The sequence below is a fragment of the Amblyomma maculatum genome, chromosome 1 (assembly GCF_055883805.1).
Source record: "Amblyomma maculatum isolate TAMU_Amacu chromosome 1, ASM5588380v1, whole genome shotgun sequence".
Classification (NCBI taxonomy): domain Eukaryota; kingdom Metazoa; phylum Arthropoda; class Arachnida; order Ixodida; family Ixodidae; genus Amblyomma; species Amblyomma maculatum.
In genome coordinates, this window is record NC_139344.1 from 221492092 (window position 1) to 221553039 (window position 60948).

At 44.2% G+C, this 60948-nt stretch overlaps 1 protein-coding gene across 1 annotated transcript; it reads left to right on the forward strand.

Moving 5' to 3' along the window:
- The first annotated feature begins 5561 nt into the window (after positions 1-5561).
- On the forward strand, positions 5562-58873 carry LOC146205683 (uncharacterized). The gene is made up of 5 exons (XM_084590346.1): positions 5562-6049; positions 7302-7443; positions 22245-22397; positions 35121-35417; positions 49311-58873. The coding sequence occupies exons 1-5, from the start codon at positions 5982-5984 to the stop codon at positions 49875-49877; spliced, it is 1227 nt and encodes a 408-aa protein (XP_084446472.1). The 5' UTR covers positions 5562-5981; the 3' UTR covers positions 49878-58873.
- The last annotated feature ends 2075 nt before the right edge of the window (positions 58874-60948 follow it).

Here is a 60948-nt window from a genome sequence, read left to right on the forward strand (position 1 = left end):
GGAAGCGCACCTTTAGGCACAAGCTAAGGATGATTCATACAGCGGGTTCTCTGTCGGCAACAATCAGAATGCGTCGGCAATCCCCGCTTTTCAATTTGAATTGGATACTATATATTACTGTTATCTACACATGCATCTCCTGTCCCAGTATAACGGCAGCGCTTAATTATCACGCAGGTTTACGCACGCGCTGCTAGGGAAGATGGTGAGAGGAGGGTACACTGGGTGCCCCGCCCCCCCTCTCCGCCTCCAAGTCTCCCGCAGCGACACCGCCGCGTTTTTCCCTTTTTCCTCCCGGGGTAACCTGGAGCCACGGTGCCTGGAGACGGTCCTGAGAGGAACGCGCCTCTCGTGATTCTCTCTGGTCTCAGCGGCTGAATGTTGATATGTTGATCGCGCACGCGTGCGGTTCAGACTTTCCGCCGGGGAGACTGCCGAATCGCCCGGTCATCGTACGCACTTACCGCTGCGGGCCGTGAGCGCGAAGAAGCTGCTGCCCACGCTCGGCATTTGGGGACAGCGGTCTTTCGTTGCCCATCAGCTGAAAGCCTGCGAACGGCTCGCTGATGCGTATGGCTCCTCTGACCCTTGTCGCTTGTGCTTCTCCCTTTCGGTGGTTTTTATTTCACCCCCGTACGCTGCGAGACGTTTCCTCACTACGGCGGTTTTACAGATTTCTGTCCGCAGACCGCGTCCACAGGACGTGTCCGCAAAATCGTGTCCGCAGCAGTTGTAATTGAAAAGTGGTAGAGGTTAATTAGTGGTGTCAGTCGTTAATGGGCGACACAGTGTTGTGTCCGATAAAATAATTAGGCCAATAAGATAATTAAGTAACTAATTAAAGGTGAAAAATGTAAAAGTAAAGGCGGAAGTGGTCTCATTAGCCAATGGCTCGCTGCCACATTTGAATGTATATCAAATACTAAGATAGTTAATTAAGTCAGTCAGTTAAGGTGACGTCAAGTATGTGACGTCACGCAACCTGAAGTCGAGCCAAAAAAGGGCATAGGAAGGGATTGGCGTGTAATTTGAAAGTACCAAAGACTAAAATAGTTAATTAAGTCAGTCAATTAGAGTGACGGCAAGGATGTGACGTCACGCAATCGGAAGTAGAGCCGAAAAAGAGCATAGGATGGGATTGGCGCGCAATTTGAAAGTGCCAAAGACTAAAATTGGTAAACAAGTGAATTAATGTGATGTCAAGGATGTGACGTCACGCAACCGGAAGTAGAGCCGAAAAAGGGCATAGGAAGGGATTTGCGAGTAATTTGAAAGTACCAAAGACTAAAATGGGTAAACAAGAAGTTAATTAAGCAACTAGAATCAATCAGAAGCAAGCAACAGCAGCTCCGTGCTTTCGCATTACTGCAATGTAGATTCTGCAGTGCTATTTAATATTTTTCTTGAGTGCTGTGCTTTGCCGTGTACTCGGGCAGAATAAAGCCTGCTTCGAGTATGCAACTCATGTTTGTCCCCTCTGGCCCGAACCCGACTCAGTGGCGACTTCTCGCACCGCGGGTTCTGTCTGTTAGGGCTGGCACGCTGGGGCTAGAGCGCGACTTCCGCGTCTATTCCACTTTGGTACGTTATTACAAGAGTAACCCCCATACAATATACACCATGTACAATCTCTAACAGAAAAATTAGGTAGAGTCCAACTCTAAAACCAATTAAATCGTGCGAAACACTGCCATGGCTTTTCATAGCGGTTTAAGCATTGAGAAACTGCCACAGTGATGCGAGTGCACGTAAAAGTCTCTAACTGGTGGAAATTATTTCGCAGCCCGCCACTAGGGTACCTCTATCTTCTTCGCTTCCTGTTCGGCAAGACTCAGGTGTCCAATTCACGCAGAGTTTAAAATGCGCCACTGTATTATGCTTTGAGATGTTGAAACCTAGCTTGTTAACAGAATTAATTAAGCAGAACTACAAGTCATTGTTTGTCTTTGGGGAAAGAAAAGTGCAGTATCATCCTCATACCTCGGTGAACACTTACACGAAGCGGACATACAAATATTTGACGCCGCATTGGGGCAGTGGTTAGGGCGCTTGACTATTGTACCCAAGAATGCGGGATCGAATCCTGGCCGCGGCGGCCGCTTTTCGACGGAGACGAAAAAGAAGGCGCCCGTTTGCTGTGTGATGTCAGTGCGCATTAAAGACACCCAGGTGGCCTAAATTTCTAGAGCCCTCCACTACGGCGTCTCTCACAGCCTGAGTCGCTTTGGTACGTTAAACCCCACAAACCAAACCAAACATCAGTTCAGTTCAGTCGTATCCGACTCTTCGTGACCCTATGGACCGTATCACGCCATGCTCGGCGGCAGCTTTTCGATGGAGGCGAAAAGCAAGGCGCCCGTGTGCTGTGCGATGTCAGTGCACGTTAAAGAACCCCAGGTGGTCGAAATTTCCGGAGTCCTCCACTACGGCGTCTCTCATAGCCTGAGTTGCTTTGGGACGTTAAACCCCACTAAACTAAACTAAACTTTCCGGTCTCTCACTATCTTCCTAACATCACATAACTTCATCTGCAACGCCTCGAGGATGCCATCTAACCATCGCATTCGTGGCCTACCCCTTCTCCGGTAACCCTCAACCTTTCTCAACATCAAAGCTTTCTCCAGCGACTCCTCTCTTCTCATCAGATTACCAAAGTAGCTGAGCTTCAACTTTAGAATTTGACCTTCCAATGAGCAGTCAGGGTTTATGGTCGACAATATCGACTGATTTGATCTTCTGGCCGTACAAGGAACTCTCAAGAGTCTCCGGCAGCACCACAATTCAAACGCGTCAATTCTTAGGCGGTCAGCCTTCTTCACAGTCCAACTCTAGCATCCATACATCACAACTGGAAATACCATAGCGCGAGTTATAAGGATCTTGATTGGCAGTGTAATGTCTCTGCTCTTTACTAGGCGGTCAAGGCTAGCCATGGGTCTCTTTCCCAGAAGCAGCTAGGCGTCTCCTAATTTCATGGCTGCAGTCTCCTTCCGGGGTAATCTTGGAGCCCAAGAAGAGAAAATCTGTCACAGCTTCCACTTCTTGTCCCTTAATGCTCCAGGACTTGATAGGGCAAGACGCCATGATCTTTGTCTTTTTAATGTTCAGTTTAAGCCCAAACTTCTCACTCTCTTCTTGTACGCGCATCAGAAGTTTCTTGAGTTCTACTTCACTTTCTGCCATTAAAGTGGTATCATCCGCATATCTAAGGTTGTTGATACGTTTACCAGCAATCTTCACTCCAGCTGAAGACTCGTCCAGACTGGCCTTCTTCATGATGCACTCAGCATATAGGTTAAACAGGCAGGGCGACAGTATGCAGCCTTGCCTCACTCCTTTCTTAATCGGAAACCAATCAGTAAGACCATGCCCAGTTCTGACTGTGGCCTCTTGTCCTTAATAAGGTTCCTGAGGAGACAGATGAGGTGAATTGGAACTCCCATCTCTTGGAGAGCTTGCCACAATCTGTTGTGCTCTACGCAGTCAAACGCTTTCGCATAATCAATAAAGCGGAAGTAAATGGGTTTCTGGAGCTAAATACCCCCTTTTACTAAATATCTAAGTTGAATACGACCATACTTGCCCGTTCTGGGAAACGCCGCTATGCAGACGTCTACGCGACGCATATTTTGGTACATTTTTGAAGGTAACAAAGTAGCGCTGTTTTTCTAGTAGAAAAATATAGTAATCATGTTTAGAGGTGAGAACATGAAATGCATGCCACATCAATTGTACAGCACAAAACATTATAAACATCGAAAAGCTTGTTTAGATAAACACGCTTATTAGAGACGTGCTACCGCACCGTGCGCTAATGACGGTGCGTAATCACGGTGTTACTGACCTTAAATGCGTGCATTCCTGTATCGCCCTCAACGCATGCCCCACTAGGCTGCTTACATAGTCACTACTGTTTAGAAAGATGGAATTAGTACATGCTTATCACATGATACTTGTTGCCCCTTTCGTGCAGATTTGTATTGCATTAGCAGCCCCAAAACGTTACGGTAAGGTTATTTTTTGTACAATGGTGCATTGTACTTAATGTATTTATGCCATGAGAGACGCCGTACGGAGCGGCCGCCGCGGCCAGGATTCGATCCCGCATCCTTGGGCACATATAGTCGAGCGCCCTAACCACTGCCCCATCACGGCGGGGCACTTAATGTATTTGTAAAGGTTTCCGAAGGTTGTAAATAAACGTTAGAATAACCTTGACTTAGCCTCACTAAACACTAAAGAAATAGTTTTAATATGGATAATCTTCATCGCAAGAGCAGTAGGCACATGCAGCTTGACACTTTGAAAGCACCAATGATGAGGGCAGCATCTGAGTTCTACAATGCCACAGCCAATTTATGTTGTTCGCCTCAGCGAAGATATTGAGATGCACAACACGACCTAAGGCGAGCGAAAAAAAAAATCCAAAGAACTGCATATGCTTACTGTAAGAACAGTGGGATACGCTTTATAGCTGGGACTAATGCTTGAAATATATTTTCTGCGTTGTTTTATCGTTGTAATTAACGTATTATATATTAACATATAATACACAACATTAAAACAAATGGTTAGTACGAGTAGTAAAATATGTTATATTATATACAACATATAGAATGGAAAGCATCAATATTTACTATGAATGTTAGACTAATCTTTGTGACACAACATATAAAAGTATTTGTTAATTTCAGCATTAAAATAACTTCAATCCAAAGTGAAAGGTTCGGTGCCACGCAGCTGTTCAACTTGAAGATGTTTATAGGAGATGCGGCCTAAATGTCTGATAGATCTTTTGCCAAAACGTACTGGAGACATCTCGTGGTCGTCATGCCACAATGTCCAAGTACCTTTATCGTCAAGATATGCGCCCAAAAGCTAGACGAAATATTTGCTGCTTTCGATTGCATGGTAACGTGCGCGCTCGCTCGCACGCAAGAGAAAACAAAAACTCAAAAGGCCCTGTTCGCACAGAGATTAAAAAACAAAACAGAAGACTTTCGGTTGGTATTGGCGTTCTAGTGGTTGTTCTAGGGTTCGAGATGGTCGATCTTGATGCTGTCATGATGTAAAAAAAAAAATGAAAAAAAAAAATAAATAAAAAAATAAAATAATAAAGTTAAATGAATAGTTGCGTTTTTTTTTTTTAAGTTTATCCCTGCGACGTAATATAACGAATGTCATAGCTGAGCCTGCGTCAGATTATTAATTACCAACTGCGCGCCATTAGCACAAAGTTCGAGGATCGGGAGCAGAAAGGAGGAAGTAGAGAAAAAAAAGGGGCGCTCTTTTCCAAGCAATTTTATTTTTTCCCTGTGCCTATCGATCTCGTTGCCGGAAGCAAACCGCAGTATAGAGTTCTCTTGCAAGCGCACATTAATGAATGCACTGCAAAATAAGACGTCGAAACTTCAAAGATTTAACAACTAGCGTGGTGTCTAGGGAAAAATGCATGCCGGTTTTGGGGAAGAGCTTTGAGACGGCCCGGGCTGCCTAGCATCATGAAAAACAGGTCTGGTAGGTCTGGCAACCACGCCCTCGGCTGGGAAGACAACGCCACAACGGCGTCCAAAATGTCGATATTTCTTTTACTTCGAAAACGCTTTAGAACAAAGGACACACATTTATAAGTGCCTCCGATCGTAGGTATTGTGTCACTGCATTAAAGGGCAACTTGTATTTGCCTTAAAGAACGCAGATCACTACTGGAACCACTCATTTAACCCGGCAAAAACACTAAGACTGCTCCCAGGGCGCGAAATCCAGAGGGCGCTAGCACAAATAAACTGTGGCACATGGGTAAAGTCGGTGCTCTTTTAATGTAAATTATTTACGTTTTTTAGCACCTCTTGGTGGTATAATTGTTTCATGCTGTACATGAGCAACCACTTAAGGCATAGTAAGCAGTTCCTGAACGGTTACTTTACGTTTTCAGTTGATAGTTGCCCATTATAGTGGCTGTGCGCTTACCATTCGTTGCTATGTCGGAGCCGAAAATATCCCCGAGTGATCCGTTGAAGCTTTGGTACAGCATAAAGGGCGATGTCAGGTGAGTGTGTGGTGGGTTTAGTGACTTGCTTTTGTTCTGTTTGCAATACCCAAGTGTCTTTTCATGTTGTTTTTCGCACTAGTTTTACTTTTGGGCAATGGCTGTTTTTAGAAAAAAAAAAAATTATGTATGTACACTGTAGGGTAATCTGGGTTTCACATTTTTCGCAGCTTTGTCTCTGAGCTTGTATGCAGTTTTGTCTGTAAACTGCATTCCTAGCTTTTGAAAGCGCTCCTTAGCATTCTATGCCGTAGCGTTGTAACCTCGGCGCTACGGTAGAATGTGAAAGCTAATTCAGCGTCGTTTATCTCGAGGCCTGTGTGTACCAGATTTAAGAAACGAACGGAAATCGCATGCAGTTGTTAATTCTTTGATCTGTTGCATGGCAAAATGTGAAAAATGAGGCGATTTTCTTGGTGATTACTTTTCAGCATTGATGTCAAAATTTTGTACTACTTGACGCATTGCAACGGCTGAAATTAATTCATAGGCGCACTGTTAACATCAGTGGACTCTTGGTAATAACATTTCGTTAACTGAAAATGTCACCAGGCGCTCGACATCAGCATGAGCTCCAAGAACTTGAATGATTGAGTTATTGCCTTCGTTATTAGCGCTCGTCGAATTTAACAGTGATCATGTGCTTGGCGCAGGTACTACATTCTGAAAATATTGTAGGTTGAGAGGTTGAGTGCCTACCTGTTTTAGCTCAATTTTTTTTTCAACCTGCCCTGTAAAACGTGTATGCATCACTTTTCAGCATAAATTTTGCAGTTTCTTTAGTAAGGAACCATGGTGCAGTTATCACTGCTCTACTTGCATGTTTGTGCTTAGACAGAAAGGTACAGGGGACCTGTGAGCATGAAATATGTTTAAGAGGGTAATAGCTGTGATTAACATCTGCCTGCCTGTGTGCTGCCATGAGATAAGTGCAATTTTCTTAGTGCATTGGTGAATTTATTGATGCTGCAAAGACCTGAAAATGCTGTAGAGCCTAATATTGTAGCCGTATGGCCGTGCTTTTGTGGATGCTAATTGCCCTCATTCATTGTGCCTGTTACACAAATTACAACCATCCTGAAGTGCCCCATGTGGTTTGTCTCATGTATGCCACATGCAAAGGGGTTTTTATGCTTTATTTAAATTGGGCTTGTATAGGTTTTGGTAAGAAGTTTTGAAATCTATGAATGAATTTGATTAGAAGTGTTAAACTGATAATGCCTTTTTGTTACTACTTTGCTTTTTATTTCAGGACAGCAAAGAGTGTTGCCTTGGAGTCATTGACACTGCAGTCTGTAGACCATTCGGTTTACGTCATGTTGCAGATGAATTGTGACTTCATCAAGAAGTTTGAATTTCTGAACATTTCAGAAATCATAGTCACAAATCTGCGTGTGAGTAACTACACTTTATTTTATCATGGTGTTGATATCATGTTATATGGGCTTTTGTTGAGGATTACCTGTAGTCTTCCCAAGTAATATTAAGGGTCATTAAAAACTTCAGTTAAAAGAAATGTTAAAGTAAGTACAGAAAAGAAGAAAGGCTATTGGTTTTGTGAAGCCGGGATTCATATGGGGGGAGGTTACTGATGGTGATGTCATTCTAAAGTGCTATATCTCTGTCAGTCTTATTGTCAGAATCAAAATAATGAATGGCTGTTTTGTATGTCTATTTGGGAAGATTGTGACTACAATATGTATATGCATCATGACTGCTTCTTTAAGTAACTTGTATTTAATGTTGATGACAGGTTCTCTCTTTATTTAAAAAGTTTTGATGAAGGCAAAATGCAGGATGCCTGTGTACTGTGCGATGTCAGTGCATGTTGAAGAGAGGTGGTCAAGATTATCCCAGAGCCTTCCACTACAGTACCCCTGATTATTACCTTGGGATGTTAAACTTCATATTTCGTAGCTTTTCTTTATATATATCTTAGCATATTGTAGCTATTTGTGCTACATAAACACAGCATTTATGTCCTGCTGCATGGGTCTGGGAGAATTTTTTTTTTATACATTGCTTGGTGCACAGTCGGAATACGAGAAGAGCTACCAAGCATCCACACAGTGTTATTTTTGAATGACCCTTTGAGCAGACCAGTAAACTAGTTGATTTGGTTTATGGGGTTCAACGTCTCAAAGCGACCCAGGCTATGAAAGACGCCGTAGTGGAGGACTCCAAAAATTTCGACCACCTGGATTTCTTTAATGTGCACTGACATCGTACAGCACACTATCGCCACTCCGCTTCGTCTCTATCGAAACGCAGCTGTCGTGGCTGGGATTCGATCCTGCGTCCTTGGGCACAGTAGTCGAGTGCCCTAACCACTGCACCACCACAGCAGGGCAGACCAGTAAACTTTGAAAGTATTCAGTGCGTTATTTGGCATTTTATGACTATGCCCAAGCTAATAAGCTTAGCTTGCTAAATCTGCTTGATTTATGGTTATAGAGGGAATGTAAAATAGTGTTTTCTTGATTTAGTTGGTTGTTGGCTGAGGACTACTTTATATTGACTTGTTTCTGGTGGGCTTTATGGGGTCCTAAAACTCCCTTTTTGAGACAGGGTATGTCACAGCCATTGTAAGCTCCCCCCCCTAAAAAATCTGATTTCTTTCTCTTATCAGTGAAGGGGATGCTGGTACCAAACTTTGTCATTGCATGAAAATGGCAAAAATGCTGTACTCTGACAAAATTATTACAACCTATAGGAACTGGAGCTGATGTAGCATGGTTGCGGACTGTAAACGGATGGAAAAGTCTTAGGCCATTCATTTTTAGTATGCTAGATGAAATGGGGATGATAGCAGCCATTGGAATCTAGTCCTCTTTTTTTTTTTATATGTACCTGCTTTCTTGTCTGTTAGAAAACAAATATGGTGTAAGTACGTCTTAATGTTCTGTCCTGGTGATTCAGTAAGCACTGGAGCCAGCATTATCCAAAATGAATGCAGTGAACTACGAACAAAGACAAAAGGAAAGAAACATGAAGGACTCGCCCATATGACTGCATCCTGAGAGAACATAATTACAGGTGTGCAAACAGTACCGCTTTGAATCCGGTTGAATATGCGCAGTGTACCTAAAGAACTAATTGAATACTAGTCAAATGTTTTTATTTGTATAGTTAAACCTAGTAAAATCCAGAAGGGATTACAATGTAGTTTGATATATTGATAATTCAGTGTGTAAAAAATGGCAGTAGGTAAGCTTATTCATAAGCTGTTAGGAAGAAGGTGTTAAAACCATTCTAGTTCTGCATTTCCTACAGCTATGTGCTACTCGCCAGTGTGTTAGGAGTGTACCACTTGCAAGTCATTCTTGTGTCTCACCTGCTTCATATTGACACTGTAGCGTATGGTTCTTTGGAACTAGCCACTCCTGTTTTAAGGCATATAATTCTATTAGCAGCACACTGTAAGTAGAATAACTTGATGTTAAAATTTAAGCGCAGTTAGTGTTCTCAAGACATTTGGTAGTGAACCATGCTTGACTAGGGCTGCCTCTAAGCTTTAGTTAGGTTAGCTGTACCGCATGTCAGCGATGTATTGTGGAAAATGACTACACGAGATTGACGGCCACCTTCAAGCACACCTCCTTTTGCCCCTTAAAGGCCCACTGTCCACCCTCCGGTCAAAAATATTTTCTTCCCTGGTGACTGTGAGACTTTGCCCCAGAACGCAAGGCCGCAAAATGTTTTCGAAAAGAGTAACTAATAACGCAGTTACAACCACCGCAATCACCCAATTCTGTCGTGTTGCTCTCCTCCCGTTCCCTCGCAAAGGTTTTTCACTTTCCTGCCCGGTCGTCTAGCCTCCGCAAGTCAAATTCCCTTTCCTCCTCCACGTTTGGTGGGAGGTGTGGCTTGGCACTCTGTGTGCGGGGAAAAAAAGGGGGGGGGGGGGGGGGGGTGAGGGAGCGCGTGCTGCTGGATTCAGTCCGGCCGTGGCGAGGGAAAAGCGCGCAGCGAGCAGTAGACACCCATCCTTCCTCCTCAGACAGCGAGATGGACCAATGGACGTCGTTTGGAACGGGGAAGCTGGCTTTCCGAAGGAGAACATGAAAGAGCTTTGATTTGCATTTTCGTTGCCTTGCAGCGCGCGTGCCACCGTAGCATTTTGCATAGACTATCTCCAGTACCTGATCGGAACACTGGGCTCCTTTGCTTAAAAGGTCATACCCTGGACAGTGGCCCGTTAAAGGGCCACTGTCCAGGGTATGACCTTTTAAGCAAAGGAGCCCAATGCTTCGATCAGGTACCGGAGATAGTCTATGCAAAATGCTGCAGCGATACGCATGCCACAAAGCAGCAAAAATACAAATCAAAGCTCTGTCATCGTCTCCTTCTAGAAACCAGCTTCCCCGTTATCTACGCTGCCCCGTTGGGTCGCTAGACTGACGTCAGAACGACCACATCCATTTGTCTGTCTCACTGACTGACGGGTGAAGGATGGGCGTGCACGACTAATTGTGTTTGCCGCTTGCGGCGCGCTTTTTCTTGCCATGGCCAGACTGAATGCAGCGGCGCGCGCTCCTTCGCCTGTTTTTTTGCGCACGCAGAGTACAATGCCCCTCCTCCTGCCAAACGCGGAGGAAAAAGGGGAATTTGGCTTGCGGAGGCTAGACGACCGGGCAGGAAAGTGAAATGCCTTTGCGAGGGAACAGGAGGTGAGAAACACGACAGAATTGGGTGATTGCGGGGACTATAACTGCATTATTAATTACTCTTTTCAAAACATTTTGCGGCCTTGCGTTCTGGGGCGAAGTCTCACATTCACCGAGTAAGAAAATATTGTTACGTGGTGGCATGACAAGCGATGGAACACGGCGACACAACAGAAACAGAACGACGTGATGACATGACGATGAAATATGCTTTAATGGCCAGCGGGCCTGGCGCGAGCGCTCTACTCCGCACCACTGCCCGCTTCGTCATCTTTGTAGCATTACTCGGGGCCACCGAGCGATCGTCCCGACCGATTGCTAGAAGTCCAATGCATGAAGCGACAATGAACACAGACACACGATTAGGACATAAAACGCTGGGCACCACAATGAATGGGAAGATGCGATGAATGCTTGCCCCGGAGCATCAGGTCCAGCCTTCATCGTTTGCCGAAGGCCAAGGCTCATGGACACGCCGAACGGCTTGGGCGGGGCGGTGCTGTCTTCGTTCTAGTGGTCGTGAGGTCGCTTCGTCGTGGGGTCGGTCGGGTCGGTTTTGGGCTCTTCCTGGTCGTCGTGTGTTGTGGTCAGGGCTGGAGACGGGGCTGGGGTGAGCGGCTGGTAGGGTCTGTCACAAAGGGCTGGGGTAAAGCTGGGCGGCGATCTCCACGGGCTCTCGGCCGATGGACCCGGCGTACGGTTGGCTTCGACGGGGCACAGCGAGGATGGGGATGAACCGCACCTCCAACCAAATGTTACGTGGTGGTATGACAAGCGATGGAACACGGCGACACAACAGAAACAGAACGACGTGATGACATGACGACGAAATATGCTTTAATGGCCAGCGGGCCTGGCGCGAGCGCTCCGCCCGCACCTTTGCCCGCTTCGTCATCTTCGTAGCAATATTTTCAACCGGAGGGTGGACAGTGGCCCTTTAACATGTTCAGTGTGGCGTGGTTCAGATCGTTTAATCGTGCTGTGTAGTCACAAATACTGCGCTACTAGTGGAAGCAGCGGAAACAAATTTTTTGTGAAGTCTCTTCACTGGTGGGTCGTGTCATTTATTCATGCCCTGAGACCATGAATACTGGTTCACACGTTGAAGTAATGGGGCAGGATTTATTGCTAGGTCTAAGACTGAAGACCGCACACTAAAGCCTGCCCCATTTCTTCATTTTGTGACCAGGTAGCTTTGGCCACAGAGCATGAATCAGTTACATGACCCACTGTTGACCTACGTCACAGTGAACACGTTAAAATAGTTTAGCAGTGCTAATACTGCCAGCAGGTGTCTAAGGCTGTAGAGTAGGCCCATCTCCACACGCGGAAAGAGATCGAAAAGCACTGTTAGTAGAAGTGCCACGTACAGGGCCACAGTGCATAGTTTGCTATATCTAATGACTGGCTAAATTTATGTTCAGTATAGGGGGTGGCATCCGTATATTTTTATAGGGAATTTTCAAGGGAATACTCTGTCCGTCTTTTGTAACCAATAATTCTAAATATCCAGCTTTAATATGTCTATTCTCGATTGTGTCTCCTGCTTGTGTGAATATTTGTACAAAAAGAGCAGTCACGTGAAACGTTGCAGCATCAGCGCTGGTGCTGTGTTATACTGTATACCTGTTTGGAACTCGAAGTGTGACTGTGAACTGTGTGACTGTCATGTTGCATGTAAAGGAAACTTACCTTTTGTTACTGATGACGATAGAAAAGAAACTGGTGGCAGCTATGTATCGGCCATGGCCACTGCGAGTAAGCATCGGGATGGTAGGATTTGCTGAACTTTTCTGAGTTGTGTCGTGCTGTCCAGTCTTATATGAATGCTACCATATGAATGAACCGCATTGCTGCACTGAACCCTTGATTGTGCGCTTACTTACGCATAGTCTTCATGGGCCCTATTTTTGAAACAGTCATTGAAAACTACAGTCGGCTCTTTTTGAACTGTGTGCCATTTTCAATACGTATTCGAAAAGTTGAGAACATATTCAGTTTGTTCCGAATAATATTGAAAATGTGGTCCATTCGATAAGAGTATTTTCAATTTGCTGTTTGAAATATTTAGATATTCGCAAGCCCTTACACATGGGATAATTGCATTTTCTGTGCTGCTCTTTTTTTCTGCCATGCGTACAGCTTCTGGTGAGCCTTTAGAGCATTAGAATTTTTAGTGCCAGGTGCCCTTGTCACATTCTTTGCCAGCTCATTCCAAATGTTGTGCCTTTGTATTTTCAGTTCATTTCGAGCCTCAGCTTCTAGCTAATATCTTTCGGCTAATGCCTTTGGCTTTTATGAGCCATTTCTCACATGCAATGTGTCATGTGCTATCGAAGAACCTTGTCATTCTTCCCTATTGCTTCGTATCCCCCATTTGAGCTCGGGCTTGGCCTTGATTTGGCTTGTGCACATTCCACCTTTCCGTTCTCTCTTGTGCCTTACTGTATGGGTGCAGTTTTTATACTGTGCATTTTTAACACCAAGGACATGGGAAGCTTCGGTTGAACCTTGCTACAACGAAACTGACGGGGTGCACAAAAAATTTTGTTGAGGCGTAATCAGCCCAAAAACACTCTCAGATTGGTTTACAGAGTCCAAACACATCATTTATTTACAAAGAAGCCGGTCAGCTGCTTCTGCTTCTTTCTTTTTTCTGTCATGAACGCTACGGTGTGATTTTCGCGCTCAGTGGGCAGTTGCATTGCAGCATCACCGTCATGGGCGCCAATAAAACTGCGAGTCACATCACATGAGTCACATTTAGTGCAGATTGTGGTGTTACAAGATGTGGATTGATCCCAGCTCTGGCTCAGAAGCAAATGAGAGCTTCCACCAGCACCTTGTTCCAAGACAGACAGCCCAATTGTCATCACCACCAAATGGCGGCGGCCTTTTATGTGTGTGTGAATGAGCGGGCTAGTAGGAGCACATATTGATTCCAGTGAAAGTTTTAGTGAAACAAAGCAGCATAGACCTTCAGAAGTGCACAGATGGGTGGTGATATGCTTATTTTATTGTCAGATGCATTTTTAAAGCCAGCTTCACCAAGTAAATATTTCGTTGAAATGGTAACACGCTCCAAAAAAGATTCGTTGTGCTGAGAAATTTGTTTCATAACTTTGTGGCGAGCTGGCGGGTATTGGAAATATTTCTTTGAAGCGGCATTTGTTGTAGTGTGTCGACTATGTTCAGCTGCTGAATTGGTTTAGATAGAATGCCTTAATGAGTTCAGCAGTTGAATGGCTTCACACGTGCTTCACTGTACTTCACATTGTAGGAGGATGTGCGACATTGTTAGACATAAGTGACTTTTCAAATTGCCAGTATTGAGCTAAGTGGTGACAAGCACCTGTGGCAAAAATGATGACAGGTGCCTGTCATTACAGTGCAGAAAACGGAGCAGATGGGATGGTACTGTTGCATGCAGCCGAAATGCTCCCTCTTTTTTTTTCTTTTTATCTGGCATTTCGTGTCTATCTTTGCCAGTTACCTGCCTTACAAACTGCTGGAAGCTCATCTACTTATAGTCAAGAGATATCTGAGTATTGAAGTATTGAAGGTCTTTCATATCTTGAAATTATGCTTTTGCTTTGAAACATAACAAAGGTGCTTCAAACTGATTTTTTGTTTGCTTTACCTGAAGTGCTGCTGGCCACTTTCACCACTTTCTTTGATGAAAGTAGCTGCTGGTGTAAACCATGTACAAACTATGAAAGAAGGTGTATATCATAGAGATTTGAACTTCTCACGTTAGAATTACATTTACACTCGTGTGAATTGCAAGGTGCATTAGGGTTGTGAATGTGGCCAATTTCTTAAAATCTGTCATATTCATGTTAGTGTCCCAACTGTAATACTGTTACTGCACCTTTCTTTTCCTTATGATTTGTATCACTGACAAAGGCACGTCTTGTTTTGTGTTATAACACAAACATAACATCTACACATCTACAAAGGTGTGATTTGACACTGGTGCCTCAGTCTATGGTACCAATCCAGACTCAAAGTTTATACAGTGCACACAGGCTATACTGCAGTCCCCTAGTTTCCAGAATTACACAGCAATGTGTAAACATCAGTTTTATCTTTGAAATATGTAGGCTTAGACTGGCGGATTGTTTCAGGGAGCGCATTTTTGGGCACTACATGGGCATGTGCTGTCCTTGTCCAACCTGCCGCATGTTTGCAGACTGTTGCCCCCCATGTACGTGCAGCATCTGAGAGGTGTTTCAAAGCATTTGGTGACGTCTTGATGCCATGTCTCACACCTGGTGGTGAGAGATCGTTGCACGAGGTCTACAGCTTTTGCTATAACAAGTGTGTGCGGTTTGTAGCACTCATCAATGCGGTCCGCTCGAAAGTTCAGAAAGTGCTACTACTGTGCAACTTGTCTCAGTTAGTGTTCTTTTTGTTTGCATGGTTACTGGTGCCAGCCCTGTTCATTGAAGTTGGTTTGGCTAGTGAGTTGTTTTTCATGAAATGTAGATGCCACATTATAGCAGTGCCACGAGCATGTCTAAGATCAATGCATGAGGTACAGTATTTTGCCCCATTGCATAAAGGGTTTTCCAGCACATTTAAGCATTGTTGGAAGAGTTTTCTGTAAGAATGTACCTTAGGGGCACTGTTACATGCATGTTTCCACTATAACAGGGTAGATGAGCTGCTCAGTGTCGTTACATGAGGTTTCTGGTGCCAGCAGTACACAGTGATAATGGGAGGTAGCTACTTTCCACACTACAGTGGAATGCTTGCATGATCATGCCAAATCAGTTTACATGAGGCGTTGAGGATATAAATGACTGTTTCTTCAAACTAGGGTTGCCTATTTAAATACGAGGTGCTATTTTTTAGTAACTTTCGCTGAGTTTCACTGTAACGGGTAAATTGCAAGCACAGATTTGTGCCCCGCCGGGGTGGTGCAGTGGTTACGGCGCTCGACTACTCTGCCCAAGGATGCGGGATCTTGGCGGCCACTTTTCGATGGAGGGGAAAAGCAAGGCACTCGTGTACTGTACGATGTCAGTGCATGTCAAAGAACCCCAGGTGGTCGAAATTTCCGGAGTCCTCCACTATGGCGTCTCTCATAGCCTGATTTGCTTTGGGACGCTAAACTTCACAAACCAAACCAAGCACAGATTTGTGCGTGACTGTGTCTGTATTGGCCTTATTACGGCGTGCGTGCCTGGGGGTGTGGTACTTTATTATCCATGGAGAGCAAGGGGTGAAAAAGTGGTTTCATTTTAAATTATTTTATTCTGATTTTTTAATTTTTTTCTTGCTTGATTTATGCTGCATACCATGGCTTGATGAAGTCATTCACTAGGGGGAATGTAAGGATATGATCAATTGGATTAATTGTAGCAGGCTTTCATTGATACCTGCCTTCCATCAACTAATAATAACCAATATGCTGAGAGGGCAAGGTGCAGTTACTTGCTGCATGGAAAGGGGATTTCAATTGTCATACTTTCGACCTGTGTTTACAGTTTGAAACTTAAATAATATTTGAAGTAGAATGTAGCTAATAAAGTTGAGTAAAATGAAAGATGAAGAGGCAGAATTTTCTCAATTAAGCTCCAGCGACCACAGTTGACATATTTAATTTTTTTTTATGCCGGTGGTTTGTCGCGCGATAGCCTTTTTTTGTGGTGGAAGGCCACCATGTGACAATTGCTGGGTCTCGTTTATTAATAATGCGTGAAATGAAAAATTGAAAATTGCACTTCTGTTTCTGTTCTTTTCCTGTGGTACAAGAAACTTTATCATCGATGTTATAGGTTTGAAATCTATCCAAACTGAGCTGTCTGGCTGCCGCTTTGCTTTCATACTGGATAGTTAAAATGCCGACAGATGGTTGCACAAGGCCTGTAGCTTGTGCTGTAATAAGAGTGTTTTTGTTGCGGCTCGTAGCATTCATTAATGCGGCCTGCTCGAAATTTCAGAAAGGGCTACTGTTGCGCAACTTGTCTCAGCTAGTGTCCTTTTGTTTGCATGGCTTCTGGTGCCTTTAGAGAGTTGGGAAAAAGAGACTGATGCATGCAAGGCTCCCACTATTGATAAACACGCTAGTTTATTGTTAAGTTTAAAACAAGTGCAATTCTACCAAGGCTCAGTCCAGCACCTGGTCTTCGCAGCGCCACTATATTTGTTGGATGAATTGAGGTGCCCCTGTAGGTCGTGAAAATGGCTCATGGGATTTTCGGCTTTGCTAGCACTGAATGTAATTGTGAGCAAAAGCCATGGCTAGTTTCTTCAGTTACGACAAAAACAGTAGTAATTCTTGGCTCTTAGACTGGCTGAAAGAAATCGAATGTTGCCTGCATTATCATTCCCAATATACTTGAGTTCTTGTATTATTTGTGGATCAAATTGTTTTGGCGCCACATCTGAATGCTTATGTGTGTTTTAAAACCAAGGTGCATACAAGTTTATTAGAAGAACTGAGAGGCCATTTATTTTCCTCGTTAAAAATAAATCTTATATGTGCTCTTTTTTTTGGTGTTGCAAAAGCATTTGGCATGGCCTGCCACATTACTCAGTGAAATTTATATTTTAGGTTTTCAGGGTCCTTTCTTTCTTTCGACTTGCAAAACAATTTTAGGAATTGTTTACAGCTCATCTTCATTTTAAATGTTCATAATTCTAGAGTTTCCTCAAGGCTGGTGTTCCACAAGGTTCCATACTCTTTCTTGCTTTTTAATGTGTGCATATGTGGCACGTGTAGTGCCCTATCCTTTTGCAAACTGTTTCAGTATGCAGATGATACTGTTGTTGTAGCTACTCATGTAAAGTTCTCGAACACATTTATAGTGCTTCAGCAGGCAATAGTAAAGTTGATGGCGTTTCGATGCAAACCCGATTGGCGTTAATCATTCCAAATCAAAACTTGTTTGTTTTTGCAGCCCGCTGAAGAAGGTCACATTTTCTCGCTTAACTTTTTTCTCGATGCATAAATTGTTCTTGCCTTCATATCAGTTCTTCCGACTTGATAAAGTATTTAGGCACATGGTTTGATTCTGATCTTCTTTGGTCCACTCACTCTTCCTACATCTGTGCCAAAATAATAATGCTGTCTGTTGCAACTTGTTACTTTTTTTCACCCTTGTCTTTCAGGAAACTGTTGGTCTATTCCTTAATATTGTTACGGGGCGGCAGACCGATGAACACAGGAGAACAGAGGAAAGATGGTCGATGACTGCGAGATGATTTAATGAAACACAGCGGGTCTAGTACGAGCGCTCCTGCCCACGCCACTGCCCGTTTCTTCCTCGTCCGTAACATTACCCGGGGCCATCGAGTGATCATCCCAGTTGTGGATGAGGAAGTTTGTCTATGTCGATGAGATCCATGGCATGACTATGGGCGTTACTGGATGGAGAACAGGAAGAAAACAACGGCTTGCTGCCATGATGATTCTCCGATGAATCCTGGTCCAGGATGCTTTTTGGCCACAGGTCGCCAAGAGCCGATAGCCAAAGCCAGATATGCACCGCATAGCATGGGCAGAGGGATTTTCTTATATGTGGTGTTGCCTTGGGTTGGTGGGTTCTTCTGGTCAGCGTCTTGGCAGTGGGGTCATCATGTCAATCGGGCCTCTCAATAGTGTCCTGTGGTCGTGTGGGTGGCGTCTTTGGTCGGTAGAATCATTTGGTTTCTCCTTTGCTGTGTCTTGTGGTTGGGGCGGGGGACAGGGCAGAAGAGTGGCAAGGTCGCGTTGCGTCCGGCAGGCTGGGGACAGCCAAACGATGTGCTCCATGGAACCCGCTGCGGATGGTGCAAGCAGACACAGGGCGCTGAAGCTGCGGGCCAGGATGACGAGTGATGATGACATACTCCGCACCTTCAACCAAAGTGTTACGGGGTGGCAAACTGATGAATACATGAAAAGAGAGAAAACTTTCGTTGGGCCTAGTTGGTTCATGATTTTCTACGGAACTGAAGAGCGCAAACAAAAGACAATCCACAGAGAAGAAGAAGAGAACACAAGGACAGGCGCTAACTAACAACTACTTTATTCTTCATGGCAACAACGCATATATAGAGCTGAGACCACACTTGTGCAAGCAGACAAGGATCTGGCAAGTCATTTGATCCAAGTTAATAACGTCGTGCACACAGGAACTTATATTCGGCTTCGTACAAAGAGATAGAAGTATCGCTAATACAGTTATCACCTTTTTTCTTGATATGAAAGGCTTCAAGTGCCAACCGCGCTTGTTCATCTTTGCTTCTGCCAAGATTCGTCGTCTCATCAAATCGCGGTGCACACTTGCAATCAAGAATATGGGACACAAGATGAACACCTTCGTCATCTTTCTTAACATAGCGCCTGTCCTTGTGTTCTCTTCTCTGTGGATTGTCTTCTGTTTGCGCTCTTCAGTTCTGTAAAGAGAAGATGGTCGATGACTGTGAGATATTTAATGAAACGCGGCGGGCCTAGCGAGAGCGCTCCTGCCCACACCACTGCCTGCTTCTTCCTTGTTCGTAACAATATACACTATACTCCTATACGAAACTGAAAGTTTTGTGCACTCTTCTGGTATCTGGTATCGACATGTTCTTTAAAATGCATGTTGAAAAGTGTTGTCTATGATGTATGTGCTCTGCCAAATGTTCACCTTGTTCAGTGGCTAAGAATGCCTTATCTCCAGTTGTGTTTTATGGAAACGTTTGTGCTCGGATATTTCCGGCGCTAAACATTTAAAATTAACTGCTGTGAATTGTCGACCTCTGTCGTACACCTGCGTTTTATTGCGAAAGCAATACTACGACAGCCAAAGCGAGACCTCGTGTGGCCGCAGCTACGCCGTGAACAGGCGCCATGAAGAGGCGTGAAGAGCCATATATACGGTCTCTTCATAAAAAATCAGCCTGCCATGATATTTGAATTCACGTTACCCATATGCCACGGGCAGGAGCTGCCAACTTGGGTCGCTCCTTTCATATGGGAGGGCGATATCAGAATCAGCCTGCCAGAACCGTTTGCATTCTCGTAACCCCTACGACACGCAGGCATGTTCGTACGGCTTGGTTGAAGCATGACTTTATATGTGGGCTGGTTGCTTACGCTCTCGCATTATATCCTTAAAGGATGGGCTTGAGTGTCCCCAATAATATAGCACCCTACACTGATAGGGCATGATAGGGGAATAATGTAGCAGGCAAAAGAAGCTTCTGCTGTTGCTTTAGCAATTCAACTAGAGTTAACCAGAGCTAAGCCACAACTAACTTTTTTCATTCCTCATACATGTACCAAGTTTGGTACATATGCCTGATGCTATTTTGGGAATGTTCTGGGAATGACAAATCCGGTCGGCTTCACCAGGATGCAGACTGTCTGTCTCGTTATCCCGTCGATCCCCCTTCCTCTACTGACCATGAGTCGGACCCCTGTGTCTTTTCTATATCGGACTTTTCCCACATAGCCGACGAACAGCGGTTGGACCCAACCCTCAGTTCTCTTATCGACTGCCTCTGCACACACAGCCGTGACTCTTCCCTCGCCCTGTTCTTCCTTCATGGGAATACGCTATACCGCCGCAACATGCGACCTGATGGCGCTGAGCACTTGCTGGTCGTTCCCCAACACCTACGCTCTGCCGTTCTCGAACAAATGCACGACGCCCCTACAGCTGGTCATCTTGGCCTCTCACGCACATACGACCGCGTGCGCCGGCGTTTCTTCTGGCCTGGACTCTACCACTCTGTCCAGCGTTATGTAGCCGCTTGCGACCTCTGTCAACGCCGGAAGAAACCCCCTGTGCTACCACCTGGACACCTGCAGCCGATTGCTATCCCGACTGAGCCATTTTCTCGTGTTGGCCTTGACCTCCTCGGGCCCTTCCCCGAGTCCTTGTCAGGAAACAAATGGATCGCTGTGGCCACCGATTATGCCACGCGGTACGTGATCACTCGCGCCATTCCAACCAGCTGCGCCACAGACGTTGCTGACTTCCTTTTGCACGACGTTATACTTCACCATGGTGCTCCCCGTCAACTACTTACCGACCGTGGCCGCTGTTTCCTTTCCCGAGTTGTTGAGGAAATACTTCGTTCTTGCTCCGGTCGGCACAAGTTCACCACTGCGTATCACCCTCAGACGAACGGCCTTACGGAGCGTCTTAACCGCACACTCACCGACATGCTTGCAATGTACGTATCCGACAGTCATCGCGACTGGGATATTAGTCTGCCATTTGTCACCTTTGCATATAACTCTTCACGTCATGACACTGCTGGGTACTCTCCATTCTATCTTCTCTTTGGAAGAGACCCCTTACTGCCTTTCGACACTTTGCTTCCCGCTGCTGGCCCCGTCACAACCTATGCCCGCGATACCATCGCCCGAGCCGACGCTGCTCGCCAGATTGCTCGTCACAATCTCACCATCTCTCAAGAAGCTCAAAAACGCCGCTACGACGCTCACCACCGCGATGTGCACTATCCTCCCAGATCTCTGGTGTTGCTCTGGCTTCCATGCCGTCGTGTGGGGTTGTATCAAAAACTTCTGCCCCACTACACAGGTCCTTACCGTGTACTACGCCCAGTGACCGACGTGACCTATGAGATTTCACCGCTCCACCCAAAGGCACATACTGCTACACCCACTTCCGAAATCGTACATGTCGCCCGCCTAAAGCCATATTACTCCCCCTCCACATCGCACGCCTAATACGCACCGGGACGTTGCCTTTTGCCGAGGGGGGGTGGGGGTAGCGTTACCTGGAAACGCGGGGACCAAAGTGATGTGCTCACTGACGAAGACGACGACCGAGGAACGCGGGCACGACAAAGCATTGAAAAAGAGGACGATGCTGACAGAGTGAGCACTGCACGGCTACTGAAGTCTCAGCGTCAAGTTCAGCCCATCGCAGTGCTGTTACATTAAGTACATCCCTGTAACAATATGTTTAATGCTCTCCCCTCGTAACTTTGTTCCTGAACGTTCAGTTAAATTTACAAAAGCCTTAAACATTATACATTTTCTGGTTATGGGCTGTGTTTGCTGTCATTGTAAATCTTCACTGTGGTTTATTATTTGTGATGGACCTTGCACTTCACTGTTTGTACATTGAATTGCCAATTTTAATTATTTTTCTTTCCTCTACAGCAGTCTTAGTTTGTGGCCAAGTCTTGCTGTTGACTGTCAGGTTTTGTGTGACAAGCCACTCTCATGACTTAGGCAAACCTTGTTGGTGGTACTGAACTTGTACAGATTTATAAATAAATAGTTATAATTATTATTATAAAATCTGCCTTTGTCAGTTGATGGCAGCAGCTGGAAAAGATTGAAAAGATTGAATTTTGATAATGGTAAAAATGTGGAAAAAGTTGCCTTCTGTATGAAAGCTATAATAAATTATGCAGCACCTGTGCAGTCATGGGTATTATCGTGGAATATTCTGTAGTAGACATCCTTATCTGTACCCTGTGAATTTTTCATGCAGCTTGCATGGATCAGTGACATATGAGGGAAATCTTGTAGCTGTTGAAGCATTCTGTTTTGCAATTGTTTTTTTCAGAATGGCATGAGTTTGATGGAAATCTCAGATTGCTTGAGAATCCTTGCAAAGTATGCCAAAGAGATGTTGAAGCCTACAAAAGAACGTTACAAGCACTGGAACAAGATCCCCTTTATGAAGGCAGGTGCTCCGCAGAAGTGGACAAGGATGGATGTAAGTTCGGTTTATTGATGAGAAAGGCGGTATGTGTATCAGTGATATGTTCAGGTCTCCAAATGATAGCCTTGCTTTTGCTGTTAGCCTAGATATTTGCATTGTTTGCTTAAGAATACATGTAGGGAGAAAAATGGAAATTTTTGTCTTGCAATTTTGGCTTCTGTTTGTTTAAGCCAACCTTTTTCATGCCTAGCAATACCAGGGTAGAATATTTATTTTATTTATTTATTTATTACATACTGCAGGCCGTGACGCCTAAGAAGGAGTGGATTAAAAACAAATTATTACAAGTGAGCAGTAATACCAAAATGCGAACAAAACTAAGCACAAGCAGCACGAAATGAAAATGATAATGGCAGAGCATGAAAAATGTTAAACATGGTCATTTATCAGGTCAAGAGACTGTAGGCAGGCGGCTGGCAAGCTGTTCCAATCACTGATGGTCTGCGAAAAGAAAGTGTTGAAATAAGCTAGCCTTAGCAAAGTGCGGGGTCAGAGAAAGGGGGTGGGAGTGTTGGGTTTGTCTGGTGTTCGATAGTATAGGGTATGGTGAACAATTTATTCCATGTGTATGGCTAAATAATAGATATAAAAATTACAATCAAAGAAATTTTTTCTCGGGGACTGAAGGGTAGGTATTGAATTAGATTACATTAGTGCAGAGACAGAGACAGTTTGACTGTACTGTGAAAACATGAATCAGACAGCTTTCCTTTGGACTCGTTCTAGTGCGTTTATGTTGGTGATAGTATATAAGTCCCATACAAGACAGACATACTCGAATTGAGTCCTTATAAAGGTTTCATATGCTAATCTTTTAACTTAGAGGGGTGCGTCTTTTAGCTTATGGTGCAACAAGTAAAGTTTTCGAAAGGCAGATGAGCAAGTGATAGAGATGTGTATGTTCCAGCTTAAGTTAATGTCACACCAAGATATTTATATTCGTTAACTTCAGCAATCCGTCTTTTTCACAAAATGTGGTGCCCTCTGGGAGTAGTTGAAAATTCGTCTGCTACAGGCTGAAAACGTCCTTATCGGACGCAGCCACCTGCAAAATGGTGATATGTGTTCTTGACAGCTACCGCCATCTGTCACGTACGCCTGTCGCGAATATGAACTGAGCATGGCCCCCGAGGTCAGCTTCAACTGCGCAGATCGCGGAGGCCAAGAGCTGCGCATACGTAGCGGGGGCTGGTAGTTTGTTTTAAACCAGGGGAGAGACACGCATGCGCATAGCAGCCTTGTGAAAAAAGAGTAAAAAAAAGGAGCATTTTAGTGGATTAAGTTTTCTTGTAATACGTAGTAAGACTGTCTTTTCAGAGTTTAGTTTCATACCCCTTGTTCAACACCATGTGCGGATATTGTTAAGGGTCCTGTTTAGTACTGCCGGATCGTCACCTTATCGGATCTCACTAAACATAATGCAGTCATTTGCATACATGCAGATCTGCACAGGCTCATTAACTACATCGACAATATTGTTACAATATATAAAAAATAGCAGCGGCCCAAGGACATTGCCCTGAGGGACACCAGATGTGACCGGAAGAGCACAAGAATCTTCTCCGTTAATTGTAACATATTGTTTGCGTTGCATTAAATACATCTATACTCAGGCAACAAGAAAATCAGGCAATCCTATAATTTGAAGTTTCTCAATTAGTTTGTTATGCGGTAGTAGGTCGAACGACTTGCTGTAATTCAAGAAAATTAAGTCTACCTGGCTGGTCCTATCCACGACGGAAGCAAGCAAGTGAAATAAGGTGACTAACTGCGTAATCGTAGAAAACCCTTTCCTCAAGCCATGCTGGTGCTACGATAAAATGATATTATCTTGAAGAAATTTTGAAATGAGGTTAGCTACGATATGCTCGATTAATTCACAAGAAGGACATAATATAGATATGTGGCAGTAGGTAGAAAAAAGAAGTGGGTCACCCCTCTTTGGGACAAGCACCACACGTGCAGTCTTTAGTCATCAGGTATGGATGAAGTTCTAATGGAAGCTCGAAATATTAAAATGAGAAACTTGCACAGTGTTTCAGCAAAACGGCGAAGGAATGCGCCTGGTATACCATCAGGTCCCAGAGAAGATTTAACATTTAGTCTAAGCAGCATGTTCAATACCCCTTCATGCAAAATCAAATCAGTAACATTGAGGAATAGTGAGGGGAAAGTTGAAAATGAAGGTCCAGCGGGCACAGAGAAAACACTGAAAATATTGAGGCGAAAGCCTTTAATGCATCATCGTCAGCAGGAGCTGTCGGCAGAGGCTGTTGGCAGAGGGTGTCGCACTTTCGTGGGAGATAGTTAAAAATAAATAAATGGGGCTGAAACGTGGACGCTAACCAAGAGAGTTCTACTTAAGTTGAGGACAACCTAGAGGGCTATGGAACGAAAAATGCTAGGGGTAACATTAAGAGATAGGAAGCGTGCAGAGTGGGTCAGAGAAATAACTCACGTTACCGACATACTAGTGAAAATTAAGAAGAAGAAATGGGCATGGGCAGGACATGTAGTGCGAAGAGAGGATAATCGATGGTCGCTTAGGGTAACAAACTGGATTCCAAGGGAAGGAAAGCGTAGCAGGGGGCGGCAGAAAGTTAGGTGGGCGGATGAGGTTAAGAAGTTCACAGGGGTCAAGTGGATGCAGCTAGCACAGAACCGGGTTAAGTGGAGAAATATGGGAGAGGCCTTCGCCTTACAGTGGGTATAGTCAGGCTGAATATGATGATGATGATGAAATAAATAAACCTTGTCTCCACCGGGAATCGAATCTCCATCCCTTGGATCCCCAGCTGAGCGCTTTACCAATTGTGCCACGCCCCGGACCGTGAAACGTTCATCATAATTCCCCCCTTGTCTACCGTGAGGATAGTGGATTCTGTGAGTGACAGATATTGTGCCTTTAACACGAGCGCAAACGGAGGCGCGCATGAAGCAGTGGCCATGGCGGCGAAATCAAAACAGCAAGAAAAAAAAAATGACGCAGCGATCACGCCAGCCAATGAGAGACTCGAAACGGTGTGCTTGAAAAGCGCTCCGGCTAATCAGAGACTGTCAACGGCATTCGGAAAGCCGGCGTGCGCAGCCAGTCCGCTTGAGTGAAGCCATTGAGATAGCGCAAATTGCACACAAAGAAAGCAGTTTTAAACTACACTTTATACCAAGCCCAAGATGGCTATCACCGGCTGCAATGCCTGCGGCGCGCGTGGGAATTTAGACCACAATTCCTCTTTTCGGGGGGCATTTCGTGGCTTCCGTGACGTTTTGAAAGCCGATTTTATCGCCCTTCCTGACCGAATTCAGTGTTAATAATTTGAGTGCAGGTGCTCGAAAAGATATACGTTCTGAAAATGAGTTTTACTCAAAATGGATTTTTGACCATTTTCGACTGTTCTAAGACTCGCGTCTCCACTTAATTAACTCTATGGCTGTCATCTTTAAAAATTTTCGCTAAGAGCGCGCTAAGAGAAGCGCGTTCTCCCTCGAGACCGGCCGTGACCTAGGGTGCCTAGCTCACATTGAGGCACCCTGTATACACCCGAACTTTGACCAATCAAAACCGTTGTTTTTTGATACATGGGGCCTATAGGAAATTTCGCAACTGGTTCTATCAAAGAGCTCTGCTGAGGCTGGCATCAGTGCGCTTTTAACTTTTAGTAAACTTGCGATGTTTTTACCCGCCATTAACACTAATAACAGCCTTTCGCTATTGCAAACTGCAGAACATGATTAATAAATTACTTTTTGTTGGGAATTATTCGTTTATGCTTATTATCATCAGCAGCTACATTTTTTAGCCTCTTCACTCGTCAGGGAATTTGACCTGAAATAATCAGGGAAAACCTGGAAAAGTCGGGGATTTCGAAAAGAGTGGTTTGCTAGACACCCTTTCATAATGTTTGAACGCTGGTGTAGGCTGGAATGTTGCAGTATGTGGGCAGAGGCGAACCATTTATCGTTAAGTGAGGCTGTAGTTAAGCGTGCTCTCAGCAGTCTTGCGAATGAATGAAAAAAAAAGTCCTTTCACTGAAGGTTAACAAGCTCAAGAGGGCCACGGGGCTGCATTCTCACTGCTGTTCAGCCCATTCATGCAGTCCCAGCAAGTAAAACACAAAGAAGCATAAAATCACTCGAGTGTTTACAGCATTTTCAATCCTTCTGCACTTTGCTGCACTTAAAAAAGAGCTCACTTATACACCATGGCAATGAACGGTGCTGCAACACCTGCAGTATGACTGCCGCAGCAAGGCGAGTTCAAAAGATTCAGTAGTTTGGTGCCATCTATCCAAGTTCAAAAAAGCATGGGGAGCACCAAACAAATCTGGTTACGCCAATGGACGGAGTTTTAACACCTACAGTAGAATCTCGATGACACGATTACGGCTGGTAGGAATTTCAGGGTGATACGAATTTTAAGAATGCTTTGAACGGACTACATTGTATAGAATACGTTGATTCGGGGTGATACAAAGAGTTTCTGAACCCGTTGCGGTTGATCCGAACGTGCAAACCAGTCGCGCATGCGAGCGGGCCGGCGCGGCTGGCCTCAAGAGGGTAACATAACCGACGCGGCCGCCGCTAACTCTTCACCCCCCCGCCGCGAATGATACGAACGAAGGTTGTACAAATGCACAAAGCCACCGAGCAGCTCAACGCAAGAGCTCACAGGGGGAGAGGGTACCCACCGCGGCCGCTGCCTCTCCTCTCCATCCCCCCTCATCCCACTAGCCACCCCACCCCCACCTCCATTTCGTAGCAAACCGACGCAAACCGGCCTAGGCGAGGCACGTGCCCCGTCGTGTACGTCGCTCATTCGCTGGCAGCTCATTGGTCTATCGAAAAGTTGTCTCGCCGGCTGTTCCCAGGCGGCCTGTGACGCTGGCTGCCGCTGCAGTAGTTCTCCGTTCGCTGCTTCTTTCTGTCGTTCGCTGTGACGTGAAGTGTCCAAATGTTAGAAAGACGCAAGCGTTCGCTGCTGCCAAAATGTCGCGGAAGCGTAACGCCCTTTCTTTTAAGGAAAAGCTTGAAGTGCTGAAGAGGGTTGACGAAAACCTTAAGAAAAAACGTGTCGACGCTCTGCACCATTGTTGGGCAGCGAGATGTCATCTTGAAGAATGTGCAGCACTTCGGTGCAAACGTGAAGCAGGCTAAAACAGCGACCCATGTCATGCTGGAAGAGGTTCTGCTGACTTGGTTCCGTGAAGTGACAGCGGCCGGCGTCAACGTGGACGGCAAGGTGCTACGTGAAAAAGCCGACACCGTCACGCTTTCGCTTGGAATTGAAAATTTTCAAGCGTCTGGGGGATGGCTGCACTGGTTTAAGGAGCGGCACGGACTTGTCTACCGGGTTGTCTCAGGTGAAGGCAAGAAACTAGACCAGTCATCTGTAGATGAGTGGCTGAACACGCTGCCGGTGCTGATTTCGGAGTACGCGCTACGCGACATATTTAATGCCGACGAGGTGGGCCTCTTTTTCAACCTTCAACCGGAAAGAAGTTTGTGCGTAAAAAACCAGGCATGCCAGGGCGGCCAGAAATGCAAGGAGAGAGTAACAGTACCCTTTTGCTGCAACTCGGATGGATTCGAGAAACTCCAGCTTACCGTCATCGGTAAGTCGAAGAAACCGAGGTGTTTCCGATCGGCGGAGCGTTTGCCTGTCTTTTACAAAGGTAACCGAAAGGCGTGGATGACTGGAGATTTTTTCCGCGAGTTCTTGACAAGCCTTGATCGGAAAATGGCGTCAAGAAACCGGAAAATTTTGCTTTTCGTGGACCAGTGCTCTGGCCACCCAAAGGAAATGACATTCAATAACGTGAAAGTCGGGTTCCTGCCGGCGAACACTACCAGCCATCTTCAGCCACTGGACGCTGGGATAATTAGAAATGTGAAGCATCATTTCAAAGGACTTCTAGTGAGGCGCCTGCTGGCGAAAATTGACCGTAAAGAAGCAAACTTGCAGATCAGTCTCTTAGATGCGTTGCACTTTCTAGCCATGTCGTGGGATAGTGTAACTTCAGACACAATCTCGAACTGTTTTAGAAAGTGCGGATTTGCCATCGGACTTGATGCGGCTTCGGCAGGAGATTGTCAAACTCATATACGTTAGTTGTATGAAGCATATTGCGGTGCCACTAAAAAGTCCAATTAATCGAGCGTATCCGGAAAACCAGCTGTAAAGCACTGTGGAGGGGAGCTAGTGAACTCTTTAGCCAGTCATACAGCATTTTATTTAAATAACTTGATTCGTTCATATTCGAACAGAAGTTATTGATTGACTGGCCTGATATTATGATTATTGTGTCAAATGGATAAGGCGGAAGCTCGGGCAAGTTGGAAAGCATTTGAAATCATATTGACTAGCGCTTCTTAAGACTCAAGGGACGGAAGGAACACATATGAACCAAATAGGGGCTAGTCTTCAACTGCCGTTTATTGAAACAACATGTCATATATAAGCTCTCAAAGTGCTGGCCATCACATGTGTGCAGGGGGGTGCCGCACTTTAGGTATGATTACTCACCCCTTCATGGATCACTGCCTTGTCGTGGCGGAGGGGCTTGCGAAACTCGAAGTCGTGAGCTCTGCTGTGTAGGGCCACCCAAGATAGACAGGTCACGGCAGAGAGTTCTGACAAAATGTGATTCACTGGAGAAGGTAATGGCAACCCACTCCAGTATTTCCTGCTAAGAAAACCCTATGGCCAGTCACCCTTGGACTGCCAGAAGATCAAATCAGTCGATATTGTCAACCATAAATCCGGACTGCTCATTGGAGGGCCAAATTCTAAAGTTAAAGCTCAGCTACTTTGGTCATCTGATGAGAGGAGAGGAGTCGCCGGAGAAAGATTTGATGTTGGGAAAAGTTGAGAGTCGCCGGAGAAGGGGTAGGCAGCGAACGCGATGGTTAGATGGCATCCTTGTGGCACTGCAGATGAAGTTATGTGATGTTAGGAAGATAGTGAGAGACCGGAAAGCGTGGCTTGACATGGTCCATAGAGTCACGAAGAGTCGGACACGACTGAACGACTGAACTGAACTCTTTTTCAAATAGATACACAAATGGAGTGTTGACACAGTTTAGTCCTATTTTGTTTATACACAGAGCTTCGAAAATCTGGTTCTATTTGCGTTTTATTTGTTGCCAGTACGTGCATGTTCTGAAGGATGGGAGTGCAGGGTATGGGGTCTGGGTCCCCAGGGTATCTTTTGATAAGGCACTGTTTGCAGTGATCACTGATGGCAATTTGAAATATTTGAGACCAGCAGTGACCCTCGGCACTCCTGAAATGAACTGAGGTGGCATGCATATTTGTTAAACCATATGTCTGGGGCAATGAGAGAATGCTCCTGAGTTCAAAGGTTGAATGCCCCATGCCACTCGCTGTCTTCCAAGGTGGTGACATCGGTTTTGCACATCTGTCGCCTTTGGTTCTAGCGATGAATGTGCATTGGCGTGATCTCTGTCGTGTTAGCCCAGGCAGGGGGGGCGCCGTTGCACCCGCGCCAGAACGCTGCCAGAGAAAGCAGTCCAGACACCGAGCTCCCAAGCGACGAAATGAACCCCCCATTGTGTACAACAGCGTTCGTACCTGAGCCTCCCCGGAGCATTCGTTGAGTCCCGTTGCATATCGGAAGTCGTCGAAATGTTCGATCCACGCCGGCCACTCTGACGTGCGGTCAAAGTCCAGCGGTGGCGGTTGCTGCAGTCCATGCAGCCGCATTGAAGGCGTCTTCGACATCGTGGATGGAAGGTGCCTGGCTCAGTGCGAAGATTCTTGACCATCTGACCTCATGTCGTAGACGGCCACTTCTGACACCATGTCGTGTTAGCCCAGGCAGGGGGGGCGCCGTTGCACCCGCGCCGGAACGCTGCCAGAGAAAGCAGTCCAGACACCGAGCTCCCAAGCGACGAAATGAACCCCCCTATTTGACCTTCTTTTACTCTTTTCAAGAAATCGTCGCCTGTTTCTAAACCCAGTAAACAAGCTTTCGAGTAAGCGGTTACCTCTGAGACAGGTAAACAGCTTTCCACTTTCGTACGAGCTAACGGCGAACGTGAAAGAGTATCAGCAGTGGTTAGCTGATCTAAAAGTGGACTGGTGTATTAGCAATTTTCTCGAAATCGACACCATGCTGTTGTGCCGCCGCATAATATATTCTCAGAAGGATCATTAGCACAGAACCACTTGGGGGCTCTTTCGTTAGTACTTTATTGGTGCATTCCAATGCTGTTGTAATTTTCTGTGAAAAATTGGTGGTTTTCACACAGTCGACGGTGCGCTGTGGCCGTTCCATGATATCGACTGAGAACTCATGAGGCAGATTCGCGCATCGGGCTGCTGGCGGTGCGTAGCAAGCACTTTCGGGTGCTTTTCTGAGAGCATCGTGGCAAAAAGAAAACTCGGGAGCACTGCTACATAGCTTTTTGTATGTCAACGAAATAGGAAAGCCGCCATATTTTTATTGCTTTCCTGCTGCCAGCATGCCAAAGATTGCAGCTTTTGGTGCAGAAATGTGGATTGGCAAGCCAGTCGCAACATTGATGGTCGTGTGTTCTCAGAACTTTCAGGGATACAGTCTCTTTTGCCTAGGCAAATACCTGGTGCCATTATAGCTTTTGTTTTCTTTTAATTAATGCTTTGCATTTTAATTGAGCATTTGCTGCAGGAAAGAAATCAGGAATAAAGTTCTTAATTTCTTTGGAGACTGCTAGCTGCATTGGCAGTGGGCTAATATGTAGGTTGAATGTTTGAAATGTTGATTTACTTGTGAATTTGAGCAAAACAAAAATTAGCTGTGGTTTAGCTTGTGGTTAAACCTGGAGTTACGCAAGAGCTATCTGCATGGCTACGCTTAGGTGCGGCTTGAAAGTGAAGACATGGCTTTTGCACATACTAGTTTACTCTATGGTTTCAGCTTTATTTATGCCATAGGGGGCACATTTGACCACTTAAGTGCAAGGAGGCGAAAGCCTCTATCGCACGGTGGTCTGAAGCTGTCCACTACAGCACCTCTATCTTACTGTTTTTACTCCCAACTTCACAACGACATGATAGCGTAAGCTACCAGCCAACATATAAAGCCCGCTTTAACCGAGCCATATGAACGTGCCTGTGTGGCCTAAGGATGACATGAATGCAAGGGTTTTGGCAGGCTGATTGTGATATCACCCTCCTCCTGCCAAACGTAATGTCAGGAAGCCCTATGTCCAGTTATTGTTCGGCCGTGTCAGCTGCCAGCTACCGCCTTCCACGATTTCTTCTTCTTTCTTTGCCGCTCTTCGGACAGGAACAGATAGGCACCGGACAGGCACAGTGAAAGGGCGAGACTGTGGCCAATGTAGCTCTCGCTACAAAATTGACACTCTGATTACGATACTTGGTAGCATAAAATTTGAGTGCAGCAATTTATGTCGCAAAAAACCTGGCGCTTCTATCGTCACCAGCATGAGCGAGAAGCATACATTTGTTTTGTCAATGGTATGCAGCCCCACAGTCCACAGTGCTTCTGGTTGAGCACAATCACCTAGTGGCCAGGTGAAGAAATTTTATGAATACAAATTACAGCATGATTTACACAGCTTCCAGTTTGGCAGCAACAGCTAGTGACAAATTGAAGAAATGTGTGATAACGAATTAGAGCGCAAATAAATGAGCTACTTCTTGGTAGTCTGTGGCACAGTATATTGGCACTGTGTTTTTGAATGCAAAAAGTGGTAGTTTGAATCCGCTTGTTCTGGGGCCTTTTTCGTTCACTCTATTTTTTGCATTACTCTACTGGATATTTTTCTGAACATGCAACAGAGTTTGGGGGGATGGGGGAAGGGGGACACTTAATCTTCACATTTAAGTGTAGGAAGTAGTAGCATTAAGGGGTCTCTCAGGAGCACCATGCTGCTGTTCGCCAAACTGTCCGAAGGGGCCTCAGATTGGCCAGTGCAAACTGCGATAGTAGTTGCCTACCGGTTAAGCCGATGAAGTTATGTGATGTTAGGAAGATAGTGAAAGACCGGAAAGCGTGGCGTGATATGGTCCATAGGGTCACGAAGAGTCGGACACGACTGAACTGAACTGACCTGAAGCCGTGTTCAGACTACGATCGTATCTGTCGTGTCATATTTATTGCGGTACGCATATCTGCTGGAACTCCCATTTACGTAGCTTGCGACCGCGCATGTTTACATTGGGCCGTTCGGTAAGATACTAGCCAATCACCACTCTGGGCCAACTGGGTCTCGCATTTCTCAACATGGCGCCGGTTAGCAAGTGGCTGATAGGTCAAAATGAGCTTATCATTGTGTGTGCGCTCTACCTACGCAGACGGATGAGAAGAATTTTTGTTTATCAAATCTTTTTCGATAGCGCATGCCTGTCCGCATGGTCCGAGAGTGGTCTTGCACACTCACGCTGATGCCGCGACCTCATAACACTCAGTCAAAGGAGCGAGGCAGCATCTTTTTTTTTTTTTTTTTTTTTTCAACAACCTCCGCTCGCACGTAGTTCCGGCGTGCAGTCCGCCTACATCCCTGCTTGCGATATCCAGTTTACTAGTGCTCCGGAGCGATCTTGGAGACGGTTTGGGGCGGTGACTCAAAAGTTCGTACTACTGAGTCCAAACAATGAGCCGGGGTGCGTGCAACAGACACGGAAACGTCCGCGGAACCTCGTTCCCCCCTCAGAAGACGCTGTTTTCTTTTTCTCTTTTACGGTGAGCTTCTTTCAGATTTCGATGAGTCCGCACCAGCTCCGTTCTGTGGCCCGACCGCAGCGTCACTCCGCGTCGGCCTTTCGCTGCAGGCCAACTCTTCCCTCACTTCTCAATGGAGCCGATGGGCTGCGAGAATGCACTGGGATGGAGTGGGCATCCCCCGCCTTCGTAACCTCGCTTTTCTAAACTAAGAGAAGCACTTGCTTGTTGAGAGCTTGTTCGCACATGAAAAAAAGAGATTGAAAAACCACTTACTGCTTTGACTGAGTGTACTGGCAGTTTGCAGCCAGGCATCGTTTTACATTTCTTTCTGTGCGATTTCAGCCACTAGCAGTAGAGAATCGGCCTCCGATGAACTTTTTTATGAGAGGCTGATAATTCCACAGCTCCGCGCTGCACATGATCAAGCTGCAGGTAGACACAATCACCGACACAACACCAATAATACCGGCTAGCCGAGACACTGCAGTAGCATAGGAGTGTTTAATGATGTCGCCTGCTAGCTGGTTTGCGTGCGAACTTTAGGAGGCGCTTAAAATTACGATCCTTATGAACGATACGTATGTTGCGCACATAGTCTGAACGCGGCTTTACGCTGATGGTGATGCTGCTCAAGCCAGAAATAGGCATCCAAGAGCTCGAAATGCATTGTGATGATAGAGTTAAACTTTCATTCTTACATTGCGAACATTTTGCATAAATATTGCAGACACTATTAATGTAACAGTGTTAAAAGCCCAATTCTCCTGAAAATCTGGTGTCGGCACTGTGAGCAAAAAGTCACAGGCATTCCTTTGGCAGGTGGTATTGGCAGCTGACACGACCAAGCACTGATCGGTCAGCAGGTTGTGTGACGTTTTTGAGACCACATGACATGGCTAATTTGGCAGGAGCTAATAACTCAGGAAACCCCTTTGAGGCAGGATGGGGAGATAAGAATTGAACCTGCGACCATTCGTACCGGAGTCAAACATTTTACTTCTGGGCACTGTAGTTATGTCTATACGGCTTGAGAAAATGGGTCTTTATTTACGTTTATATCGGGTGGTTTTTCACAAAATGTGGGACTTTACAACTGTATGCTGAAGAATATGTATGAAATATAGTAGGTACAAAGGGTCAGTGATTGAGTAGCACCGTGCATGCTCGTGACCAAGGGTCTGTAAGGGGAGCCACAGAAGGGAGCCATTAACACTTGTCATACCCTTAAAGGCATATTTTTTTGTGTTGCATGGTACTGATGCGAAACTTCATTCTGTTTGTTTGTTCACACTGAATACTTCCAGGTAAAACACGTCAGTGAACAAAAAGAACAAAAGGGCAATGCGACGACACTGTATTTGGCCACTGCTACATATGGTCATAACTACATAACACCAGTCCTGACCACTAGAAAAATGTTAATCATTAACCAGCATGCAACATATTGTTATAATTCATGTCCGTTACTGGCAAAACTTCAAGGTTCTGTAGTAGACAGACTTTACAAAGCCTTGCAGAAGGATACACAGTGTTTGCTTTTGGCTGGGTGGAACGTATGCCATGCTGCATTTTTTCTGCACTTCCTCTGGAGCAATTGCATGATGGATGAAAACTCGTGCAGAACTAGTCTGTACCTTGACAAAACGAGAAGTGCAGACAGTGCGCGCGGCACCGGCAAAATGAGGACGACAGTGCTGCACACCTTGAATTGAGGCAGCCGGTGTAAGTGAATCGGAGACCTGCAGTCTACATGGAAAGGATTTCTTTCTTTTTTTTTTCCACAGTGCTTTTATTTTTAAACCTAGTCTGGTCATCTGTCATGCTGGTGCAAAGATGATGGCTACAGTATGGTACTGCATACCGGATTTTAACTGTGTTTTTGGTGGTCAGCTTAATCAACTTGGTATGATCCTTGCCCCATGGATGCCCTCTATAAATTTTGTTGCACTACATACCATTTGGTTTGCGGCTATGCAATCAATAGCTGCGTGTTTTGGTTTAGTTGCCACTGGCTTCTTTGTTTCAGGGCACGAAGACTATTCTCAAGCAGCTCGGATATACACAAGAGACATCAAAGGGCTACATTTTCCCACTGCATTCCTTTGGACCCCCGCTCAACGTTATCAAGAGCCTCTCCTTGGAACTGGCCCTGGCTGCTGCAGAGCTGTCTGTTTTCTACAACAACCACCACCCTCACCCAGAGTACATACGGAATATCATGTGCCCTGGCGGCTCCCTTCTTCCTTCAGCTTCCAATACTGAGCGTCGGGAGTTTAATGTCATGGACCTTTTGGCTGAAGTTGGAAACTCTGCAAACTTGAGGGTAAGCCATTTGGTGCTTACTGTGGGTTCATCTTATGAGCTTATGACAAGGCAGCATGTGCCATTGTGCTACAGTGCACGGGTACAGAAATGGCCACATGTTTTGTATGCCTGGCAGCCTATGGGCACCGTGCAGAAACTCAAAGGGCAGCACTCGCTGCGAACAGGCAGCGCCACGAGTGCGCGCGAGAGGATTTTTGTCAGAATAGGCGTGGCCGCCTGGGCAGGGCGCATGCTTGACAGAGGCGGCCGTGGGAACGTAATCGGGACCTGCGCAGCGAAATGGTGGCAGTTACAGCCAGCAGGAGTGATGTAGCAGAACATAAACAATGCAGGAGGCACTCTGCACAAGACGCTGAGACACGGACGAGCCCTGGCTGTCTGTTGGGTGTTTATTTCTGGGCTGGAAACACTAGAAATGGAAGGTGATGGAAGGAGATGCGTTTGCAGTTGAGAAAGGTTGAGCAAAAAGTGAAGAAGTGATAAAAAAAACAGTAAAAAAGTAGAAAATTACAAAAAAAGCATTTGTGGTGAACACCCCCCCCCCCCCCCCCCCCCCCCCTCGTGTGGTACAGCTTCACACTAAGCCAGCCTTGAACGCTCCAAGCGGGACTGCCTGAGCAAAAAAAAAAAGAAAAAGGAAAGGTGTGGGGAATTGAGCGGTGGAGAAGGATGGAACGGGTATGGGAGAAGAATAGGAATGAATGAAGCGGGAGTCGAAAAGGAGGAAAAACCTGAAAAAAAAAAAATAATAATAATAATCAACAACACGAAAAGCCTGAAAACTCTAGAACAATTACCGGGGCTTGACAATGCTGCAGGCACTTATATTACGCAGAAGACTTTTAAAAAGCTTTAACTATCTTTCTGGTGAGGCTGTTGCCATTTTGTCGGCGATAAAGGAAAGGATGGCAGATTCACACTGATCGCTCTGTCCACGTGCGCGGTGCTCACGCACGCAGCTGCTGGTATAGCGACACAGGTATGAGAATTGAAAACTTTATTACAGCACGGCACAAGCAATCTACGAATTCTAATACACATGCATGTTTTCCTCTCTGTCAGGCATGTATGGATTGTAATATGCCTATTTTTATCTTTCGTCGAAAGAGCGTCCTGCTTCAAATCTCGACTTGAATGCTAGCTTTCTTTTTGTTTTTGTTACAATTTTTATTGCCTCTTAAACCATACTTTCAAGTCCTCTGCCACAAAATTAAGTTAGGACGGGGAAAGGTAACAGGTGGCAGCTGGCAGCCAGTCGCTCGACTACTTGTTTAAAGCAGGATGGAAAAGCGAAGGATGGCGAAAAAAAGGAAACGACTGGCTGGAGGAAGGACAAAGGAAACTGCCCAGAAGGAGAAGGAAAGTAGCAGAAGAGCATGGAAGGAAAGGGCATGGAAGGAAAAAAGGAATGAGTTGAGAGGGAGGAAAAATATATGAAAGCAAAAAACATTTGCTAAAACAAATTCGCGAAACTAAGCGCTAGACATATAGTAAATATGCAATTAAAATGCTCCATTTTTGTTGATTACTTTCTGCATTGTACTGGTTCTCGTGCAAGCTATCGTAGACAGGGAAATATAGACCACAGGACAGCTTAAAGGGAGAGAACACTGGCCAAAATATGCCATGAGATTATGGTGGAGATGAAAAGACCTTGCCTCATTTAATACAGATCAAGCACTACAGTTTCAAAGAAAAGAGGCTTTACAATTTTAATTTGCCATTCAAAATCGCATAAAAACAACTGAGGGGCTATCTAGCAGAGAAACCCCATTTCTTTCGGTGTAGTACCCCACGTGACTACATGTCAGCAAAATGTCGCTGACTTTCCTAACTGCACACTGTTCTTATTTCTCTAGGAGCGCTTGTCATTATTTATATTTTGAGCCCTCTACACTGCGTCCTTAAATAAAAACCAGCCCTCCTTTCGTACCGCGAGAGGATGCTTTCAGGTTTTGCCACTAGATGACGCCACAGTGTTTGGAATCTGTGAATGAAGCGATGATAGTGCCCACAAAAATTTTCGTTGACGAGGTGTGCATTATTGTGCTGTAACAGCCTTGAGTGTGAAAGTGAAAAGGACATTACTCTAAGCAAAAAAATGTCTAATTACTGTCTGGCAAGTGAAATTTATATTTATTTTCGGTACGTCTTTTTTGTCGACCACCAGTCGTCATCGCGGTTGCTGCTGATTGCTTTCAGCATCGGACTACATAAAAACGGGCGCATGCACTGCGAAAAGTTCTCGGTAGAACTTTTCTACAGCGTTTGTACTAAACCCGCTATGGGGAGGGCGGAAGAATTCAGGATCTCGCTACAGAATAGATATTCAGCTCTAACCGAGGATGGTGACATTACCCTAGAAGCAATGAACAATAATTTCAGAGATATCATTACTGAGTGTCCGGTAGAAGTAGGCGGTAGGATAGTTAGGATACCGGTAAGCTGTCTAAGGAGATGAAAGACTTGATTAAGAAACGCCAGAGTATGAAAGCTTCCAATCCAACAGACCAGATCGAATTGGCCGAGATATCAAAGCTAATCAATAAGCTCAAGGTGGTCGATATAAGGAAGTATAACATGGAGAAAATTGAGCATGCTGTAAAGAACGGGGGAAGCCTTAAAGCAGTAAAGGAGAAATTGGGCATAAGCAAAAACCAGATGTATGCGATAAGGGACTAGACGGGCAATGTCATCACGAATATGGACAAGATAATCAAAGTAGCCGAGGAGTTCTATACAGATCTCTACAGTAGCCAAAGTAGTCAGGACCGTAACGAGATTAGCGGCAGGGAAAAACAGTCAGACGTTCCACCAGTGACGAAGGACGAGGTCAAGAAAGCATTAGAAATTATGAAAAGGGGGAAGTCAGCTGGAGAGGATCAAATAACTACAGATTTGCTAAAGGACGGGGGGGATATCGTACTAGAAAAACTGGTCACCCTGTATACGCAGTGCCTGGTGTCATCGATGGTACCGGAACCATCGAAGAATGCAAACATTATCCTCATTCATAAGAAAGGGGACTCTAAGGACCTTAAAAATTACAGACCAATCAGCTTACTGTCTGTTACGTATAAGGTATTTACTAAGGTAATCGCTAATAGAATCAGGACAACCTTAGACTGCAATCAAGCAAAGGATCAAGCAGGGTTTCGGAAACGGTACTCTACTATCGATCATATCCATACCATCAACCAGGGGATAGAAAAATGCTCGAAATATAACCAGCCTTTATACATAGCATTCATTGATTACGAAAAAGCATTTGACTCAGTTGAAACATCGGCGGTGATGCAGGCATTGCGAAATCAGGGGCTAGACGAGCCGTACGTGAAAGTGCTGGAAGATATATATAGTGGCTGCACAGCAACCATAGTTCTGCATAAAGGAAGTAACAAAATTCCCATAAAGAAAGGTGTTAGGCAAGGAGACACAATCTCCCCAGTACTATTCACAGCTTGCTTAGAGGAAGTATTCAGAGACTTGGAATGGGAGCAGTTAGAGATAAGTGTAGATGGAGAATACCTCAGTAATCTGCGATTTGCTGATGACATTGCCTTGCTAAGCAACTCGGGGGATGAACTGCAAATAATGATTGATGACCTAGACAGGAAAAGTAGAAAGGTAGGCTTGAAAATCAATATGCAGAAGACTAAGGTAATGTTCAACAGCCTCGGGAAGGAACAGCAGTTTACATTAGGTGGTGAATTACTGGAAGTAGTAGGTGAATATGTCTACTTAGGACAGGCAGTAACCGCAGATCCGGACCATGAAAAGGAAATAACGAGAAGAATAAGATTGGGATGGAGCGCATTTGGCAAGCACACGCAGATTATGACTAGCAGTTTACCGGAATCGCTCAAGAGGAAAGTATGCAACAGTTGCATCTTACCTGTGCTCACCTATGGGGCTGAAACGTGGAGGCTAACCAAGAGAGTTCTACTTAAGGTGGCGGTTCTACGGTCGCCATCTTGGAAGTAGTTCAGATTCTGCCACCAGGCTACGCCACTAATCCATGACTGAGGAATTGAGTATCCAGCCACTCAGCCCTCTCGACTTGAGCTGCCTGAACGCTTTTCTTGTGTTGCTGCGTGGACTTTCAAAGACTTTTGCGGCTCCACAGCAGTGTCCAGGCAGAGAAGGGGAGGATTTTTGTCCCCGTCCTGAGCAGCATGGGCTGCCCCATTGAACTCCCCTCTTCAACCCACAGCACCACTACTTCGAACAATACGCGCCCTGACAATTGGACAAGAGGCTTCCCTCTCTTGCCTATACTTCGTCTCACAAGATGTTTGCAGCACAGCGAAAAGCAGAGGCACCCCAGCCGGTCCAACCAGGATCACGCGTACAATAGGCAATTGTGCTTCTACTCTCACCCCCCAAATTGGCGGGGGTGAGAGTAGGAGCACAATTCTCTATTATAGTGCGCACAGGCTAGAGGCACTTAGGAGCACAATTGAAAGGGCTCCTCTGCCTTTCGCAGTGCTGCAGATATCTTGTGAGACGAAGTATAGTTTCCGCTGTAGAGCCACGAACATTGCTCCTACCCGCCGAGCGTGAGGGGGTTGGACTGGACTGCAGTAGGCTAGCTTGACTGAACACAAATAAAACAGGGTGTCAACATGATTGCACAGTGCAATCTTAGTACGAGTGAAAAGGAAAAGCGAATGGCACTATTTCTGCACACTTCGTCAATGAACCTTAGTTGAAGTCGGCGCCTGTCTTGTGTTCTTTTGATCCTAGTCTTTTGGGCTGTGCAATCGAGTGATCATTAGCGAGCTTTAGAATACGGCGACCCTATCCGTAAGTGGGATAGAGTAATAGCGGAGCGTGCGCGCTATAATAGAGAATTGTGCTCCTACTGTCACCCGCGCTATTGCCCTGTCCCCCTAAGCGGTAGGGGTACCATATTCTAAACCTCCCTATTGTTGATGCCATAGATATAGTAAGGATCGGAACACTCCTTGACTGTAGTGGAAGCTGTCAGCTCTTGCGGTCACCAGAAATTTGCTTTATCAAACGTGATTACATGATAATATAGCTATAATTAGCTGAACTTCAGTCAACAGTCGCCCTTGTTTATTTTTTGTTCGTGCTTGTCCAATCTTGGAAACTAGAGCTGGTAAGTTACAATGTGCAAATAAGTGAATGATTGCGAAGAATCGATATTCCGAAATAGATGTGAAACCCACCAAGAGGCTATGTATCGCGCAGGAGGCCGGCATGTATTCATGCTCTCTTCGGCACTGAGGAGGCGCATTCACACTAAACTATGTGGGAAATGGGGGAAGGGGAGAAGGGGAGAAGGGGTTGTAAAGGAAGGTTGTCAGAAGAAAGGACCTAACGGGGACAGTTTTTTAGGCGCTTATGGCGGCCACTTCCCCACTCCCAGTTGGATGCTCCACAGTCTTCATTTTATTTTACGCGCGTGCGTGCGTGTGCGTGCGTGTGCGTGCGTGCGTGTGTGCGTGTGCGTGTGTGTGTGTGTGTGTGTGTGTGCGTGTGTGTGCGTGCGTGCGTGCGTGCGTGCGCGCGCGCGCAATTAAAGGAACACAGTATTTTCAGGCAATTAGAATAAAATTTTAACAATCAATCCCCTAGAAACATTTTTCACCTGCAGAATTTCACTCGACACTGAAATCTGATGTGAAAAGTAGCATGCTATGGAAGACGCTGACCTGTCCTGCTGCAGCTTCCCGTGATGATGTATGCGCTTTCTGAACCAATATATTGGGTGGACTACTGTAGCTTGTAGCCTACTTTATTGTACTCATTTTACAGGGCGCACACAAGTATGCAACAAGTATACTTTAGTGTTGAGCCCGCCTTTTGGCTTCATATGTTGGTAGTAAATGATTTCGTGATGTGGCACTTGTACATTCACACATTTGCAACATAATAATCAGAGCCCAATTTTTACTCCATGCAAGAGCGCCCATGCTTACCAAATGTTTTCCTGCAAATGCCAAACGATTAGACGCATCGATCAGATCGCGTTCGGTCAGATTTGGCATGTGCTATAATTTGTGAATTTGTCCATACCAATGCAGTACAGCGGTTTTGCTTCATGTGGTCAAACGGAAGCACGTTCTTTGTATGCTTCGAAATTCTCACACGCTTCTATGTCACTTTTGCTAACATGATCGGATACCTTTCAGAGCACAGGAAGTCGAGTTGCTTCAAACAAGATTCAAATATAAAGTCAACAAATTGGGCGTTGAGACGGCGGGTGAGTGGACGCCTGGCTGACACGGTATCTACCTTACTCGAGATAAGGGCCCCATTCTTTTGGAAACGCTCTGCCTGCCGACGGGCTTTTAGAGCGTTAGCTCTGTTGCTCACTTGCGCGAGTGGCGCGTTTTTCTAAAAATCGTAAACAGAGCCATCACCATAGCAACATCGCCGTCTTCACTGTGCCCAGGCAAACTAGACCGAACTCTCCAAGCCCCCGGCCACAGCGGCAAAGCGCGGTAGCAGGCGATGCTAGGCAAGTATAGCATTATAGCAAAATGAACGCCAAACCAGCTTCCCTGCCGAATGCATCAACGGTTTACCCTAGACGCCGTAATGCTTCGGACAATCCGCGGTATATCCCCCTCCAAGAAGCGGAATTACCTGGGAAGAGGACGGGACATCATGCACGTATAAAATAAATAAAGTAAGCGCAAATAAAAACATCAAACGGGAAACCAATTCAGTGTTTTCTCTCATATATATATATATATATATATATATATATATATATATAGGGCCATTGATCAAGTCAAAGTATTTGAAGAAGATATAAACGAATGCTTTTTGTCTGGTTTCTCGAACAAGGAAGCTGTAGGGCTGCCGAAACGATAGTACGTTTTCATGAAACTTTGACTTGGTCAATGAGCCTGTATATTTTTTTATGCCACCACCTGATCAGACTGCATTTCGTCGAACTCTTGATTACAGTGGTTTCTCTCATTTGAGCTAAGCTCGACATTCGGTTCAGCAGCGTTGAGCCTCATCATTTTTTTTTTTAATTTTTAGTGAGGGGAATGACGGAAATGCAGTGGCAAAACCCGATTCAACATCACATTTTTGTATTGGAGAAGCTTCACATGGCTGTTTCCTACTTGCCCATTCACCGAAAACATCCCCGGCAGCTACTGCGGCACCTTTACTATCATCACCGGAACGCAACATTCGGAAAAAAAAAAGGAAAGAAAAAAAAAACATGACTGAAACGCTGGTGATTATCTTCGGCTGCCCACTATATCATTTTTTCTCCTTTTCTTTGGAGCCTGCACTGTTGCGCTATATAGGAACTTCAGTGGGAAGGTTGAAGAGGCATGTTTGTGCATGTTCAGGTTTTCAAGTTGTACTTGACAGACTGTCGAAACATTTTATCTGTACCAGTAAAGTGGCAGAGGGTACAAGTATTCGTGCAATTTCTCCTAGTGAGACGCTGTTTGAAATTATATTATATTAATTTATGCAGTGTTATAGTTCCGTGCCCTACTATTCATTTTATCGTAGAAAGGGGACGATATTTTTCCTTCTTGCCACTGGAAAAAAAAAAGTCTAAATTCCACATCCTCACAATATATGCTAACACCGCGAACATCTGAAGATAGCTTTGTGGCGGAGCTAAGACGAGGAATAACCAGCTCCGACAGCGTTCGGGTTCGAACTGTCTTTTTTTTTTTTTTTTTTTCGCTGCTTTCACTGAGACGCTTAGTGCCAAATTCTTCTTTGTCCAGCGCCGTGCCGTTGTTTGTGATAAAAGCGCGGCGCGAGGGGCGCTACAAGACTACAAAACAAAACCAGAAAAAAAAATTTCAATATCTCCGCCACGATTATATCTTGCTGAGTAAGTAGAGTAAGTAAGTAGCGCGAGAGCCTTAGCCGGCAACGTTTCGGCACACAAACAGTATGACACACTTAATTCGAGGCGATAAATAAATCTCAAAGCAAGCAAGTGTACATTTGTCAAGGGACTATTTTCAAGTAGCGCTACTGTGCATGCGCGAAGCACCTGAGTGCGCGAAGTACCTGCACCTCAGTTCGACCCGACCACTCGATCCGACTCGCCAGTGTTTACCTCTCTCGCCCGATGGAAAGGAAAGGGCACAGGGAAAACGTTGTAGAAGCAAAATACCCTCTCGTAAATACCCCTCGATTCAGGGTGTTTGTGGCGCCATCCTCGTAATTTTTCTGAACTGCGACATTTTAGTGCATATGAAATTTCATAGATGGCGCTACCTACTACGTTTATCACACATGGCTCTGTTATTTTACTATTATTTGACTTTGTAGTTGATAATTGTTACCGGTTGAATAAGGGAACGAAAGCCCGAACCTTTAAGTTATATTCGCCAGAAACAAACAAGCCATGGAGCATTTCAATCATGCTTAAAATATTTCATGAAGAGCTCGTGCGCTTCAAGTGAACCACGAAAAAATTAGCTGAAATCATCCTGACAGTGCACATTCCTCGAGAGTCGTAGAACAAAACCGATGCTTATCCTCTGACAGCGAGGTGCAAAGTTTTTCCACGTGAAATTTCAGTACAGATAAGAGCTTATTACTTGAACAGTTTAGCATATACTTTAAGCCATTTTGCAAAAAACGCAAAGTTTGATCACAAATAACTTTTACACTAAATGAAGCAGACAGATGATATTTTCAGGAAAAAGCGAACTATGTACGACCTCCAACTGCGAAAAAAATCTCCGCAGCAGAATGCGTATCTTGAAAGTTATTGTATGTATAATTACCTGTTTTATACACTTTTCACAGGCGCGTGGCTAATAAACTATGCGATACACAGTAATAAAAATGCTTAACTTTGTTCATTAACATCTAATCTCAAAACATCTCGAACGGTGTTTCTCTAGCTGCAAAAGATTTTGCACAATTTTGCTTTTCCCGAGACAAGTAGAGCTGAAAAGCCGTTTCTTACCTTTGTGTTTTCCTTTACAGCTTAAACATCGTTGCAGCTATTTATAAACCAAATGCACCATTAGAAAGGAGAGGAAATAAGCTTTACAAATATATCAAAGTCATATTTATAAACTAAACTAGTGAGGCGCAGTAGGCGTATGAATATCGCCAAAAATGTCGTCTCTTCACCGCTGGAGTGGGACCGCCACCTTAAGTTGAGGACAACCCAGAGGGCTATGGAACGAAAAATGGTAGAGGTAACATTAAGAGATAGGAAGCGTGCAGAGTGGGTCAGAGAAATAGCTCAAGTTACCGACATTCTAGTGGAAATGAAGAAGAAGAAATGGGCATGGGCAGGACATGTAATGCGAAGAGAGGATAACCAATGGTCGCTTAGGGTAACAAACTGGATTCCAAGGGAAGGAAAGTGTAGCAGGGGGCGGCAGAAAATTAGGTGGGCGGATGAGGTTAAGAAGTTCGCAGGGGTCAAGTGGATGCAGCTAGCACAGAACCGGGTTAAGTGGAGAAATATGGGAAAGGCCTTCGCCCTGCAGTGGGTATAGTCAGGCTGATGGTGATGATGATGGAATCGAACGTTTTAGACATCAATCCTTCTACTGCAGCAAAAAAAAAAAAGTGAGACCGAAATGCCAGTGTTCTGTCCCTTTAAATAAAAATTATGCAGTGATCAACTGCGTCCACGAGTGCGCGGTCCCAGTACACGCGCATTCCTTTTGTCGGGCATGCTAATTGGCAGCATGAGGATAGTGCAGATGCCTATAAGTTGCCCGCTTTCTTTTCTTTTTTGATGACTTGAGAAAGACTGCTAACGCAGGTGAAGGTGTGTACCCTCTTTTGGGAAAAACGCTCAAATCCGGATATGATTGCCAGCTCACTGCTCGTTGGATGGCAGCGATCCAAACTTAGCGTTGCTTCGCTTCGTTACTCTGACATTAGAAGTTTTCAGCCTGCTTTTTTTTTTAGAATGTGGGCAAATGGTTCTCTGTTAAGAACCTGGTAGGCCATGGCGTCCAGCATTTCAATGGTAGGATGCAGACTGGTATGGCCAGAGCAGAAGAGTGCGAGGCTAAACTTGAGGCCCATGCCATAGTCGCACTCGTCATTGGCAATGTTGACCCAAGAGACCAACTCCAGCAGTTTGTCCTTGTGGGGTCCTGTTCCTTCACTATCATCGCCTGAGAACTTTGCCGAAAATTTCTTCAGCTCAGAATTTGAAAGTGAAATTGGGAACGTGAAAATTTGTGTAACCCAGCAACCCAATGACTGCAACCTAGCAATTCATTTGTGACCATAGAATGCCACAAATAGAAAGAACGAACAACAAATTCAACCCACGCACAGCAGATCCGCAGCGTCTCCGCGGCTCGGCTAGGCGCACCCATCCTGACAAGAATCTCCTTTCTACCGCGAGGGGTGCGCACATCGCGGCGCGAGTTACTCTTGCAAGGTGTCCATAGTCATGCCTTCTGTTCTCGTTAAACTTTAGGTGTCTTGAGTGTCTTATGTGAAGCCTCGACATGGTAGAGATGCGTATTTATGCATTGTGGGTTAGAGCAAAAATGATAAAAGATTGGAAAATATTGAGAAAGCGTCATTTTTGCATTCTTTAAAATATGGTTACTCTATTATGCAATCATCATTCCAATTATTTTTGAGTTGACACCTGTAATTTTGATGTTTTATGAGAAGCCGCTGGGCAGTTTTTGTTGCGCTGCAGGCTATGACGTCAGGGCTGCCAGCTCAGTAGTGCTTTAGAACAGCTGGCTGGCAGTGCGCGGTTGACGGTTCTTCGTCTCATGACATGCTTTCGAACATTGTAGAATGTGAAGTAGAAGTAACGGTGAAGACACGAACGCAGGTTAGAACTTCAACTCCGATAAGCAATGGCTTGTCCAAGCATCCATGGTATCGATTAAGCTTATGATTCATTCTTGCCATTCAAAGTGTCCATGTCAGTTGTGCACTACTGTCCCCCACACGGTGCTGGGGGAGTTGGGACCAGTAATATGGTGTCTATGGTGAACTCCAAAATATCGGACAGGGTTTTAGTTATGGCATTATATGCAGAAGCCATGTTAAATTTGTTATTGCGGGTCCTGCTAAGTGCTACAACCTCGATCCTGCCTCTAGTGGACACTCTAGGGCACTTCAGGTGCCGTCACTGAAATGACTTTTTCGGTTTGCCTTTGCTGCAGATGGTGGGTTTTCAAATGAACTCCGACCAAATCGAGCATATACCCTACCCAAAGTATGCAACTATCAGGGAACCCTTAAACGTGGACGCGCAGAAGCTGAGGGGAATGAACTGTACAGTGAAGCAAAAGCAAGTCGTGTGCCCTCTCGTGGTCAGTGCGGGCAGTGGCTTGCAGTGGGCAGGGTTGATGTTGTGTTCATCGCATATTGTCACGCTTTTACAGACGGCTGCTAAATTTGACAGTTTGAGAAGCATTCTTCGAAGATAATTATTTTTCATTCATTTCTGTTTAAAAAGAGTGTAGCGAGTGTTGTTTTGGTCACTCTCGTGGTGGCAGATTTATTTGTCCACTAACCCTTTCAACTACTGTTACATTTGGGCGTTGACAACCTCCTGAATACCTTTAAGATTTTGTGAGTTAATTGCCTGATTAGGTTCTGAGGCTTTCCAATTTGTGAGACCTGTTTGAAAGTATCTGACTGGAATTATTATGTTTCCAAAGCCTGTTGCTTAGATTGCACCTCAGTTGATGGCCTGCTGGTATACCCTACTTTGCATTTGTGAAAAGCATTTAATAATCATTGTTTAAGCCACAAGAAACATTTGATGCAAGTTTAATTGTTTTCAAAAAACATTCCCAGGTGGTGAAATTTTTTTTATTGATTTTGAGTAAAAAAAAATGTTCAGGTGAGAAAAAAAAAGGAGGGGAAAGAATTAGGGACAAAATTTTGGTTACAGCGTCAGTTAGAAATGCAAAAATGTTCAATTACTTAATAGCATGGTTGGAGTCAGTGCTGGCATATTGTAACTTGTCGTCCAAAGATGGCTCTTGTGCTCTGAAGACCAGCTGTCGTACGATTGAGACTCTGTGTATGGAGCCAAGTCTTAGTCCGAAGAGGAATTGTTGCTAGTGTCAAGAGAAGAGCCGGGGTGGCGCAGTGGTTACGGCGCTCGACTACTGTTCCCAAGGACGCGGATCAAGTCCCGGCCTCGGCAGCAGCTTTTTGGTGGAGGCGAAAGGCAAGACGCCCGTGTGCTGTGCGATGTCAGTGCACGTTAAAGAACCTCAGGTGGTCGAAATTTACGGAGTCCTCCACTATGGCGTCTCTCATAGCCAGAGTCGCTTTGGGACGTTAAACCCCACAAACCAAACCAAACCAACCAGAGAAGAGATATTGCACGCGGTCATAATGCCACGTTGCCAGGCATTTGAAGAATTTGAAGGAAATTCAGTTAACCCAGAGAGCAATAATGCCAAACAAGCGAGCGTCGGTAATAAACAAATTAAGGAGACCATTAAAAATGATAGAAATTGACATTCGCAAGCCTCTGCAATAGAGTACCAGTAAAGATAAAAACCAACTTTCATATGCCTTCATTGCCATCGCATGGCAAAAGATTATGTTACTTGAACTTTTCAAGTTGTGTCTGAATTCCAACAATTGTACAGCATGATAATGACTTTGTGGTACAACAACAAGCTACTATTTGTATCTGCTATCTTGTGACGCCAATTCTATGTGACAGACCTCTAGTGAAGTTTGACTTAAAAGTTGCAGTACTTGCTTCAACATTCATATGTTAGTGTTTTAGATATGTGGATTATTTTTACGATGATTTTAAATTTAAGGAATAATGACCAGCTCGCTTCTTTGGCAGATCAGATGTTAAGTGCTTTTAGCACATGTTTTAAAAACTTGTCCTTTACCAAAGAAATTCTGACAAAGTCATTAGATTAGAATTGAATTTTTTCCAATATTTGCGTGTGTGCTGAAGGTGCCCCTAGGCCTACAAAAGCTCTTTTGCCATATGAATAGGCACATTCAAAGTTGGTGAAGCACAGCGTCTCAAATTTGTGTTTTTTTTTAAATGCTCCGTTGTTCGGTGGCAAAATATACATTGGCCAAACCGGAAAATGCCTAAATGAGTGCCGAAGGAAGCACTGGGCAACTCTGAGTTCAGGCATGGAAAGCAACTTAGCCTTGTATGTCAAGGATTGCCATTGCATCCCTGGGTTTCACCTCACCAGCATTGTCACAGCAGGGGGAGATCAAAACGTGAGCATGAGCTGATGGAAGCGTTTTTAATATCAGAAAGAATGAGCAAACCTGTGTAAGTGATCTCTCAGTTTTTGCGCTTTGTTTGAAGCACGAGCTTGTGCAGGGATGTATAAGTGTTTTATATTTTCTTCTTTGGAACAGATCAGTTGTTAGCCCAGCGGTGTTGTGGGCATGCATTCTTTGACTTGTCCTTCGTCTGTCTTCACTGGTTCTACCTTTGTAAGCATTATGAGCCAACTAGCCCAGCAATTTATGCTCTTGAACTGAAGATCAAAATCAGTTCTCTTTTTCTCTGCTGGCTGGTATTATAAGCATCTTAACTCCTAGGAGGTGGCAGCACCTCCCAGGAAGCACGTGTCTTCAGTAGGCTGCGAAATTTTAAATAGAAGTTGGCACCATTCTTGTATAGCAGAAGTCTGTATGGGACAGAACTCCACCACTGTAGATGTATGACAAAAACCACCATCTTGAATGCAATACCAGCATTTCACACTGCACGGTTCAGTGGTATCTCTGTTGAGTTACAAAGATGGGAGGGATGACATTCATGCACAGTGGGGTGCCGTCTAGCAGACTGCTAAATCTTGCTTTGGGGGACATCAGGTTAGGCCAGATTTTCTGCTCTCTTTGCGGCCTCTCTGTCTTTAACTTTTGGTTGTTTTCTATACTTTCTCTGCTCTGCTTGTGTTGCCTGCAGGACCTGACGCAGGCACCGATACCAGCACAAAACCTGATGAGTCCGTCGCCACACAAAGGCCGTGGTCGCCCTCCTGCTGTAACACGGGCCTCAGAGGTTGTGGCCAACTGTGCTGCAGCGTGCAACTGTCATGCCTACTATGACAACTACACTGCTCAGCAGCAGCAGCAGCAGCAGCAGCTGCCAGCACACCAGCAGCCACTGCACCTGCAAACGCCCAGCCATCTCCAGCCAGCACACCAGCAGCAGCAGGAGCTGCAGCGACACCAGCAGGAGATTCAGCGGCACCAGCAGGAGTTGCAGCAGCAGGAAATGCAGCAGCAGCAACAGCAGCAGCAACAACAACAGCAGCAGCAACAGCAGCAGCAACAGCAGCAGCAGCAACAGCAGCAGCAACAGCAACAGCAAGCAGACCAGCAGGCCCAGCCGCAGCAGCAGCAACAGCCACAACAGCAGCAGCCACAACAGCAGCAGCAACAGCAGCCACCGCCCCAACAGCCTCAGCAAGACATTCAGCAGCAGCAGCAACAGCAACAGCCACCACCACCACGGGAGTCCCAGCCATGATGGGGGCACATGGAGGGTGCCATTGGTTTATGCCTCCCTCTTTTCATTTTCAACTCTGCTGTTTCTGGCTGGGGGCAGGGTGTCTCGAATCAGTTAGCACCTTGAAAAGCATCTTAAAGAAGCCTTTAAGCCATAGAAGAACATACTAGATGCTAAATGTTGCCTAGAGAGAGGCAGAGTATCGAGGACCTTGCCTTCATGCTTATGAAAGTCTGTGAATTTCAAGACTGCCCTTTATTTTCAGTTTAGGGCTGGTTGTTCTTTCTTTTTTTTCATACCCTTTTTGGAAGTTCGACATTCTTCTTATAGTTCTGCTTGTCACTAACAGTTAAGTTACATTGATTTCTTGCACCAAGATGGCTACAACAAATTTTTTTCCCTTTTTTTTTTGTTGGTGGTGTCTTTGCCAAGAAGAATGCTTTCTTTTATTTTTACTTGAGGGTGCTGGTTCTCAATAATATTTGGTAAGGTGGCACTCCAGGTAATTTGTGTTTTTTCAGCTTAAAATGCTTTTGGGCCACTGAAAACAAAGGTGACTTGTTTTATTCAATGTTGGTATGCCTTCTCAATCACAAGTTGAACAAGCTACTTAAGGCCACTTTTTTCTTTACTCTGCTGCTCTATGGCAGCCTAGCATTAGTGGAAGTTATCTAGCATGCACGTATCTGGCATTGAGACAAGGATTGTATATAGCAGTGTAGTTGCTACTCTTAGCAATACTTAGCTGTGTCTTCTTCCTGTGGTGGTTTTGCTGTCTCTCTTTCTCTTTGATTTTTTGTTCATTGTAAGGAGGGCGATGATTTGGTATGTGTGTTATTCGGTATGTATGCCATCGGAAGGTAAAGAAAGAAATGTGAACTGTTTGGTATTCTAAGGATGGGAAATGCCTCGTTCAATGACCTTGCAAAAATACTGCAATGAAAAAGTTAATATCCTTTGTTTGAAGGGAACCTGAAACAATTTTTATGGTCATTATCTGATGATATGTCTTTCAAGGAGGTTGTTGTGAGCATTGAAGTCAAGTTTGAGAGCTCTGCATGAGCCCTGTAATTTATAGCTTTTAAAAGTTACGGCCCTCAATATGATATCTCGCACATTTCAGCTGCCCCTACCTGTTCGGTGCCAAGCATGCATGTAGGTTGATTTCATTTGGGTAAGCCTTGTTATTAGGCTTGCCCAGGTGATGTCACTAATGTTTATAGTGTAATATTTTAAATGCAGCTGAGTACTAAAGCTCTTTTAGTGGTATTTTCTTGCTTAATGTTTAAATCCAAATAAAGACAGAAAAAGGTGCGTATCTTCAAGTCAGTGCAGTGCTTCTGCCATAAAAGGAAATCTGCTTGCAAAACCATGCGGTGCATTCTTGTATTCGTTGGGAGTTTTCTGCTCTGTAACGAACTAGCCTTGCTGCATGGCTGGATGGTGAGCAGCAGCTTTCTTGGTTGACATGGAAGGATCACGATAAGGCATATACCATCTTTGCCAAAAGTAACCAGGCTGCATGTTTTGCTTCTTGCTTGTATTGTAAAGCCAACATGGTTTTACAGAGCATCACAACTTGTTACGAAGTGAAGACAGGAGCTTGTCTTTACTTTGCATATATTTGCAGCTTTACAAGTGGTTGGAATTCTCTACTACCCGACTGAGAAGCGGAACCCGCTGCCTGGTTACTTTTGGCAAAGACGGTACATCGTATTTGTAGCTATGTTTCGGATTCTAGGTTTACGGTGAGCCACAAATGACAGTGGAGAGATTGGTTGCACTAAGAAAAGTGTTCACATTGTCTTGTCCTTACTTATGAACATCCTTTTTTGCATAATCCATCTCTGCATTGTTATGAACCAACTTGTCGAAAGCACATCCTACTGAATTACAAGTTAGAACACTGTCAGAATTAACAGGTTCTTTACTCGGTTGGCTTGGACACTGCACCATCCAGCAGGTAAATCTTTGCCATCTTACTGATTCAGTGCTTGTCTTTGTTCGGCTACAGAAACTTGTGTCATGGGATGATGTCATCTCATCAGGATGTGTCAAATGAGGGTGAAAGCCACGGTGTAGGTGGGTAGCATTTAATTGCGTACTGCTGTTAACAGAGAGTACACAAAGTTCAAATTCTTGTGTGAAAATATTTGCTTGAGTAGTGGCCTTCACATACCTAAATTAACCAGACAAATCTAGTATAAACTGTTTCAGGATCTCTCTCATGTGTCGGAGTAGGTTTCTCACAGCCTTTGAGAAGCACCAACTGGTGAAAGCTTTGGTGACTTTTCCTTCTGAGCTGGTCAGTGATGCGAACATTGTTTCTGCACAAATCAAAATAGTAGTTCCTAGAAAAGAATGCAAACCAATTATTTTGTTCTCGACTGCATAGAGAATGTAAAAAAAAAGGTCTTAATGTTTCTTGTAATGGCTAGCTACTTTTTTCTTTTAGCTACTTTTTCTTTTCACCTTTTATTGCGACAGCAGGTGTTTCTTACGGCAGCATAACCTCGCTTTTAAGTTTTACCTTACAGAGATGTAGTGCTTGTGTGTAGACATTCGCTTTATGCAAATACAGTAAATGGTTCATGCCTTATTTTATGTACTGAGTGTTGCTGCTTGGCTTGTGAAAGTTGTGTCTGTCAAAGTTGTGTCATTCTGTTGGAACCCAAAAGTTGTCATTTGCATTTTAGACATTTACTCGAGTTCAAACTGCAGCTGCCTGCTTTTATTTTGTCTGTAGTGTATTATTTAGTGTTGTTGTGAAGGGCTTAGCTGAGTTGCAGATAGATGTACAGCTCTACTGTAAAGGTGTTTGCCAGCTGACTTTATGCAGGTGAGCTACAGCCCTAAATAGAACAGAATTGGGGGAAGAGAAGTTATGTTCTTGTATTCCACTCGGTGATTCAAAGTGTCGCCCAGAACTTGCAGTGGAGCACAATATCTGTCACAGTCCAATCAGATAAATTTGTCTAATAGATTTGAATTCAAATCGCCAATTTAAACATGTTTGCGGAGGAAGAGAACTTTTGCTCTGGTTTGCTGATTGGAACAGGCCATTAGGTTCCTTCAGTTACATTGTTCTCTCAAGCATGAGGTGACACATAAAAATGCATACTGTAGTGAAAATAAATCTCAGTGTGTTTAAAATTACTGGTGGCAGTCAAAACCATTTGCAGCAGCTTTCATTTCCACTCTGATGGTCATAAGTGTATGGTTTGGGATAGAATCAAGGACGAAAGCTTTTCTCCCCATATTCGTTTGGTACCAAGTGGGCACCCTGTTGGGCAGCTTACTACAAAATCTGCGTGAGTTGTGTGTGAGCCTCAGCATACAAGCTGAATTTTATGCCTTTTTTTTTTAAAGGTCGTTACTGTTTTTTTTTTTTTTCCATGAAATGTCTCGTGGTTGAAGTTTAGTGCTTGCTGTCATTTTGTCTGCTGCTTAATCATATTAAATCAAAAAATACTGAATATATAAGCCTCCATGTTTGTTCTCAAAGCATTTTGATTTCATGCGTGCATCAGTAGAGAAGTAATGCAGTGCTTCATATTGCCTTGTGACCGTATGTGTCATTTTCTTGCTCTTTTCTCTTGTATCCACTGTTTGCTTCTGCTTTGGGCTGTCAATGCTTAAGTGTTATTCTGATGTGTCAAAATGTGTGTCAGGATTTTTTGTGTTGTAGTGTCTTGGCGTGCTTGTTGTGTATACAACATTAAGATATGCATTATGCATTTCTTGTTCAGCTTACTCGCATGTGCTGTCATGCTTGTACATTCCACCTGTGGACCGTTTTGTTGTGTGCAGAGTACATCTTAAAAAAAATTTGATCGATTTGTTCAGGTGGGTGTATGAAATTTTTTCACAAGAATGTGTCTGTGCTGCAAGTTGGAGCTATGTACAATATGAAGGCTGTGTGGGAAATGCTTTTCATCAGGCTGTAGGCACCTAGCTAGTGTACACTAGATTTTACCTTGCCCTTGTAACCCATTTTTCAGTAGTTGTCACGGTTATTGCTTTAATGGTTTAAGCACTTAAGTTGACCCTGAAATTATGTTTTTTGGTTACCTGTTGTCATTCTAGTGCTGTTAAGAAACCTAATGTATCAGTCCTGCTAAGTTCACATGTTGGTTGCATGGTAGCCTTTGTGCATTTGTCTGGACCCTTTATTAGTGCAGCAGAAGAGGCACTACTATATTTTATTATTTGCTTCTTTCCTGACCTCTTTTTCTGCTGCCAATTTCCTGGGCCTTGGTGCACAGTGAGGGTATCTAAACAGAGGCCCTTCCCCTCATTTATAAATATGCTGAACACATATAGAGATGCTGTTTCCATCCCATCTCATCATCTCCTGAAGATCTGGACACAGTTTCCCCTTGCAATTTTTTTCTAGCTATATCACTGACTGGACCACTTGTGAAACTCATTTTTGCACTTGACGTACATTTAGAATAAGCAACCTGGAGACGTTAAAGTTTTGATTGAAGCACGAATGCACAATTTATTCACTTGGGGCTTGCTTGTAGTTTGATAATGCATCTGCAAGACTCCATGGCACTTTGTGTTTGCGTACAAAAAAGCTGCTAGCATTTTACCTATTTTTTTCTCCTAGTCTTGTTAAAGAAATTAAAGCTGCAGTGTATTCCTATTGGATGTTTAAAATACACGCTTAAGGCTAATTTAAGGTTGACATTGATGCTTAACATGTAACAGCCATGCCGGAAAGATATTGACGTTTTGCCTTACGTTTGCAGTGTTTTGCAAGCCTTTTTACTGTCAGAGTGCTGTGGTAGAATATAGTGGCTGTGTTGTCTGATGCACGTATCTTAGGTACTAAGGTTGCAGATGATTGAATGCTTGGCCATGGCTAAAGGCACTGATGTGATGCGTCTAGGCAAGAAGGAAATGCTTTTGGTTTTGTATATCTCCCAGCGTTGAGATTAATTTACTATGCTACTACTATCTTTCCACATTTATTGTTTGTTGAGCTTTGTGCTGATTTTAGAAAACATTAGGGTCCTTGATTAGCTCATTACTGGTGCAGAACTGCCTCAAAACTTTAGTATAGGTATGGAGCCTGCCATTGTAAAAGGTATCCCAGATGCAAATGGATGAACCGTTGTTCAATGAGCCGCCTCCCGCAGAGCCCTGTATGTGGCAAGAGTTTGGCTAGCCACCTGATGATGTTCTCTGCTTTTGTCATTGTCAATGAAGCATGCCTCGTTTGTATGCTTAAAGGTTCTGTGCAATGGTGTTTGAGATAACTGTAGAATGTGTACCATACATAGAGCAAAGGCTGTTGAGCCTTCATGCCATGTACAACTCATTTAAAGTGTGTTGATAATTTACAGATAATTTTGAAACTTCCTATTGCTGCGCCTTGAGGCAACATCTGGTGCTAGTCTTTACATAAATTCTTGCTTCAAATTTGTAAGGCACACGTGACGTCGAGTGATGGGGTGTCATTGGCTCATCAAAAATCACGGTAAAAGCTCGTAGATGAAGCAGACAAAGGAGACAGCGTGCACAACTGACTAGAGACCTTGTTCTCTTTCACTCTCTCCCATATTGTACCATAGCGGGGGAGCGAGCAGAAAGAAAAAAAGAGCAAACAACCAAATATTTAGTGGATCTCGCTACTCAGCCACAGGGCCCTGGTCCAGCCCTTGTTGCGGCATGGTAAGGATAGCAGATGGGCAAAATTATTCTGGAGCCTTTCACTGCGGCCCCTCTGATCTCTCCTTTCACTCTTTTCTTCATACTTTTTCTCATGGCATGTTCTAAGTGTCCACTGGAAAGTGAGACAGCTACTGGACACTTTCGTTTCCTCAAAAATCAGTTTTACTGGGCTGAGGCGGATGGGGGATGCTTTCATGGGTGGAGTTTCTTTCTGGCCTGTAATCTTTTCCATCTCGATTTATTTGCCATAGCAAACGAATTGAGATGGAAAAGGCCGAAGGCTGATTTTAATTGGCGATATCTGAGATACTACATAAGCAAGACCAAAACTTTTTGCAGTCGGATGATGGGTGATTCGTGTTGGTACTGCAGCTTTTATGCTTGGTGGAAACTGTGAGGCTGCTTCCATTTGTGACCGACTCTCCATATCGAAGGCTGTGCACACCATTCGGCGTGGCTTTGCGTAATTGCTTGGAATCACCTAGGAAGCTATTCCATGATCATATTAAAGATATTATGGACACCATTATGGTCAGTTTTTGTCCATATGCTCATTGCATTTTTTCGGCTGGTTAACTTAAAAGCATTTATTATTTATTTTATTCTTATTGAATCTGCATTGCTCTGTAAAATATACATTGCACGGGAATACGTTCCAGCTGAGGGAAATATGAGTACACATTTTTTTTTTTTAAATATAATTTTGCTCTACTTGGATTGTGGCAGAGTGACATACTAAGGTCCTTGGAAAGTATTGCCACAAAGCATTGTATGTAATTGCAAGCTTTGAGTGGATGTGATGGTCAAGTGTGGGTGTGAGACTGTTTTGTGGGGTAATTTGTTTGATGTAAACTTTCCTATGTACTTGTAATGCCTATATAAATGCAATTTCATGTGTGCACAGTATTCAGTGCAAAATTTAATATGAATTTTTCTGCTTTTTTCTGGTTTAGCGTGCAGAGGAGTTCATATATTATTGCTTGTGCATGAGAGTGTGTGCACTTTTACTTTATTTTTTTTTTCTTTCTTTATGCAGACTGATGTTTGGCCAATTTTTATTTTCACATGGAAAGCAAAACTTTAAGATAGCTGCAGTAATATATATTTAAGACTTTCTGCAACTATAATTTCCCTGCTGTTTATCTTGCCATAAGAGTTACCTCTGCAGTAGGTACAGGTTACGTGGTATCTTTAACTCTAACGAAAAGTTGGAAACTAATGCAGCTCTATTACTTTTTATTTTTTCTTTTTCAACGACTTGTTGTTTGGAATTAGGCACAATTCAGTAATCCACTTTTATTACTTGCATTTAGTGCACTCCGTTTCACACTTGGTGTGCAATACTGTTAAAGCTAGCATGCCTATTAGCTGTGGGTATGTTTGTGCCCGAGAGTAGTTCACCATCAGTGCAAAGTAGATAACTCTAAATGTCAGTTGAAGCAGGGAATGCATCAGCTGAATGCTTGACTGCCATAACTGGCCAAACATCTTCCATTGTGACAATGTTCAAGTACCATGAATTGCATGGCTAGACATGTTACCCTGTACCTTGCCGCGGTTTCGTCCTGCCTGTCACGGAGGCCTTTAGAAGTAGAAGTGACATACGGAGCAATGATTTGCCTTATCACTCACACTACGTACGTAGCCTCCACAGCATTGTACGCCAAGATTGAAACGGAGTGTAAATTGCTTCGTGTGATTTTTGCAGGGTTTGATGCCTGTAATGAATAGGTTTAACTGTGGCATTTTGCTTGTGCTGTATTTAGTTTGCAAGAAACAAGTAACAGTGAATGGGCTTAGAACAATGGCATTTGTCAATGACCTTATAGTCATCTTATACTCATTGCATTCTTGCACTGAACTAACTGCATGTGAACCTGTGCTGCAGAGCACATTCCATGTTTTGATCTGTTATAGTCATTGGAGGGCTGATTGGTTTATCAATTGCAGCTAATGTCGTGGCTTTCCAGAACTGCTTTACCTGTATTTTCTTAGCATCACCGTGCTGCACTCCAGGGGTGGACCTATCGGTCACGCTTGGAGAAAATGCTTTGGGGGAGGAGTGGGGAGGGGTCTCATTTGTACCATGCATTTCTTCTTATTTTTTTTTTTTCGAACAAATTATTTTCAGAGTAGTTTTCCTGTGGGAAATTTCTTGCTTGGGGAAGGGGATGCCTCCTCCCCTCTTGTCCTAAGCCTGCCCTGGTTGTATTCTTTGATTTCCTGCATAGTGTACACTAGTGTTGGGCACTATGTGGTTGTAAGGTCATCTAGTCTGTTGTTAAAGACAGCTGCGGTTTTTGTGATTTTGCATAAATTTTCACCTTGATGTCTCCTAAATTTAGATCTTGTGGCTTTAAAGCTGCATCTGTAATCTCCGTGTCGCAAAACAAGTGTACTGTGATAATAACGAGAACTATTGGCCTCGTCTTAGATGTCTGCACCTCTTTTTTTCGTGTGTTGAGATCTCAAAACATTTTCCTTGGATTTCTAGTCGTATTGCCTGTTTTCTAAACTTCATCTCAGTGGTACTGTCACTTCTGGCCTAGCTGCCAAAAATGTGTTGGCTTCCTATTCAGTACTCACTGTGTATAACTGCTTGATTCCTTGCACTCTTTGCTTAGAAAGGACTTTCAGCATCTTCTCGAGTAGCTTTTAAGGCGTGTGTAATTGCAGTGGCGAATTGCAGAGCTGGACATGTAGTAAAGGAGAAATGTATTGGATATAGTTACTCGAATGTTTAATTAGCAACTTTTCTGTTACTTTCACATGCTGCACATTGTTAGCTTCATCAGCAATGCTAACTCTAGTAACCTGCTTTAAATGTTATGTACACTTCCGTGCTTCTTTTGGCTTCCCACCCTCTGCGCTTTCCTCATGCCTTTCACTTCATGATTGAAAGTTGTTGCTAGTAGCCCTGACGGAAATAAAAGAAAAAGTAATGCCTCTAGGACTTTGCTGCATCTGGCAACCTACAGTTTTTCATTGCAACTAAACTGGTTACAGTTTAGCGCTTGCCTTGCTTATGTTATGCTGAAGTACAAGATCTCATAGTAAGATTGAGTTGGGTCCTTTTTTTCCCACTGGTTTGATTCCTAGTATGTCTAGAGTGGGTCATTTTGTGTACACACCAGCAATAGTATTCTTGCCCTTTTATTCACTTGAGTGGAATATTGAGGACGTATCAGCTGTATGCAAGAATTTTTAAGACCTGCAGTTTGTAGTTTTTGCATGGTGTGATGTTTATTGTTTTGTGATTGTCCCAATTTCCTTTTGTCATGCGAATATCATGCATTTGTAAAGGGAAGGGTTTTTTTTTTTTTTTTTTTCAACATTGCAAGCTAGGAAAACAAGTAGACTGTAGGACTTGCGGCTGGTTGTTGATCACACCGTGATGTAATAAACCTACTCTTTTGCTTGTTGCTCTGCTTGGATGCATGAAAACAGTGATATTTTACATTTTTTCTCTTGCATTGCATATGCAATGGTGACAGCTTAGTAAACGTTTCGTTTCAAGCTACATTGTGCCAAACTGTTTATTTTGCATTTGCTTTTGCTTCTGGTATTATAGCAGTAAACAATAAAGGGTGTTCGTGCTGAGATTAAATTGTCAGTTTGTTTTTGTTTTTTTTGTTCTTTTAGTGTCTATTACACTATTGATAGTAGGTTTGGTACAACCAAACTGTTTTGTGCCTCACTATCACTCTCACAGTTACACAACTATACAATGATGCTGTGATTGCACTGGAAAACATGTGGCCATGTTAAGGTGCACCTTTGGTTGAAATATGTGTAAGAGCATGATCCTGATTTCTGAAGTGGTTATTCCTTGTCATGTAACACTCCATAGTTGCTAGCTGCAGTAAAGGTTAAGGGAAAGTTTATTAGCAGTCTTTCAGATTAAAAACACATCGCTCATCACGGTGAAAAGTGACCCGGCATCTTTAACCCTCAATCACATCTATGACACAACGGCCTGATACAGTATGCGTGAGCTTTTAGAATTGATAATTACAGTCATATGTGATCTCAACACTATAGAGTATATCTTTAGGTTCATTTAGCTGATGTGCCTGTCCTTCAGATTTGCACAGTTTTTTTTTTTTTTTTTTTTTCATTGGAGGCAATTCACTTTTATAAATGCCTGGTGAAAGCGTTCATATTCTTCTTTTTGCAAGTTGTTTGCAGAAGGTCAATATATGGGCCAATCTAAATCGTGTGCACTGCATAATAGTGCTCCTATGCACCTGCTCTCACTGATGGCACAGACGTTAGGAGCACAGTCATGTGCGCACTGTCCTGATTGGCCCATATTGGCATATCTTTCTGGTGCTGCAGACAGCCTGTGAGTATATAGCAACACCGATTTGTGACATAAGCAAGATGGGGTGCTTCTGTTGTCCTCCAGCTGGGTCAACTGGGGTGAGAAGTAAGCATAGCACTAATAGGAATACATAAAAACATTTTCAAACTAGTTTTTCGATATCTTAGTGCTGCTGTAATGTCCCTTTGTCGAGTGCAGCTGTGAACATTCTGAAACATGAAAAGTGTGAAGCATCATTTTAAATTGGTGTATTTGTTGCTGAAACAAATTCTGTGAGAGTCGGAATTATGATCCATAGAAACGTGAGCAAAACTTGCTGAAAGTGTCTTTTTCATTTTGCAAAGCACCTATGGTGGTGGCCAGTTTGAAAATTTGGCAAGTGCTTTGAAAAAGAGTAACAATCTATGCTAAGTCGTTTAAAAAGTGGTCTATTTTTAAAATGCCCTTATGTATGTGCGTTGTGAAGATGGACATAACCCAGAAAGCTAGTTACCTATCTGCTTAGTGTTTCTGAATCTTGCAAGCTCTGTATTCTGTAGTCAGAAATGCAGCCTCAGATGCTACATTCCCTAGCAAATACTGCCTTTCCAATGAATTCGTATTCCCAGTTAAAAGTCCAATTTAATTGGTCAGTCTGAAGTTCCAGTTGGAACTTATCTCTAATTGGAGCTCCTAATCGTTTAGTATACTATACTTCAGATGATTTCATTTGAAATTTGTATTCCCATTTGGAGTCCCAAATCATGGTAATATGGTAACATCAGGTTCTCGCTAACCTTGCAGTTGGGATGGAAATTTTCCAATTGGGAAGTTTAATTTGAAGACAATGATTTCTTTTAACCAGATCTTTATATTTCACTCCACAAAGATGCATTAGTGAACGGTAGATTCATCTAAATAAGCATATTGGCAGGTTAATCTGCTGAATTGTTTTATCTCTTCTACCATCAATGTAGGCAGTAAGATGAAATATTTGTCCGACAATCAATTGTCATGGGCTCCAGCAGGAGGATTTTGCAAATGAAGTAAAAATATGTACAAGACGTTGTTTGGTGGGTATAATATGGATCTTATCTTTGTACCCAG

Excerpts from the sequence above, each read along its gene's own strand:
- LOC146205683 (XM_084590346.1), top strand. The coding sequence starts at position 5,982 with ATGTCGGAGCCGAAAATATCCCCGAGTGATCCGTTGAAGCTTTGGTAC. Across the intron at positions 7,444-22,244 it reads TCATAGTCACAAATCTGCGT|AATGGCATGAGTTTGATGGA; the intron begins GTGAGTAACTAC and ends TGTTTTTTTCAG. Across the intron at positions 22,398-35,120 it reads AGAAGTGGACAAGGATGGAT|GGCACGAAGACTATTCTCAA; the intron begins GTAAGTTCGGTT and ends TCTTTGTTTCAG.